General features: G+C 40.3%; 1 protein-coding gene across 1 annotated transcript; it reads left to right on the forward strand.

Annotated features, from left to right (window-relative positions):
* The first annotated feature begins 31,714 nt into the window (after nucleotides 1-31,714).
* Nucleotides 31,715-57,272, forward strand: SYK (spleen associated tyrosine kinase). Its single transcript, XM_056848166.1, has 13 exons — nucleotides 31,715-32,128; nucleotides 33,498-33,658; nucleotides 35,815-35,953; nucleotides 39,599-39,686; nucleotides 40,374-40,420; nucleotides 42,826-42,894; nucleotides 48,456-48,531; nucleotides 50,272-50,449; nucleotides 51,402-51,611; nucleotides 54,248-54,434; nucleotides 55,318-55,458; nucleotides 55,780-55,892; nucleotides 57,165-57,272. Exons 1-13 carry the CDS (start codon nucleotides 31,715-31,717, stop codon nucleotides 57,235-57,237), a joined length of 1,896 nt encoding a protein of 631 aa, XP_056704144.1. The 3' UTR covers nucleotides 57,238-57,272.
* Nucleotides 57,273-72,089: the final 14,817 nt, after the last annotated feature.

Consider the following 72,089-nt stretch of genomic DNA (forward strand, 5'->3'; position numbering starts at 1 on the left):
CTCAGGAGTAGAAGATCTGGAAACTGCTGCCAGTGATGGGGAGGAACCACAGTGGGCAGAGCAGGTGCAGGCAGTTGAGAGTGCTCCATGCCTACAACCACCCAGGGCAGAAGACTCACCTGGCCCCCAGTAGTCCCCCATCACTGCTGCAGCAGCAATGTCAAAGAGGCAGAACTCTCTTCCTTCTTTGGGGGACAGTGTTTCCAAGGAGGGTAGATTCTTAACACACTGTATGGGTGTCATAGACACCCATACAGAATGAACCAGAAGGTGGGGAATGCTGTTGTATATCTCATACTCATACAGGAGAGGTACACAAGAAGGAAAGCTAATTGTTATTTTTGTTTCCTGCAATTGCAGTTCCAGAGGTGCCTGGTGAGGTGGATGTCACCCAGCTTTCCCTCCACCACTCTACTAGACAATGCTCGGAATGAAAAGAGGTGAGTTGCTGGACTGTAGCATGGCAGAGTGAATGATGGTGCGGTCAAGCAAGGAGCATGAGGAACAGTTGACTGCATGAAAAAAGGAACATGAAAAAAAGAACCAGAGCAATGCAAAAAGGAGCATGATGAAGCATTGGCAGACCGCAGAAAGGACCGTGAAGATCAGGATGGAGGAGGTGAGGTGTGACCATGTACAGGAAGCCCTAAAGAGGAACTTTGCTGTCCTGGAGTCTGCAGTGGAAGTTTTTAAGATGTTCATGATGCAGCAGCAACCAGCCTCCCCTCCCCTGCCATCACATCAGAGGACATGCTTCACATGTCAGAGTCACTTTATAAATCTACTCAGAAAGTGGCCTGCCTGCGTGCCTGCCAACCCCTGGCAACTTTGTGCTATGGCCATGTAGTGTGTCCCAGGGACACCTACTCCCCCTGAACCTTAATTTTTTAAAAATATACATCACTCTTGTGGTTTTGATAGAATAGTTATATTTGTTAACAACGGTCAGCAAAAGGACAGTACAACAAAGAATTTACAAAATAAATAAGTACAGTACAATCTGTATATTTACAGAACTATTTACAAATTCAAAAACCTCCCCACCCCCTACCCCCTGCTTCCATTTTGCCCTGCTTGGATGGCCCACACTTCCACAAAGATTGCCTCGATTCACATGCAGGCCTGGAATAGGAAATTATGATCTACTCCTGAGTTCCTGACATGAATCATTTCCCATGATGCATTGAGATGCTGTGCATCAGATTCATCAGAAGGAACACCTGTGGTGCTGCAGGAGGCAGAGAGATTATCCGCTAGCCAGTCCAGCTTGTCTGCTGGCTTAAAATATGGTATTAAACATAGCAATAGGGATGTATGTGCATGCAATCACTGTCAGAGAGGGGAAATTTGCCAGCAACACAGAAAGAAGGAAGTTACTGGCCAGTTTACTTACAGTAAATTAGGAGAGAATCAGGGCACTGCCCAGACAGCCAGATGTTACCGGGCTGGGAGGTTTCAGTTTGCATAAACTGTAGAATTCTCTTGCTAACTTTATCTCTGAAGAAGTTACATGAATCTCTTGGCTCTAGCCTGTATTGTTTTTTTCAAGAAAGCATTTATATATCACACTTTATACCACTGAGCTCGGAGAAGCTTATAGATGGTCCCTGGGTGTTTCCCACCCAGGCAACATACACGGACAGACTTGCTTTGTTTCAGTAGAATAGCATAATATCTTTTCAAGGCTTTTCTGCCTCCTTTTTTCAAGATTATTAGAACTCTCACTGTTTATAAGTCAATGTAGTGGTCTCTCCTGACAATGACTGCCACTATCAGCACTGAATCTCACCTTGCCCAGTCAGCTCTTCTTTACAGTTTGATTTCAGTTTTATTTATTTGTTGATTATATTTCTACCACCAAAGGGATTGGGTTTGGAACAGCAAACACAAATTAGTAGCAATGGCTTGTGGTTGAGCCAAGCACTCATTTTCTTCCACTGGGGGGGAAGCATGCAGGACAAATGGCCAGCCATCACTTGAATAAAGGCAGCCAGTGGAGGGGAGGGGACTAAAACAAGCTCCAGTGGCAGCGAAGGGATTGATTTTATTTATTTACTTATTATTAAAATATGTAGTCCACATTTCTTCATTCAAGGAGAATTAAGGTGGCTTACAAAAAGCTTTTTTTTTTACAACCCTGAGCACAGTCCAAGTATTCTCTCATCAAGAAGATAAGATGTGAGATAAGATATGAACCATTTTACCTAATGTGTATTCCCCTTGCTTTCTGCAACCAGCAGAAACAAGGGACTCCTTTGGCACCTCAACTGTGGAACTTCCTCCTCACAGTTATTCACCTATTGAGTTTTGGGCATTAACTAAAGATGTTTCTTTTTGACCCAGTCTGTTGGTTGACAGTGCTATTTCCCTCATGACTGTCTACAACAGACTTTGAAGGGTGTAACTCTGCATTGGATTGCACTGCAAACCTCTGTGTTTGGTTGCTCTAATTTTCATCTGCAAGGGGTATGCAGAGTTAGCTACCGTTTTACTGGAAATAAATTAGCTTGAATGCATGTGAGACTCTAACCACTTAATTCTTTCTCTTTTTAAGATCAGCGTGGTGAGGTTGCAAGCCCACAACAGGGGACAAACTTCGCAAGTGGTTAAGTTAGCTGGACACTCTGCAAATTTGTAGTTTCCGTTCTCATCAGTCCTTAGGCGGTATACTATCTGATTAAAATAAAGTTGGACTTTCATAGTAGTTTCAGATTTGTTTTAGCATGCAAGTAACTTTTCTTATTTTCTTCATATGCATCTTTTAATAAGAAAAAGTAAAATGTGCAACATACTACCATGTGCCTGAAATTTCATGCAAACTCTCATGTTTGCTGCAGAATCTGGTAATGTGAGTGATTCAGAATTTCAGTTAATAGTTAAAGGTAGAATTCAGTGGTGCAGAGACTGAGTAAAAGGCCACCACACACTGGTTCCCCAATCTGAAACAGCATCCCTCCATGGTTGCCACCCGCCAGGTAGGAACTGGGGTTCTCCCAGAATTGCAGCTGATCTCCAGACCACAGAAATCAGTTCCCCTTGAGAAAATGACAGCTTTCCTTTAAATGGAAACAGGGTCAGCCCACACTACCATAAACATTATATGTTGTGTCAACCTATTTAAAATATTCTGCCTGAAGGAATGCCTAAGGAATTAAAATGTGTTGCTTAATAAGCCAGATCCCATGTGACATGGGTGACCTGTGTTTGAATCCCCAGACATGTAATTGAACTGTTAAAAACAGGTATGGACAGAGAGGGGACAAAATATAGATCAGGGATAAGGTACTGGGGGGGTTACTTCTTGTTGTATATGGTAGTTCTATAAATAGTGTCTGTGTACCTTTAAGGTTTGTTTTCTGTTTCTGTGTCTGAGCCTAGTTCTTGTAAATTGTGTGGCTTCAGTTGGCACGCAGTGTGCTCTAGCCTGCTTGTTTGTAAGCAGTTATTGCTATCAGTACTTAACACTTCCTCTCATTCCATTTCCCTGACTGAAGACTCCCACCCACAGCAGCTCTAATCTCCAGGTATCCAAACTACTGTTTTTTCTTCTTCTTTTTTTAACCCACAATTGAAAACAACTTTACTGCATGTAAGGGCATTTCTGATTGGGAATCTTCTAGCAGCTTCATTCTTCTTTTCCTGTTTTTCTTCCCATTCTGCTATGTCATATTATAAGAATTTTGGGAAAGATCCGCTGTTCTTCAATCTTTTGTATGGTACTGTGTTACTCTTACTTAGGGTTGCCAGGTCCCTCTTTGCCAACCACAGGAGGTTTTTGGGGTGTAGTCTGAGGAGGGTAGGATTTGAGGAGGGGAGGGACTTCAATGCCATAGAGTCCAATTGCCAAAGCGGCCATTTTCTCTAGGTGAACTGACCTCTATCGGCTGGTGATCAGTTGTAATAGCAGATCTCCAGCTAGTACCTGGAGGTTGGCAACCTTACTCTTACTTTATACATCATGAGCTGGGATAGGCTTCTCTTGAAGATCTGAAGGAACCCAGATTGTATGGGAGAAGGTATTTCCAAACATAGAGATGTGTAAAAAGGTAAAGGTCCCCTGTGCAAGCACCGGGTCATTCCTGACCCATGGGGTGACATCACATCCCGACGTTTACTAGGCAGATTTTGTTTATGGGGTGGTTTGCCAATGCCTTCCCCAGTCATCATTTCCAACAGAAAAATTGAAAAAAGGCCTCAAAATAAAACAGTCCCCACCCTGAATTTTTCTGATTCTTTTTTCTGGGCCTTCACAACTCTAGACTTTTTTGGAAATTAGTGCTTTTGTCTGCATCTTGATTATGCTAGTACTGATATATTGAGTAAGCTAGTACAAAAACACAGGCATATTGTCAATTAAGTAATCTTGAATTCTTGCACATATTTAGGTTAATGGCAGAATTTAAAGGAGGAGATGGTATTTTTTCTAAATGAGAGAAACCCAAAACTAAAATTTTGGGGGAGAGAGATGAAGAAACAGTTCCTTTTGTGTAAGGAAACAGAATCCACAGAAAAAGGTAGGTTACACATGATGTCCATTGTGGCATTCAACCTTTTTTGTTTATTTGTTGAGCAACACCCCCCTCCAATACATACACACACACAGGGGAAAGCTGACAGTGCTGGAAGAATGAAATCCACATGCTGGCGATTCTCTGATCAGTTGTGGCAAAGAAACTTGGGCCTCCCTGAGAATCATCATGTAACTCCACGAAAATAGAAAGCGATAGCAAATAAGAAGACATTTGTTCAGTTGGCAGAGGCTTGCAAAGAGCCACAGAGGCATATAATACTGCATCTCCCATTAGGCTTATTCTGAGCCAATATTTTGCAACCATTCTACCAGAAAGAAAGAACAGCAATTCTTGACAGTGTGCTAAAGGTGCTTCTCCTGTATTCATAGTTACTGCCTGCATCATGAAGTGTTTTGGTTGGCTAGTACATTTCATGCTCACCAGTGATGGCAATTCTCTGATCAATTGTAAGGACAAAAAAATGTGTGTGAACAAAAACCAATAGAAGGCAATAAGTGTGCATGTGTGAGAATCTCCATTTGACCACAGAAAATAGAAAGTGATAACAAATCCCAAATAAACCTCAATAAGTGTAATAACAAGCATAACATTTGTAAGAAGGGAGGGAGTTATTAACAGGCTCTCAGGAACATTTGTGAGCAATATATCACTGTCAGGTGCATGTTCATTAAAAAAAACGTGACTACACATTAAAAAGATTCTGTCTTGGGAAGGGGGTTGTGGCAGCATGCCTAGAATGGCAATAATCATGAATGTGCTCTCTTTTTATAGCAACATATTGATATAGTGATATAACACTATAAGCTGAGTTATTGTTCATTTTTAAAAGACTGAAAATGAACTGACACATTTCCAGGATGGAGAGGGAGGGGGAAGCAGAGGGCAAGGTTCGATGATGGTCCCATTATGTGGGTAGTACTGGGCAAAACAAACAAAACCAAAAGAAACATTACACACTGGGAACAAACACAACTCAAAATTGGTTTCAATAAAAAAACCGGGGTAAAAGTGGTCCAAAAAGAACCAGGAAAAAAACCCAGGAAAAATGTAATGCAAAAACTAAAGGTGCAAGAAAATGTGTGGAAATCAGGGAATAAGGGAAGGAGTTTGGGGCCAGAATCAACACTATGATACTATGCAGAAGACTCCTGAGTTTTTGCTGCAGCTCAGCTTCTTTAATTGTATTGGTTATTCTCTCCCTTACACACAATATTGTCTGCTTGTTGTTGCCCCCTCCTTATGAGTTGTTAATTTTTTTTTCACACTACCTGGAAGGGGAGCAATATTGTGTGTGAGGGGGGAAACTGATGAAGTTAAGAAACTGAGCTGCAGCAAAAACCCAGTGCGGAAAAGCCCTAAGATACAGGATCTTTAATGTTAACAGCTTCTTCCTACCCTTCCCAACAGCTGCATTCTACACTAGTGGCAGGTTCAAGAGCAGCCCCATACAGAACAATAATTTGGAGAGGATGTGTTTTATTAATTAAAGCATTTTGAAGTCAAAGGATAAAAGAGTGCTGTACAAATTTGCAAATGCAATAAGAAGTCTGCAAATAGTATGAGTGGGGAACCTGCAAGACTTGTAGGAGAGGTGATCTCATTCTTTTTCCTTGCTTCTCCTGCTCCCAGTGGCTTCCCTCCCCCATCTTCTGTCGCCTCCCCTGCAACACACAGAGTTCCCCATCAGAAATGATTAAATGGAAAATATTCCTTGCATGTAGGAAGTTTGAAAATAGAAGCCCCAACATATCCCTCTCAACTCTGATTCTATGTAATGGCACCAAAGTAACTTCCTGTTTATCAGGACTGTATTGCTATTACTTTGAACTAATCTTGTGACACCTGACAGAATAAAAAGTTAGGTAAGTGAGTATGATCAGATGACAGTCAAATGCCAATAAATACAACACTATGCACAATGGAGAGCATCCTCTTAATTGCAGATGGTGGACTGGGCAAGGTCTGCATTAACTCAAACATCCTGATGAGAAACATCATCTTGAAAGTAATCCCAGATGAGTAGCTGTGTTACACTGTAACAGCAAAATAAAACAGGAATTTAAAGACTAACAAATGCTTTCATGAGGCAGAACTCACTCCATCATACCCTGTTGAAGACACTCAATGAAATTTGTGTATTGTACTAGAGGGGGGAAAGCAGAAATACTACAAGGATGTTTAGAAAATACATTTTAGCAATGAATGGTACCTTTATATAATTAAATTATGTATCCTAAACTTCAATATTCTTTAAAAAATCTGGAGACAACCCCTCTTCATTTTAAAAAGAAACATAACAAACTGAAGACAATAAGCATTGGGTACTTGTTACTTGATTGTTTAGCAATCCTTCATTATCAATTTACTAATGAATGCACAACACCCAACAGAGAAAGGAACCACCTTAGCAGAACCAGAGCAGCTTGTGCAGTGGGCAGGCAGAAGTGCTAACAAGGGAATTAGACATGGAACTAGCGCAAGAAGCAAAGAGGGGCATATGGTTAATTAGAGTTCAAGGCTCTAAGTCAAACAACAGATTGTGGGGGGTAACAGAAATGCTAACAGGGTATTTAAGTGGGAATGTTTAGCGGGGAGCAACCACAGAGACAATGTTTCTCTAAACAAGGGCACACGAGCAAAGTTCCTGTGCAAGTTCAGCTTTGGGACAAGGAAGTTAAAGTATAACACATTAACCTACTTGGTATGGTATATATTACCTACGTTCCACATACTTTCAGGTAAACATTTCTTACTCTTAATACCTTTAAACAACCAAACAGCTATGAAGGTCAAATGCCAGCAGACAGAAAGGGGATATCCAGTGTTTTGCAAAGAATGCCTTATGTATGATGCATGCTTGATGCATGGAGCCCTTGGCTCTCAGGGGAGAAAAGTTCATCCCCTTGAGGCTAGGGTTGCTGACCTGGAGAAGTTGAGAGAGAGACAGAGGTCACTTATGCATGGGAGTTTTACCTGAGGTTCGTTGCTCTCTGGATCCACACTTTCCTGTTGGGAATCTACGCACCAGTAGTCTCCAAGCTCAGATCAAGTCTCTGCCTTTTTAAATGGTGCTTTGTAATTGGCTTACTTTGTAGAGCTTACTGAGGTAGAGATGACTTGGCTCTCAGTAGGGCTCGAATCATGGTACAAGATGAAGATATAATTGTACTGATTGGGAACACTGACCACAATGCTATTAAGTTCAACATTCATGTCAATAGAAAGTTGCTGAATACCAGAACTGGGAGGCAGCATCAGGGAATGGCCTCAGCCTTTATGTCTTGTTTGTGTTGCCCTCCAGGGTAACTGGTTGGCCGGCATATGAAACAGCATGCTGGACTAGATGGATCTGTGGTCTGATCAAGCAGGCTCTTGTTAATGTTCTTATGCCTCCAAAAGTCCAATACAATCACATTTCTTTTCAAAAGAGGTAACTTTGCAAAAATAAGGGGACTAGACAGAAGGAAGTTAAAAGAGAGAATTTAGAGTCAAATACCTCCAGGATGCATGGAAACGATAAATACATGCCTCAAGTTAGGAAAGGTATCACCTAGTCTAAAAGGATGCCTGTGTGGTTAATGTATCAATGTGTGTATCAATGGAGCTGCAAAAGGCTTCCTTTTAAAGGGGAAAGGTTTTCCTGAGTGAGGTAAACAGAAGCAAGCACTGGTTCTGGCACAAAAATGTAAGTGAGCAAAAAGAAAATGTGAAGAGAGGACTGATTTAAAAACATTAGGACAAACAGCAAGCATTTCTTCAAATATATCAGAAGCAGGACGGGAAGTGGGTTGGGCCTTTGGATGCCAATTTATGGATTGCTTAAGCAAGATGGGGAGGTGACTGATGATTCTCAATTATTTAGGTTGGCGAAAACCAAGGCAAATTATGAAGAGCTATGAGGGGATCTCTTTCAACAGCATGGCGAATGAAGTTCACTGTTGGTCAATATAAAGTGATACTCATTGGAACAAAAAATCCTAACTGCTGGCGGATCTGAAATGGCTGAGACCAAGAGTCAAAGAGATCTTGTGGCATGGCGTAGTGGTTAAGAGCAGTGGATTCTAGTTTGGAGAAAGAGGTTTCATTCCCCGCTCCTCCACATGAGCAGCAGACTCTAATCTGGAGCACCAAATTAGATTCCCCAATCCTCCACATGCAGCCTCCTGAGTGACCTGGGCTAGTCATAGTTCTCTCAGAACTCTCTCAGCCTCACCTACTTCACAAAGTGCCTGTTATTGGGGGGGGGGAGGTGATTGTAAGCCATGTTGAGACTCCTTTCGGTAGAGAAAAAAAGGTAAGGTAAAGGTCCCCTGTGCAAGCACCGGATCATTCCTGACCCATGGGGTGATGTCACATCCCGACGTTTCCTAGGCAGACTATGTTTACGGGGTGGTTTGCCAGTGCCTTCCCCAGTCATCTTCCCTTTACCCCCAGCAAGCTGGTAGAGAAAAGCGGGGTATAAAAACAACTCTTCTTGTGTAGAGCATAGGCTGATGAAAATCTTGATTAAATAGTGTGTGGCAGCAATTAAAAAGGCAAATTCCACACTGGGAATTATTAGGAAAGGCACTGAAAATAAAACTGCCAATATTGTAATTCCCTTGTATAGAGCTATTGTGTAGCCCATTTGGAATTCTGCACACAGTTCTGGTCACTGTATCCAGTGGCGGACCTACATTTTTGGGACCCTGAAGCTTGAACTGTTATGGGCCCCCTTCGCAACAAGTAACAAAAGGGCAATTTCCAACAAGGTCCAAAGGGCCTTGCTGCTGCCTTTGCAAGGACCTCGAGGCCCAAATGGTGGAGAACAGGGTGGTGGGGTGGGGACCTTGAAAATGAGCCATACAGTGAGCCCCTTCCCACCAGCAATGTGGTCTGAGTAACTGCTGTTATCTTCTTCAATCGGATTGTTCTATGGCAGATGTATTGGTTTATTCTCTAATAGAGGGGCAGAAGGTCATCAGAGGGAGATCGTTAGGATAAAGAGGTGAAAATCTGATTTTTGGCATTAAAATGTACAAGTGAGACGAGTGCAGCTTGAATTGAGAATTCAGATGTCTTTTTATGGTTCTGATTGGCTCTAGACTAAGGGCTGAGCTATAGAACCATTAAGCCATGCACCAACAAAGGATTCAGGGATCCAGCTGCCAAAATGTAGGCCATGAATAGATTCTGGCGAGCTCAGCAAGCCCATACAGCTGGGGGTTCGGGCACTGCAAGCGCCTGAGAAAATCTGGAAATTTGACCAATTACAGGGACATTTTGAGGCCATATGAAATGAGTATTAAAAAACTCCCTCAATTTTTTGGAAAATTCACTCATTTAAAAAAAGGTGATTCAGGGCCCCTCCGGGATTAGGGGCCTTGAAGCTTAAGCTTCATTAGTTTCATAGTAGACCTGCCACTGACTGTCTCTCAAAAAGGAGAGCACAGCTGGAAAAAGCGCAACCCAAAAATCCCTAAAAGTGCAAACCAAAATGATTATGGGATTGGAGAACTTTTCCAATAAGGATAGGCTGAAGAATCTGGGACTTCTCAGTTTTCTTGGCCCTCCTGGGCATCTGGTAGCCTGCTGTGTGCAATGGAATGCTACACTAGATAGAGCATTTGTCTGATCTAAAAGGACTCTTCTTATGTTCTGAACATATTGGGAAATTTTGACACAAGAGGTATCTAGTTCTTGTGTAACTAGCTCTCCATTTTTCCTACTCCTTTGCATAGGAGTGGCTAGGAATGCAAGACAGGAATCTCTGGTAATTACCTGAAGCTGGCACAGCTTCTTGACAGTCATTTTAGGAGTAGGTGTAACAGTCAGATTTTTTTCATATGATTGATGACAGTTGGAAGACTTATAGGCAGACATGAAGCCAGTAAAAATCTATCAAAAACATTAACGTTATTATAATACATTCTGCTATCTTCATTTACTAGGAAATAATTTTGTTTTTGAAAGTATATTTTAAAACTGTATATAGAAAGCAGAGCCAAAAATGGTCCTGAAAGTCATGCAGGGTAAAAAAAGAACATTTTGGTAGATAATTTTAATAAATAATTGTTCTGTATTAAAACTAAGAACAGGTCATTCGATACTTTTTAACTGGAGCAGCTAATTTTTAAAAAGCGGCTTATACCCAGAGCTGATATAGTATGATAGGGCCCTTTGTATGATAATGCAATATAATCTAACTCTGGATCTCACTGGGCAATTAGCATGTGACATGGATGTTCCATGTGTAACCACAGCTACACTTGGTTTCCATCATGTCAACTGTCTTCCCCTTTTTGCAGCTATCATGATGACAAGAACTGCACTAATCAAGATTAAATGGATATTATGAACTTCCAGCTCATGTTTCCCTCTTCCATACAAACATTTACTACATTTTTTCACCTGCCCTTTCTCCCAAAAGCTGTGCATGGTACACATGGTTCCTCTCCCCTTTTATCATTCCAATCCTGTTAAGTATGGCTGTTACCGCACTAGGTATTCCCAGCGATGTATTAAGAGTTTGAAAATGTTATAAAAAACATTGCTTTAAAAGGGTTTTTGGATGCCACAGCTAAAAAGTGGTTGGAAGACGTCTTCACAGCTAAAGGGGGCAAAGTATGAACAGTATTTTTTATAAGTTTCAAACTCTTAATACATTGCTGGGAATACCTAGTGCGGTAACAGCCTTTGTTAGGCTAAGAGATTATTTACCACCCAGTAAGTGGTCAACCTACGGAAATGTGAGGCATCACAAGCATGTAATACAGAGGTGGCACTGTGTGAGCACACCAGCTCTTGTTACATACATGGAAGTTCACAATAATGACACTGGCCACAGGTGAAGAGCTACATACTAAGGTATTGGGCAGGCCCAGTAGGATTTTTTTCATCCTTTGAACCTCTTACCTCCAGGTTAGAATGCCAACTGCTTGTGAAGCCTTCCCGATACACTCCTATGCGTAAACTTTATACTATATGTGTTACTGCTTCTAATGGCAGAAAGTTCTCAGCAGGCGTGTACATTAAAAAAATCACACAAGGTTGGAAGAGACCACAAGGGCCATCCAGTCCAACCCCCTGCCATGCAGGATCCCACAATCAAAGCGCTCCCGACGGATGGCCATCCAACCTCTGCTTAAAGACCTCCAAAGATGGGGGACTCCATCCTCACCGCCCCAGGCAGCACATTCCACCATCGAACCGCCCTCACAGTCAGAAAGTTCTTCCTAATGTTTAGTTGGAATCGCTTTTCTCTTAGTTTAAATCCATTACTCCGTGTTCTAGTCTCTGAAGCAGCCGAGAACAAGTTGGTTCCCTCATTAACATGGCATGCCTTCAAATATTTAAACACGGCTATCATGTCACCCCTTAACCTTCTCTTCTCCAGACTAAACAAACCCAGCTCCTTAAGTCTCTCCTCATAGGGCATGGATTCCAGACCTCTGACCATTCTGGTCACCCTCCTCTGGACCCACTCCAACTTGTCAACATCCTTCTTAAAAATTGTGGAACCCAAAACTGGACACAGTATTCCAAGTGAGGTCTGACCACTGCCGAATACTAAAGCCTTCAGACACATTGGGGTAGGAGGCCTTGGGAGCAGCATGAACATCTGACCAGACCCTGGAAAGAAGTCACATTTTCTACTGATAAGATTTCTCATGTGAAAAGGGAGAGACATTCAACACGCAGGCCTGCCTAGGAGACGAAGCGCTCGGGAGACCGGCGCCTTTGGGAATTCCTGGCCCTCGCGACTTCGAGAGCAAGGCGCCACACCCAGAGGGGAAGAGGCAGCAACGCCGCGTGAACAGAGGAGGAAGCCCAAGGAGGTGGCCGTGCGGCTCACAAGACTTCTCTTTTTTATACATATATATATATTTATTATTTTCAATAATTGCTATACATCTCATTTGACAATACATCCTATATACCAATCTTTGAATCGATAAAAAAATTAAGAATTATTAGGTGTATGTCTTCAGTATTAAATATAATTAATTATAATTGACTTTCCCACCGACTTCCTCCCTCCCTACAAATATCTGGTGTCTCCTTTGTATTAATGTTTTCTAATCCTTATAAGTCATTATTTTAATATTTACTTTCCCCTTATTTAATACATTTTGATAAGAAATAATAATATAATATTAATAAGAGAAAAAAAGAAGAAAATCATTTTAAAAAATAAAAACAGAGACATAACAAAACTCATTAACATAATTTTCTCCAGTCATTCATATGTTGTAAAAAATGGAATAGATCTTAAAAACTGTATATACCCCTAAGAAAAAAATTAAGTTGATATCATTTTTCCTTTACCATCCATTTCCAATATTAAGAGTATAGTAATAATAATATAGTATTAATAATAAAGAGGAAAAAAAGAAGAAAATCATTTAAAAAATAAAAACAGACATAACAAAACTCATAATTTTCTCCAGTCACTCATCTCTGTCGTAAAAAATGGAATAGATCTTAAAAACTGTATATAGCCTTAAGTGAAAAATTAAGTTGATATCATTTTTCCTCTACCCCCCCATTTCCCATATTAAGAGTATAGTAATAATAATAGAGTATTAATAATAAAGAGAAAAAAGAAGAAAATCATTTAAAAAATAAAAACAGAGACATAACAAAACTCATTAACAGAATTTTCTCCAGTCACTCATCTCTGTCGTAAAAAAAATGGAATAGCTCTTAAAAACTTTATATACCCTTAAGTGAAAAATTAAGTTGATATCATTTTTCCTCTACCCCCCATTTCCCATATTAAGAGTATAGTAATAATAATATAGTATTAATAATAAAGAGGGGAAAAAAGAAGAAAATCATTTCCCATATTAAGAGTCAAATTGGTATTCTTCCGGCTTTCTAAACCCTTCGGCTCACAAGACCTCTCAGCGGGAATGTGGATTGTGACAGACAGCCCTGCTCGGAAAGGTTCGCGAGCCGCCCCCCCCGTCGTTCCAGAGTGACCCGACCGAGTCCCCTAGTGCAGAGAGCCCGGTCGCCTTCCAAACCCTGCTGCTCTGTCTTGTTTGCAGTAAGCGGGACCCCGCCTCCTCCTCCCCCCCCCGGATCTCTCCTTCGCTCCCCCCGCCCGAAACGCTCTCAAGCAAACGAAGCCAGATGCGCCTTCCCTCCCCCCGACGAGGAAGTCTTGCTCCGCTGCGGCCCCGCGCTGAGGAAATAGCTGCGAGAGAAAATGAGGAAGCGAGCGCTCCGGTCACCCTGAACGGCCGCGGGGCTCGGCAGGCGGGGCTGCTGCTGCTGCTGCTGCTGCTGCTGGCGGCACCCGGAGCTCAGCGTGCCGGGGCCGAGGCGTCTTCCCCGGACGGGTTGCGCGCGCCAAACTCCCGAGCGTTTGCTTGCAGCGCCCGGCTTCGGCTCCCGAGTTCCCCTGGCTCAGGTAAGCGATGCTGGGCGGGGCTAACGGGAAAGAGGGGCTGGGACACTGCCTTCGGGGGTTTTTTGGGTCGCCAAACCTTTGGGGCGGGGGCGCCTCGGGCGGGCCCGCCAAGATCCGCGTGGCGCAAGGTTGCCCAGGCGCAGAAACCAGAGGCCGCAACATGAGTCGTGTAGCCGTGGGGCGAAAACGCACGGCCGCTTTCGCCTCCTTGATTCCCTGTTTCAGCCAGGATTCAGCCAGGATCGAACGGAGTTCGATCCTGGCTGGATCCTGGCTGAAACAGGGAATCAAGGAGGCGAAAGCGGCCCGACAGTTCTGGGGGAAATGTAGGAGTTTAACTAAGCGTGATGGAATGGGTCAGAATTGTGGCACTAAGGGCATCCTCCTCATGTAAATATGTGTGTGTGTTAAGTGCCGTCAAGTCGCTTCCGACTCATGGCGACCCTATGAATGAAAGTCCTCCAAAATGTCCTATCTTTGACAGCCTTGCTCAGATCTTGCAAATTGAAGGCTGTGGCTTCCTTTATTGAGTCAATCCATCTCTTCATGTAAATATACCGTTTGTTTTATATGTACATACATTATGCCAGGTTGGTGTACCCCTTCACTGGAGCTTCATCCTGGGAAGTGATTCTTCACCTGTTGAGTTTCTGCATGCCACGCAGCTGATAAAGGCTTGTGGACCCATGACAGTTTGAAAGGGAGGAGGAGGGGGGGAGAAGGAAGATCCCTTGCATTACTTGTTGAAATAGAATGGACACCCAACACCATCCTCCCATTTTTTTGCCTGAAAATTTCTTAGATATTTGTATCTAAATGGTTTTGTTTTTTGGAAAAGTTTGTACCATACTCATTTCCTGCCCTTTCTGCAGCACATTCAGGGAAGTGTTCGTGGCACTGTCCCTTTTTTAATCACCACGATTTTGTGAGGCGGGCTAGGCTGAGAGACCCTAAGTTGTTGAGGGGCACCCAGTGATCTTGGCTAATCAGAAACTTGAATCAAAGTTGGACACTCTTACACATGATGGCATACAGGCTCACTAACTGAGAATGAAATAATCGTCCTTGAGAAAATAGTTTTTAAATTGTTTCAAGAATTTAATTCTGTGCCTTTTTATATGGAAGAGGAAAGTAGAATTGTCCTCTGAGACAGTTCACTATATAGGATGTAAGGATGCTAACCCTTCTTATGCTTAGAATTATGCTGCACGGCTGCTTTCAAGAACAATGAGAAATTCCCAAACAAATAATGCACCTTGTCTTTTAAGGGGGCACACTACTTTGCATCTTTCATCCTGATCATGGGCTTCACTTCAGTGTATCATAATCCACAATTGCCCTAGAACGCCACCATTGCTATTATGTTACATTTAAAACTGTTGACTTTAGCATGATTATGTTTGTTTAACTGGTTTTTCAGATAAGGTTGTCTTCTGGAATTAATATTATCTTCAATTTACTGTCACTGCAAAGATTTATGAAAACGATAAAAGTCTCAGTTTATTTAGTACAGATTATAAAAGGAAGTATGCATTTGTAAACGCCAATGAAATTAATGGGGTTCGCTTTCTCAGAATGTATTTAGGATTGGGGTTTGAATTGGCTTTCATTTAAAATTGCACAAAATCAATGAGCTCAGTCCTGGAGCTCTTTTACCAAAGCCCTTGTTAGGAGTCCCTTAAAGTGCTACACAGTATATGGCATTTATAAATGTGTTAAGATTTAATATTTCCAAAACTAAGATCTTTCTTCAAATCTAATAATAATAATAGTAAGATGAAGAACTTTTCAAACTTTTTTACATGTCTGTGTTCTAGTGTGAAGGAAGAAACTGTGTAATTAAAAAATACACACTTCGAAGCTGCAGCCCTAGTTTCATGCAGTGTTCCATACAGCTAGAGGGGGGTGGGGATATGTATTGCAATCTGCATGAAGTGCAGAAGCAAGTTTCCGCATGTAGATGTGTCATGCTAGGTCAGGATGAGTATGAGCTGCAGCTTGGAGCTGCAGAGAACTCAGAAAACAAGAGAAATGTGAGAGAAATGTGTTTTATCCATAGCAGAATATGTTGAGTTCAAGGGTCAGAACACATTAAAATCTGACAGAAGGAAGGGCAAATGTCCCGTTTTGGGAAAGCTGAGCAGGTTCAAAATAGGGATGGAAAGCTGTTTGGGAGCATTAAATGGACTGCTTTGAACTTTCTAAAGAAAATGGATACATAAACATGTAGGACTGCAAACAATTCAAATAATTTCTAAAAACTGACTTAACTGAAACAGGTCTTTTAAATCAGAACTAACAACTTAGTCTCAGAACTAAATAGTGATCAGATATATGGCAACAGATGAAGGGGGGGTCCAGCTCAGCTGAGGACTGTTTATAACAGCCCCATGAGGTAATTAAGATGACCCTAACACGATTCTTTCTTGACCCCGAGACTTCCCCTACATAGAAATTATCCCCAGGACCTAGGAACTTCCTCATTATCGTCCACTACTCAGGAAACATAGTAATTAGCTAGTTTGCATTACCTCCTCTTTTCCAAACCTGGAGAAAGAGGATCTTTTGTTTTTCATTTGAGTCTCAAGTTCAGTAGCTGAAACCAGAATCTGAACTTCGAAGTTTCTGCTGGTAACACTGTACCCATGTAGTGGTACAGAAACTTCCTTGTATTAGACAATGCATTATGAGCCTCTGCCTCTGCATTCTTTGGAACCACACTGAGGCTTGGCATCTGCTCCTTTGCTCACACTGGATTATCTTTTTGGTTTATTGGATGCTCAGGCATGGTGGGGGCACCCTGCCTTGGATGTGTATATGTTGCTGAAAGTAGTGCATATAAGTAGCTTTATAATCATCTGTGTTTTCCCCTCTTGTTCTGCCTCTTTCAGCCTCTGGTCTCCCCTTCTTGAGTGACACATGTGTGGGCATCTGGGATGCTGGTATCTCACTGTGCACATTCTGGCATTTGGTACTTTGCTGAGTGCTCAATATTATCATGCCTGCTTGAGTGCCACATCTTTCCCTCAATAAAGCTGTTTCTGATTTCGCCATATTTCAGATCTCAGTGGTTTTTCTGAATGTGTGTGGAGAACTTTGAGAACATTGCTGAACAACCCCTTTAGTTCCAATATGTGTATGCCATCCCTCAAGCTGGATGATGCAAAACTGGTGATTCTCCTTTTAGCAGAGGAGCGGGGGCGGGGGGGGGGGGGCGGTAAAAGAAATCTTTCTTACACGCAGGTTTCCAGAGAGTGAATTTGGACTGTATCAGAAAGTGGGTCTCATTCACCCAGATGTGTGATAGGTAGAGCACAGTAACTCTTGAATGTCTATCTCTTTTTCTCATTTAAATGTTTTATTCTTTCAACAAAAGCAGGTCAACTTTGGTATTAAGAATGGAATAAAATTAGAAGTGGAGCTACCAGCTGCTCCTTTTTCAGTTGAGAAGAACAAGCAGAAATCTTGATACACAATGACATTTAACAACTCCCCCGTCTTTAGCCTGTGGCCACTGCTGAAGTTTTTTTTTTTTTTTTTATAATTTTTTTATTGATTTTTATAATAAATCCAAAAAAAAGAAAAAAAAAAAGAAAAATATATACATAATAATAATAAAAAAAAATACATAGAGCGTACAGTTCTGTTATTACACTGTTTATATAAAAACATATATTGTTAATATTGTTCTACATATATTGTTATACATAATTGGTTATACATATAAGGATATATATTACGCCCTACTTAAAAAATCCACCACCCACCACAGTGCCCATCACCAATGGACTTCCGATGGGGTGTGTTGACTAATAAAAAAAAAAATCACATTGTTATACATTAATTAAAATCACCTTATACTATAATTCGTTAACTATATTTTTAAAATCCGTTTTTGCCGATTTATCCCAGTATGCAGCGGCCTTTGACCACATAATTTTAAATTCCTCCCTATCTTTACCATGTAAGGATACTGTAATTTTGGCCATCCGCATATACAACCATAATTTTTCTCTCCATTCTCTAATTGAAGGTTTAATCGTTTGCTTCCACTTTTTTGCAATTATAATCCTAGCTGCTGCAAAACTATATTGACATATGACTCTATCACCTTTATCCAATTCTCTATTTGGAATGCCCAATAAGCAAAAAGCGGGATCTCGCTTAATTTTTACTTTAATAAGATTATTAGTTTCATTCGTAACTAATTGCCAAAATCTCCTAATTTTTTTACAAAACCACCAACTATACATAAACGTGCCTATATCAATACCACATTTCCAACATAACGCTTTGTCATCTTTTTTCATTTTACTTAATAAAACCGGGGTTATATACCATCTATAAAACATTTTATATAAATTTTCTCTTATTTCATTCGAAATAGTAAACCTAAATTCATTTTTCCAAAGCTTTTCCCAAATTTCCAAATCAATATTATATCCTAAATCTCTCATCCATTTCAACATGACTGGTTTGATCCTTTCTTGTTCTAAGTTCAATTCTATAAGTATTTTATAAATCCTACCAATCAATCCTTTATTACCTTTCAATAATACTATCTCAAAGTTAGATTTAGTATGATTAAATCCCAATCTATTGAAGTTTTATTTTACAGTCTGTCTTTCAGGATTTAAGACTAATTCGGATTCTTTAGCATGAACTATTTTTGCACATTATTTTAAATAACATTATTCTTTAGTAACTGCTGATACTTGACTTACAACATTTAGTATTCTTAAGGTGATAAAAATTTCACCCTCAGTCTACATTCATTTCCACTCTGGAGCTAGTCACAGGATGAGTTCCAGGATGAATCATTAATCCTGAAGGTATTTTGCATGGATGTTTCACAGAAACTATCCTTACTGTGTATGAAACTCAAGTTTTATCTACATTTTGATTAAAATCTCCTTCCTTCCTGTTCTGACTTCTCTCCCCCACATCATTCCTTTTTATGGAGAAAAGGAAGGGGCATACCAATAAACAATATAATAGAGGTGTTTCTGTAGGGACTTTTGGATCATTATGGTGATAATTCTATAATACGAATGTGAATTGGATAGATGTGCTTTCTCATACTTTGTTTGGAATGTATTGTGTCAGTGATTCTTTGCCTCTCTACAGAGTTGATGACAAAACGGAAGTGAAAGTTCCATTATAAGTCTTACTAAAGGGAAGATTAAACTAAAAGAATGATTGTAGCAAGATTAGAAACTTTTTTTTCTCCCAAGGATTTCTTTATACTTTTGGACTAGATATGGGAAGTAGAATTGTGCCATTTTAGAATACTTCCTTTTACAGTTTGATCTCTTAGTTTTAGTGCATTGACTCACATCTCCCTGAAGTTGCTTAAAGGTAAAGGTCCCCTGTGCAAGCACTGGGTCATTCCTGACCCATGGGGTGACGTCACATCCCGACGTTTACTAGGCAGACTTTGTTTACGGGGTGGTTTGCCAGTGCCTTCCCCAGTCATCTTCCCTTTACCCCCAGCAAGCTGGGTACTCATTTTACCAACCTCGGAAGGATGGAAGGCTGAGTCAACCTTGAGCCGGCTACCTGAAACTGACGTCCGTCGGGATCAAACTCAGGTCGTGAGCAGAGCGTGGACAGCAGTACTGCAGCTTACCACTCTGCGCCACGGGGCTCCTTAAAGTTGCTTAAAGGCTTATGTATAGGATTTATGATGAGGCTGAATAATAGAATCTATGGCATGTGGCTTTATTGAGAGGCAAAAAGTGAGAATTTGTGTTTGAGGCTCACAGGAGAAGCTGGCAGATGATAGAAATAGGAACAGAGACAATGGGTTGTAAAGCAAGCCCTGCTGAGGCTCAAGCCATAGATCAGGACGAAGGTGTCCACCAGACCCAGCTATTTCAGTACTCTTGTGGCAAGAAAGTGCAACTGAAGTCAAGACAAGGGGCTGACAGTGCCCTCAGAGCTCTAACATCCCACACTTCAGAAGGGCTCCAATTACTATTAGACTCATGCTCCCTTTTATATGATTATCTGTTCACTTTTTAATTAATTTAGCCCCCTGTTGTTTTCATTCCCTCTCTTGGCTAATTTATCCATATATCACAGTTGTGCTGATAGCCGAAATTCTTCTGAGGCCATTTATACATGGCTGTTTTCTCACAGTCACCCAGCCGACTACTTTGGTGCTTTGTTTTGATTATGCATGCATTTTCTGTCAGAAGTCGCCTCGCTCTCCCCACATTTTTCCATGCATTTTGCCCACGTTTTCTGGATGCTGGCTAAACACAAATCCAGAAAACATGGCGTGGAAATGCATGGGGAGAGCAAGGGGACCTCTGACAGCAATGCATAAATGGCCTGAGTCTCTTGTCCCTCTTTCTCTCATACTATCAGATTATTGTATAGCAGTGACATAGGCTGTGCTGAGATTAACCTGTACCAAAACTACTTCAGTCTGGTGGTAGATTCTCTTTGACATCAGAGTGGGGAAATGGGAATGGAAGAACTTTCTGGCTTTCTCCTACACCTAACTTCATTTATAGCCCACCTTCCTCACTGAGACTCAAGGCAGTTTACAAAAAACAAAAAGAAATCAGACTGCAAAGACTTCCAATAAACAATGCATTAGGATTAAGATTACAAAACTGAAAAACAATGTAACAAAAACAGTCTAAGGCAGGGGTTCCCAAACATTGCTCCACGGAGCACTTGGTGAGTTTTTTTTTAGTTTACAGTTTGGCTGCTACTGCAGATTTATATCTTTAGATACCTCATACTGTTCCAGCTGAGCTTCTTAAACTCAATGTACCCTGTATTTCAAAACAGAAGGAGGTAGTCACATGATTCATTTCTCCATATGTAGCAAGTCAAAGAGTGACTGACAGCCATGTAGTAAATCATACCACTTACTTTTAACACTCTCCTTACGCAAAAAGTTAATAGGCCTTTTGCTTCTTATGTTTAGGTTTTATCATGCACAGCAGAATGAGTTGCTAGAAATGGTATAAAATATATCTGCCATAGCTGAAGAAACGTTTTAGAGATTTGGCATGAATTCTAGAGGAGAAAAAAATGAGTACAGTATGGAGAGTATAGAGTTTCCACGGTACCAGAAAGATTATAAAATTATACAAAATAAAACAATAGTGAGTACCGGTATATAAACATTTAAAATGCTAGTAGTGGAACAAAGACAAAGATTAATCACTAAAAAGCATTTTTCAGAAGAAAGTGTTGGTGCAGTCTAGGGGAAAGAACCAGACAGAATTTCCTTCATTCACAAGCAGATGCCATGAAGGGAGGCTGTCAGTGAGGAATTGCTGAGTTGGACTGGATTAATTTGTTTATTGAACAATGTTTTAGCTAGCTTTTTATTAGAAAACTAAATTAGAGCAGTTTATATATTGATTTTTTGGGGTGTGTGTGAGAATGCCACACTGTGAAACCATAGAAAACTTGCCTCACAAAACCCAGCAGAATGCCCAAGAAAGCATTAGACCATTTACAGGCATCCACAATTAACACTTTGAATGAATCATCTATCTCATTCTGCCTTTCACAATTTCCTGACCTGCTGGAGGTTAGAGGTTTTCCTCACTTGCTATTCTAAAGTCCCGGAGCAGCCACATAAAAGGTTGAAGGTTGGGCTGAGATAGATCTCACAGCCTTACAGAATGTCATCTTACCCTCCTCGCCCCCCCCCCCCCCAATTTATGAGTTACCAGCATGCACATTGATGAAACGGGAGGGGAACAGTGATGAGATTGCACATCTGGCTACACCAACCACATTTTTGTTTTGTGTATGTGGAAATGTAAAATCAGCCACAGAGAATTGTTAATGCATCAGTTCCACTCCAGTAACACCCACCACCAGCAAGGCAGCAACAGCCCTGCAGTCCAATGGCCTGCAGTCAACCCCCATGTTGAAAATCAGAATCTCCTCCTTAATTCAGCTACCATGGAGGTAGGGGGAAAATTTTGAAATTTCACTTATTAAAGAGATTCCCTGCTTTTCTTTTGCACTTTGATAAGCATGAGCCAAAGCATGGGGTTGCAAAAAAATCTGTGGTTGCAAAAACCAAATAATTCGAGTTTCAGAAAAAAAGTTTTATGTTTAAGCATATAAGCAATCAACATATATAACAAGTAAAGTATGCAGTTGAACAGCAAAAGATTACAGCATCTGAGCACAAGAAGAAAATCAAACATGTGCCTGTGTGTGGTGCCTTCACAGTCTCAAAGATGTCTGCTCCCGTTTAAGAATGACTGTCCTTCTCCTCCTCTTTTTCCCACACGGGCCCCATGCCTATGTGCTGTCAGTCCACCCATTCTGTCTCTTGGGTTGCCTTCATTATTATATTAATGGCTTTTACTGCCACGTTGTTCAATTTGGAATGGAGGAAAGGGGAGGGAACCTGTCTCTTTCCTCTGACCAGACTACTAGCTGTTTGAGCTTTATGGTGGTAGAAAGTACTGTCAAGTCACAACTGACTTATGGCAACCCTGCCTCTGCATAGCAACCCTGGACTTCCTTGATAGTCTCCTGCCTGGATACTAACCAGGGTGGACCCTGCTTAGCTTCTGAGATCTGACGAGAACGGGCTAGCCAGGGCCATGAGCTTTAACAAACGGTGAGTATTCAGAGAGTGCAAAAGCCCCACATTCACAGAGCAAAGTGGAACATTCTTTTAAAGATATTTGGGTGAAGTGTCATATGACAGTGTCATCTACTTTTGGTTCCAGTGATTCCTGTCTGCTAACACAAGGCTCTGTAAGGCAGTGCCAATTCTAATTATCATCACTACAGATCTTATTGAGAGGGGTTCCTAATTTTAAAAAGGGTGACAAAAAAGATCCTGCAAACTATAGGCGTATTCGCCTTTTAAGTATCATTAGTAAACTCTACTCCAGACATTTACTTGATAAATTCCTTATTTGCCTGGAGCAAGATTATGTGATAATGCCAGAACAAGCGGTCTTTAGAGAAGGTAAATCTACAACTGACCACTGCCTGCTATTGCAGTACCTAAGTGAAAAATATACTTTGAAGGGTCCAATGTCCCTGCATGCAGCTTTCATTTATCTAAAAGCAGCCTTTGACTCAGTTTCAAGGCCTAAATTATGGGAAAAGTTAGAAGCAACAAATATCGACAGAAGGCTCTTGGCCCTTATACGGGCGGTACATGACCATTCATGGCTCAGAGTCACACCTAATCCCATCAAGCCTGCTATTCACATTTACATACTGTTCCTCTACTTAAAGACCGATGGATTTACATTCTAGCTGTATCTGAAGAAGTGAGCTGTGGCTCACGAAAGCTCATACCCTACCAGAAAATATTTTTGTTAGTCTTTAAGGTGCTACTGGACTCTTGCCCTTTTTGACTAAGAAAAGTAGGGTTTTCACCTCAGGCCCTACTGACACTGAGTGGAGATCAGTTCAAAAAAGTAGTAAGGCAGAGAGTGAGAGACAGCATGACCTTGCAAGGTCGCCTGGTTTCATAGCCTCACAGAAGTTCAGACACCTGATGACGGCAGCCCCAAATCTGATGACACTGGAGGTGAACAAATTTAGAAGGGCTTTCATGTTAGCCAGATGTGGAGCTTTGCCATTGGCCGTCTTAGAAGGCAGATATAAAAAAATTCCTCTTTCTGAGAGAGTCTGCCCATGCAATGGTGAAGAAATTGAGACCCGCTAACATGTCTTCTTATACTGCCCTCTCCATCATGAGTCAAGAGCTAAGACTATTCAAGAAATTTTAAGAAATAATATAGGCCTACCTGATAAAATTTGCATTTGCAACGACTACTGGAGGATAGTAACCCACAAACTTCTAGATGTGTGGCCAGTTTTTGTGTTGCAATATATAAGGCCTGAAAGGATGTAATTTATAAATAGATAAAATCTGATAGATAAACATTTTAGAAGCTAGCATATTTGTCTTTTTAGTTATGGGATTTTATTGATATATTTTATTTTGTGCATTCTTTGACTGATTGATACTGTTTTTACTGTAAATTTCTGTTACTTCTGATTAGATCTTTTCTTTTAGGTAAAATTACAAATAAATGATTTGTAAAATAAATGATTGATTGATCTTATCAATATTTGTTTCATATTAAGAGCCAAACTAGGTGAGATAGTGATGTGATTGGGGTCTCTGAATATTTAAATTGCTTTTAAAATTAGACATAGGAGAACTGAATTGGGTCTATATTGCAATACTTGGGAGGGGGCATAATCCCCCCCACACACTGTTATTATGTGTGCTTAGGAAGGTTTATGGTGACCATCTTGACCAATAAATGAACCTTACAGAAGAGAGGGTAATTATTTACTGTACCTAGAAATGATTAGTTATATTTACTTGCATCATCTTAAATAAATAAATAAATAAAATGACTTTGGACAAATTAATGATTGAAGTGAGGAAAACAGAACAAAAATCCAACCTTGAACCATTTTGTTTCCCAGGCAAATGGCCAAACTAGATATGACAGCATACTCCTGGTGGTCACAAGAATGCCACTGTCATTTCAAAATCATTTAAAAATGCTGTGAGGCACTCGTATCTCACCTGCCTTTTGTGTGCTTTGGTTAACCCCCAGCTCTTGTGGGTCTTTGTGTGGCCTTTTCTATCCCATTGTCCCTGGACCCACTTTGCTACCTATTGTTTCCAATCAATGTGGGATGTTGGAAATCCAAATTGACAGGCAAGTGTGTGATTCACATTCTTATCCCACCCTTCCTCCATTGAGGGAAAGCATCCATGGTTCTGGTTTCTGTTTTATCCTTGTAGCAACCCTTTGCGATAGATTAGGTTTAGAGAAGGTGACCATCCAAGATCATTCAGAATGTTTCATGGCTGAAAGGCGATCACAACTTTAATTTCCCAAATACCTTTACCTGACCACTAAACCACATTGTCTGTTAAATGGGAAAATTTGTTTTGTTAAAGTTCCTAAAGAATAATAAAGCATTCCATACTTTAATCTACTGTCTGTGTGTGTGTGTGTGTGTGTGTGTTAAGTGCCGTCAAGTCGCTTCCGAGTCATGGCGACCCTATGAATGAAAGTCCTCCAAAATGTCCTATCTTTGACAGCCTTGCTCAGATCTTGCAAATTGAAGGCTGTGGCTTCCTTTATTTAATCTACTACTGCTTTGCTTCTCTTGAGGTCTGAGCACAAACTAATTATTTGGCATTATGGTTACAACTGACTTCTGCTGCTGTAGTTTAAGTACTATTTTGTGTTCAGAATGTTGTTGTTATTCTCTGGCTGAATGCAAACATAATGCAAAGCTGAAATTGAAACTCCAGTTTGCCCTGGCAGGTAAACATTTGGATATTTGACTTTATTTATTGTGCCTGTGCTGTCCCTATCTCTCCCCCCTCCCTCACCCAGGGCATGAAAACAAACTACAATTGGAAACAAATTCAAATTGCCTGTGATGACTAAATGTGGGTGCCTGGATGAATTGGGAGTTTGCTTGCCACCCTCAAGCCTCTGTTAAATTTGCAGTTATTCATATGCCACTGTAGCATCTATGGTCCTGAATGGCCCATAAAATGCCAGGCAAGAGGGTGGGCCTTCTTTCTGTTCTCCTAGACCAGGCATAATGACTCTTAAGCCACATTGCTATGTAGAGTCTTGGGTTTATTTAGCAGAATAAAGTGCCAGCTCTGTGGAATAAAGTTGCAGGATGTGTTTCCCTTGTCACATTGGGTCATATTATTGAGTTTTTAGTCATATTCAGGGAAGCCCAGAACATTTTTTTCTTGACTAAGACTTAAAAATATCTCAGACAAATGCACCAGTTCCCTTGCCCTCATTTCATAATGTCATCTGGAATAATGTGCACACAAAGTGGAAGAAATTATTCCAAGTCTTAGAATAATTATGTATTTTATTGTACAAATCCTTCTTTTCCTTATACTTTTAGTTCTAATTCTGTTTTCCCCCCTTTCATATGAGCCTCTAGAGACAAGGGAATCTAAATTTGGAAGCCATTTAATTTTTACTTGTTAGCAGCATTTCTTCTTCAGCGTCAACTCTGTTTGGTTCAAGCTTTCTGAGAAAGATTGGGTCTGTGTCTTTCTTACTCATCATAATAGTCTGCAAATTGCATCCTTCCTCTTCTCTAAAAGCTGAAATCCATCTGGAAATGTGCTGCACCGGAATACTTAATAAGAATGTTCTCATTTACACTGAAAAAATATTCAGAGCATTGGATAGACAGTTATTTTTGGGGGTTCTTCTTGCAATTAGACTTTTTAAAATTCCACAGCTGATCTATTCATCTTTGCAAATTTCTCTACTAGTTCTTACATTAGTAGGTTTTTGATGGCCATGTACAGCATCCTAGAGATATCAGTAATTTCTTAAGTCTTTCTATTATCACCACCCCCACCCCCAGGCCATATTTTCTCTTGCTTGTAGCTGGCAAATTGAAGTGTATCAAAATTAATCACTGTGCGATAAGGTAAAGCTGAAATAAAAATTATCTATACTCGGCTCTATTGCAAAACATATATTCAATGGAGAGATAAATTAGGCTGAGAGCTTTCTTACAGACTGTTATGCAGCATAAGAAATGAAGGCTGAAGAAGCCAATATTGGTGAAAGCGTCTTTTACCTGGAAGACGTTTCCATTGGTTGTGCCAGCTTGGTCCGAATCTGAAATTTTTCCAGCAACTTTGCTTGCATCGTTGTGGAGTCTGGTCATTGACACTGACCCAACACGAAGATTTTCCTTACCTTTATTTTTTACGGACCAGCTCTTACAAGGATTGTTGAATCATATCACGGAAAGTCTCATGGACTCATAGGGAATTTGTGACATAGATTTTGCATATAGTTTGGGTATACATGTATTATTGTTCCCGTTCTGATGTCTGAAGCTCATTCACTTGTAGATATTGTTACACTGTCTTTGTTCTAATTTATCTCCCCATTGAATATATGTTTTGCAATAGAGTCGAGTGTAGATAATTTTTATTTCGGCAAATTGAAGTGTGGCTTAAAAATAAAAGATGCAACACAGAGCAACACAGACTGGAATCGAAGGTGCTCATATGCATTAATAGTGATCTTTGATATGGGGTTCTTCTGCCATTAAAAGCAGTCAAAATTCCAAAAAATTCCAAGGTTTCCTGACTAGAATTTTGACTTTGCTTTTAATGGCAGAACCCCGTATCACAGGTTACTTTTGAAATACCTTTCAGTCTTGAAAAGAAGTTTGCTGGCTCTTGCTGTTAGAGAAACATGAGTCCAATGGTCCGCTGGTATTCAGGCTAGCAGGTCTTGTGTGTGTATCCTAATTAACTTTCAATTTAATTTAAGAACTGTCTTTTACTTCATTTCCTCTTTTATATTTCACATTGTTAAATAATTATGAGGTTTATACCACAAATGGTTCATAGGAAATGCTTCATAAGGAATATTTGTGACCCTGCACGAGACCTGTCCTTTAAAAAGAAAAACACAGTTATATGAGTAACCAAATTAGCGCTTGAAATGTATGCTTTGCACATGAATGCACATGTGTGTGTGCGCACAAACCTGCTTAGCTTTTTAAAAAAATTATATTGAAACACAATTATTTTAATACACTTTCAGGCTTGTTTTCTTAGCTGACTTAGCATTGGTTGCTGTGTTTCTATGCTCCATATGTCAGCCTTATAAATGGCTCTGTACCTGTAAAGAATAGCAACACAGTTGAGAAAGTGTTGGTTCTTTTTCAGTTTAGCTTTTGGGCACCAGTGTGCAACAAAAAAAACTAACAAGTATTTGTAGACGTGAGGGCTATTAACATTTTTATGGGTTAAAAACTTTTGTGGGCTTATTTTTCAAGGCTGTTTTATCGGTTCCCCAGTTTTCTTTTCGGCTTGCATCCCTTTCTTGATCTTGAAATTACAAGTATATTTCTGCTATTACTTTACAGTACATTCCTAGCAGAGTTACACGTTTCTAAGCCCATTGACTTCTATAGACTTAGAAGGGTATAATTCTCTTTGGGATGTACCGTACTTATGCTCAGGAGGAATTTGCCACCAAACTATTTACCAGAGTGCACCTAGATCGAAATAATTATACTTAATATTCTAAAAGAAGCCAAATATTTCTTTATATCTTAAATACTGACTTGAAGCTTAATGTAAGAAACAATTTATCTTGATCAGTTTATATTTGTCACAGAGTACAAATATCTGTTTTGACTCTTCAACTGGGTGTTATACGTTACATATTATTTAATGTATCTCCACCCAGTATTGTGGTTGCTTTTTTTCCATGTAATGCAGCGGCTTGTATGAATATAAGGAGAATTATAACATAGTAATCTTACCTCTCTGCACATGACTGTGTATAATAAAACATTCTGAGCAAAGTTGCCAAAGGAAAAAATTCTCTGCCTAAATCTATCTAATGGGATCTTGTACCAGTAAATCAATAGTCATGATGTATTGCAACAACCATTGAGTTGATGCAACAGCATCCATTTTAATACCTGATAGTCTCATAGTTGGTAGTAGATTGTTAGTAATACTGGGGTGGATCCAACCATTTTCCAAGTAGCCTTCCTCTAACCCAAGGAGCCTTCCTCCAGCTTAAGTAGCTCTTCCTCCATGGAGGAATGATTTAAGTTGGAGGAAAGCTTCATGTTTGAGCTATAAGGAAATGCGGGGTATAAATATTTTAATAAATTAATTAAAACATTAATAAACTTTGTACAGCAAAGTGGTAAAATAGGAATAGAAACCACCCCATCTGTTTGTAATAATTCCACATTTCTGTCTTTTCTGCAGTATATTCTCGTGTAGACTGACAGAAGATTACTTTTGGTTAAAACGTGGTTCTGAATGTCCATTACCCACAAGAGGAAACAAAAAGCTGGTTAGATGCTTTCACCTAGACATATCTGTTTACCTAAATGCTGAAGAGCTGAGAACTTGTGGCTTCCTGTGTGAGATTAAAGTAATAATTTTTAAAGAATAATCTGTGAACTTTGAATTTTAGAGAAAGCTATGCTGCAAAGGGCTAGGATAGTGAAGAACAAACTGAAGAAAGCAAAGCCTGCAAGCAGAATTTGGGGCATGGAATAATCCATGGATGTTTATAACCCAGTAGGAGTTACAAAGGTAAAGATGTTAAATTAGTGATGCACACCTTGAAAACTGATGGCATATATATGTTTGAGCTGTAATTAATAAAAATACAGACAAGCTCTTAAGCTGCACTCACGTGCAAGAAAAGATACCTAGTAATGGCCAGGACTTGGTACGTGAGCCAGGATGATCATCATTCAAATTGCCATAGCTATGAACTTGCAAAATTGTCTTCAGGCAAGCCACAATTTCTAAACATCAGCTATCCCTCTGTGTTGTATAATATCATTCCACCTTTCATCTGGAAAAAGCTTCAAACACTCTACAATTCTAAATAAATGTTTATACCATGCATCCTGTTGAATCTAAGCATCCGTACAACTCATGGAATGCAAAGCAACTATTTTTTGCACAACTTCTATCACTATTTGAAGATTATGACTTTTATGTCTTCTATGGAACATTGTAAGTAGCCGCTATACTAGTGATTCCATCTTCTGGTCATAGCAGCATGCTGCTGTTCTGAACAATACACTGGGAGTTCTGTCTGTGGGTTCCAGGTTGGGAAATTCCTGGAGATTTTTGGGGTGGTGCCTGAGGAACTCGGGTGGGCTGGCTTCTGCTGTTGAGCATGATGCTGTGGCTCAGTGGTAGAACATCTTCTTGGCATGCAGAAGGCCCCTGGTTCAATCCCCGGCACCTCCAGTTAAAGGGATCAGGCAGGTAGGTGATGTGAAAGACCTCTGCCTGAGACCCTGGAGAGCCGCTGCCGGTCTGAGTAGACAATACTGATTTTGATGGACCAAGGGTCTGATTCAGTATAAGGCAGCTTCATGTGTTCATGTGTTCCCAAGCATTTGACACACTGTGATACAGACCAGCTTCACTTCACTTCACTTCCCTTCATTTCTTCTGTTCAGTTCTGGCTGAACCAAACTATGGATAATGATGCTTAGTCATGGTGTGGTGTGATATCCACATGACCAATCATAGTTTGCAATCTTCAAGGAAGCTGGAATCTGAAACTGTGGGTTGAAGTAGGTTTGTAAACCATAACATGTGGTATTTATTTAAACATTTATCTTCTGTTTTTCTATATCAAAGCTTCATGGTATTTGACAGTAAAAATACAAAAACCATTAAAAAAATTAAACACCTGCAAAAGAGCTCAGTAAAATGCAAGTAAAGAAGTGTGTCATTTTAAAAAAAAAAAAATGTTTGTATCCTGATTTTCTCCCTAATTGGAACCCTAAATGGCTTACAACATCATTCTCCCCTCTGTTTTATCCTTACATCAATAACCCTGTGTGATAGGTTAAACTGAGCGACAGTGACTGCCTCAACATCATCCAGCAAGTTTCCACCGCAGACTGAGGATTCAAATCTTGACTTCCCAAATCATAGTCCAGCATTCTAACTACAACACCTCACTGACATATGGAGCAATCCTAAACATGTCCCATTTTATTCAGTGGGGTTTACTCCCAGGAAAGTGTTCTTAGGATTACAGTCTTATTAATTTAAAAATGTAGAAACAGCAAATAACCAATAATTTAAAAGCCTTGAAAAGTAGAAGTTTTAACCCAGTGCTAAAGGAAAATGGTATAGGTATTTCCCAATCTGTATGATGGAGTGGCTAGAGTGTTGAAGTAGGATCTGGGAATCCTGGTTCAGATCAAATACTGCCTGAAAGTTTGCTGGGTGTCTCTGGGCCAGTGACTTGCAGCTGAACCTGCTTCACATTGCTGAATGAGTTCACTTCCCAATACTATCGACACATGTCCTTAACCTTCAGACATCATGTCCTTAACCTTCAGAGAAGTAGAGCTAGATTTCATCACCTTATTATCAGTTGATTATTTGGAGCCATCTCCAGAAACCAGGACCTGACCTGTATGGCCCAGGCTAGCCTGATCTCCTCAGAGATCAGGTTGGTCCCGGTCAGTACTTGGATGAGAGACCACCAAGGAATACCAAGGTTGATTGCAGAGGAAGGTAATGGCAAACCACCTTTGTCAGTCTCTTGCCTTGAAAACCTTCTAGGTTGCCATAAGTCAGGTGTGACTTATGAAAAAGGTTCCCTTATCGAGAAGGACAAAGAGCAAGCAAGCAAGTGGGGGCTCTATTTTTCCAAATACTCTGTCCACATCCTCAGTCTGCAACAACTGAAATTCATCAAAATGAATTAGATCAGGCAGTTTTTTAAATAACATCCTGTAATTGTAACTGTTTTCAAAATGGCATCTGCCAGATCAGATATGAGTGATTTTTACCAACAAAGTTCATCCTGCTGTTAATAGGTGACCAACTCTGGTCCAGATGAGTACATATGTATAGAAATAGTTTGGTAAGCAATGGCAAGAGAACAATAAGTACTATGGCTTTGTCTCCAACTGGGGTTCAGTTCACATATTGCCATGATATTGTGGTAGTCACCGAAATGCTGCTTTCTGTAATTTGGTAACTACTGCTTTGGTAACATATGAGGTTCTTATTAAGTAGTATATCCCACCTTGTGACCCCCCAAAAGTTCTCAAAGTAACTTAAAATAAAAATGTACAATGTAGAACATGTTTGTGTATGTGTGAACTGCATTCAGTTTTACTACTTTGTTTTGCCTTGTGAAATAGCTTCTCCTCAGACTTTTATTTCTTCTTGCCTTCTAGGTCCACATTAAATGCTACAAGGTTTTAAGAAAAAATGGCCACTGGTAATGTTAATTCTAACAGTCACCTCCCCTATTTCTTTGGCAATATCACACGTGAAGAAGCTGAAGATTACCTTTTGCAAGGAGGGCTGAGCAATGGATTGTACTTACTGCGAAAGAGCCGACACTTTCTGGGAGGCTATGCCTTGTCCCTGGTTTATGATGGCAAAGTTTATCATTACACAATTGAGGGGGAAATGAATGGCTCTTATGCCATTGCAGGAGGAAGATCTCACAGAAGTCCTGTAGAACTCATTAACTACCACTCAGATGAAGTTGATGGTCTTGTTTGCCTTCTCAAGAAACCCTGTAATCGATCACCAGGAGTGGAACCAAAAACAAGTCCATTTGAGGACTTAAAGGACAATCTAATCAAGGAATATGTCAAACAAACATGGAACCTACAGGTAATTCTAGCTGTCTTTTTTTTTTTTTTTTTTTTTTTGTACAGGGTATATAGACTGGCTGACCCTGGCTAGTATTTGGATGAGAGACCTCCAAGGAATACCAGGTTCGTGACACAGAGGCAGGCAATGGCAAACCATCACTCAAAGTCTCTTGCCTTGAAAACTCTATGGGGTTGCCATAAGTCAGCTGTGACTTGATGGCAATATATAGAGGGAGTAAGGAGAAGGAAGGATGGAAAGATATAAACTGAAACCTTGGACATGTCAAGGGGCACAAAAACCTTCTCAGGTGTCAGTGGTTAATTTTCCACTCAACAGAAATACCATTATAGTTGGCTTTCTCTCTAGCCTCAATAGCTTGCATTTTATATTTGCAGAATATTATGACATTTATTTGCATTAGCAAGCTAATTTCTTTTCTCAATCCCTGACCAAAAAAGCACTAGCCAGCCCCATTATTCAGTAATCATTCCTGGATGATGGGTTTGCTTGCAGTCTTCTTGCTTTTATTTAAGAGATTAGATTGTTCAACATATTTAATGTTGAACAATGTTGAACATCAGTTCTTGTAGGTTATCCGGGCTGTGTGACCGTAGTCTTGGTATTTTCTTTCCTGACGTTTCGCCAGCAGCTGTGGCAGGCATCTTCAGAGGAGTAACACTGAAGGACAGTGTCTCTCAGTGTCAAAGTGTGTTGGAAGAGATAATATGTATAGTCAGAAGGGGGTTGAGTTTGAGCTGAGTCATTGCCTTGCAAAAGTATCAAAGGTAATGAGCTAATCATTGTCCTGTAAGTATCAAGGTAATGTGCTAACTAGGGCGTGGTATTGTAATGTGGAGCCATTGTATCCTGAAGTGATCTGTTGACACTTCAGGATACAATGGCTCCACATTAACATACCACACCCTAATTAGCACATTACCTTGATATTTACAGGACAATGATTAGCACATTACCTTTGATACTTTTGTAGGACAATGACAGCTCAATCTCAACCCCCTTCTGACTACATATATTACTCTTCCAACACACTTTGACACTGAGAGAAAATACCAGACCATGGTCGCACAGCCCGGATAACCTACAAGAACTGATGAACTCTGACCGTGAAAGCCTTCGACAAATGTTGAACATATTTAGCAGACTTGAAGTGTACTCATTTATTTTGCTACTCATCATGATTCATGTTATTTTTTTAAACCATGATTTCAGATGTTGCTGAGCCAGTTACTTATAAATCTAGAAAGCAAAAAATGTTGGGTATGGCCAAGTTATCCAGCTCTTAGCAGCGCTTCTAGAATTGTTTATATTTTAGTCTTACAGAAAATGGTATATCTTACATATTTTTTCCATTTCGTTCACTGTTCAGGGCTATGCTCTGGATCAAGCGATTATTAGTCAGAAACCTCAGCTAGAGAAATTGATTGCTACAACGGCACATTTGAGGATGCCCTGGTTCCATGGGATAATATCTCGAACTGAATCAGAGCAACGCATTCTTCTAGGCACAAGGACCAATGGGAAATTTTTGTAAGTAAATATTTTCCCTGTATGTTCTGAAGAGTGATGGACGAACCAAATAGAGCTCTGTGACATTTATAGCTTATGAACCTCAGAATTTTATAAAATATCTTTATGCATGTGCATATCCATCTATCTAGCCTTGCACCTATTGATTTTATGGCTTGTTTGAATGGGCATTCTTGTGGAGTACCAGATCTGAATAATTTTGCCTCCTAACATCAACAGAAAAGACACAAATTCCTATCATCCATACAAATGATCTCTGAAGTAAAACAGTTTTTATAAGCTCTTGAAGGCTTTATAAGGGGATCTTGCACCCTCTGAAGAGACCTTGATCCATAGCTATGGGATATGGCCAGCTGTGCCACTCTGAGACAGCATCTTCAACAAACATGCACATTCATAAATGGATGGACAGTCCCTTCAGATACGTGGGTCTGAGGTTGGCTGAGAGCTATTTGTGGTAAATACACACATTTGTGGTATACACACACTCACACACAATGTTAAACTAGCACTTAAAATATAGGGCAGGAAGGAGAGGTCATTGAGGAAATGCCAAACAAAAGAAAAAAGTCTCCACTTGCTAGGAGAAGACAGTGATGAAAGGGTAACAATATATTTTGGGAGCAAGTCCTAAAACTTTGGGGCCAAAACTGTGAAGGCCCTTTCTTGGGTTACCAAGGGATGGGATTCTTGACTGTACAGGTTGTTGTTGTTAGGCTTGAACATTTAGCAGATAAAAAACAATTACCAATTTGTTTTAAAAAGCCCTCAGAAAGCCCTCTGGTAGTATGGCAGGGAGAATGCCAACCAGGAGGGTTAATGAAAGGCACTGATGTTGGTTAGATCTTCAGAAATGTTCACCTTCTCAGACAGAAAGCTTACTAATGTACTTGGAATTTGTTCTTTTTGTTATTTTCCTCTCAAAATATATTAAAATGTGGTTTACAGTTAAAAATGACATTCCTTATTCTGCAATGAGTATCCAAATTATCTGATGTGATCAATAATTTTGGCACTTGACAAGATACTAATATAAAAGCATACTAAAAACCTATAAGCCACCAATGATACAATTGTCTACTAAATGTCCATGGAAATCTTCAGAAAGTCCAAAGCTGTTCAATGCATGGAGTGTGAGAAGCATAAATCAAGATAAGCTTGCACTTGTAAAACACTTAGACGTTTCAATCCTCTTAGAGCCCGTGTTCACATAGCCATCCTAAAACTTTGGAAGAAAAACAAAAATGCTAACATAAATTCATTTAGTGAGCAATCCTTTAATTTCTTGCTGAGCAAGGATTCAACTCGCCTTTGTATTATTAATAATATTTTCCGTTATTCTGTCCCCAATGACCTGGTGGGTGCTTCAACAGATAGTTCTACGTTGCACGATTGGGTATATAAGGGCGATGCTCTGATTGAGAGCTCATTAATTCTCCAATCTAAGTCTTCTCCATGGTTTAAATTAATAAAAAACACCATCTTAGAACCAAATATCTAGTTGATATCTCAATCCAAAAGCTCAGAATGGTTTTAACATCTCTACACTTTCAAACAATGCAAACTGCAATATTGGATGGACGATATAATAAAGTACCAATAGCACAATGTATTTGCGTTTGTGGTTCTGCTGTAGAGGATTTATCCCATTATATTTTAGCTTGTCCTCTTTATGTAATCCTAGGTAAAAATTCCTTCATACCATATTAACTGGGTTAAACCAATAAATTAGTATTTTTATTGTCAGATACCAACTCATTTATTTCTTACAGGATGTAACTTTTTACTCTAGCATCTAGAAAGATAAGAGCCAAACTGGTGCCAAAGAATGTAACTAGCCAGAACCGATGGTCAGCTAAAATATATTTTAATTATATTGTATTTTATCATCTTATATGGCATTTTGTATTTTATCTTTTATCTTTATTGTATAATCTTCTTGTTTTATAATTTAATATACCTTGTAAAAGCCTTTGGCTATCTACAAATAAATATTTACTCACTTACTTACTAAATGGCTAAGAATCCAAATGATATAATACGAGCTAATGATGAACACTGTTAGGCTATTGTTTTATTTCTGCGGCTAGCCCCATACTTGTCTTTTTAAGCATTTTTCTCCATGCTTTCCTCCCCACTTGGATTTGTTTTTGCAGAATCAGGGAAAAAGACACCAGTGGATCCTTTGCTCTCTGTTTTCTTCATGAAGGAAGGGTAGTTCATTATCGCATTGATAAAGACAAGAGGGGAAAGCTCTCAATCCCTGAAGGAAAGAAATTTGATACACTGTGCCAGGTTTGTCAAATTCCAATCACTCAGCTATCTGTTAATTTGTACACTGGTTCCAGTCATCTGTAAACTAAGGAAATTAAAGAAGGAATCTCTGTCACATATCCCTTCTCAATGCAACCTCCTACACCCTTGAAAAGCTGCTCCTGTAGGTTGGGATTCTTGGGAATGGTCTGGATTGGTGCACATGGGGCTGTTGCAAGATGAAAAAGTGATAGAAATAACTCTCCCTCTTCTTCCATAAGCTGTTCTGCAAACAGAGCAAGTGAGTACATGTGGTATTCCTGCCAATTTCCCCTTTCTGCTGCCATCCCCTGTGCAACATCCCACACCATTCCTGAAGTTCCTTGGACTTTTAGTGGCTTATCATAGCAGAAGGTGCAGAAGGGAGCAAAGATCACTTCTACAAACTTGTTCTGTTCCCAGAAGTCATGAGATTTATGCCACTTGTTCAGTCTTGTTGCAGATCTGCTCCGTATCCTGTGCTGTCACTTTTAGGAGTATATTTTCATGGGATGCAATGGTTTGTACAGGAAGGGAAAAGAAAAATCCCTTTCACAGAGTCACTCTGTTTCCAGAAAGTTTGTATTCAATCCATAATAATGTTTCTGCATTTTGAGTGAATTTTTGCTATTTTTTGTAGTTGAGCAAATTGCAAGCATCCTAGAATAGAATGGCATTTTCACGTGTAAATGACAAATATATTTTAATGCCCCCTTCTGAAGGGGAGAAGAAGGATTCTGAAGCACTGGTTGCAAAGAAATATTATTTAGTATTGTAGACATAGATCTGAGTTCCCATCTCCAATGGCAAAGTATCCCCAACGGTGCTAGCCAGTATCCTATTCTTGCTCCACCAAGAGAAAATAATCAATAGAAACACCCCTGGGCACTCTGCAGAGAGCACAGTGATTGTGCCATACTCCCCAGCAACCATTCACAGGAGATGCAGCCACCTAATGCAGACTGATGAGGTCATGGCCCCCTGATGTCAGGCAGCCATTGCCAATACACAGATCACATCAAGAGAGGGAACAAAGGTATGCACCTCCCTGTCCTAGAAGTATAATACACTCCAGAAAGGGTTCTGGTCCCCACCTACAGCCAAGGTTCCTTTTGCCAAGTTCAGACACAGGAGAGTAAACATGGCCACTCCAGCCACAGCATTTGCATGCTGCTGTAGCTCAGTGATTGCTTGTGCATAAGAAATGTGTGTGTGTATACAAGTGGTCTGAATTTGTACAGTGGCACAGACATAATTATTCATTTTTTACTTCAGAGCACAGAGCAGATGCTTTGTGATCCCTATCTGCCAGATTTAATATGGGTAATTAAACAATAATGTGATCATTTTTCCTGTATGGAGATGCAGGGAAAAGTAGGTATGATATCTTGTGTTGTGTATGTATTTAGTAGGGTAGTAAGCAAGGGGAGACTTAGGAGCTTGAGTTCCGCATGAAGGATCCTAAACCCCGCTCGCCCTATTGGCTAAGCAAAAGGATCCTATTGGCCCCAAGCCAGCATGTTCCATTGGTCACTGAGAGGGTATTCCCCCCCATCACAGATCAGGGGGGGGAGTGGCCGCAGGCGGCCAGGGGGGCATATAAGCAGGGCATGTTCAGTGTGTAAGTTAGTTCTGTGCTGAAATCAAATAAAGCTGTTGGTTTTTGTAGGTTATCCGGGCTGTGTAACCGTGATCTTGGAATTTTCTTTCCTGACGTTTCGCCAGCAACTGTGCAGACATCTTCAGAGTAGTAACACTGAAGGACAGTGTCTCTCAGTGTCAAGTGTGTAGGAAGATATAGTCAGAAAGGGGTTGGGTTTGAGCTGAGTCATTGTCCTGCAGAAGTAATGTGCTAGTCATTGTCCTGTAAGTATCAAGATAATGTGCTAATGACGGTGTGGTATGTTAATATGGAACCATTGTATCCTGAAGTGATCTGTTAATGTGTGAAGTCCAAAGCTAATCTGCATGGCTATTGTTGACTATAGTCTTTGTTAGTCTGCAGGTTTTTTAGGACAGGAAGCCAAGCCTTATTCATTCTTAAACTCTCTTCTTTTCTGTTAAAGTTGTGCTGATGTTTATGAATTTCAATGGCTTCTCTGTGCAATCTAACAAAATAGTTGGTAGAATTGTCCAGTCTTTCAGTGTCTTGGAATAAGACCCTGTGTCCTGTTTGTGTCAGTCCATGTTCAGCCACTGCTGATTTCTCAGGTTGGCCAAGTCTGCAGTATCTTTCATGTTCTTTTATCCTTGTTTGTATGCTGCATTTTGTGGTCCCGATGTAAACTTCTCCACAGCTGCAAGGTATACGATATACTCCTGCAGAGGTGAGGGGGTCTCTTTTGTCTTTTGCTGATCGTAGCATTTGTTGTATTTTCTTGGTGGGTTTAAACACTGTTTGTAGGTTATGTTTTTTCAAAAGTTTCTCCATCCTATCAGTGACTCCTTTAATAATACTTAATACTTACACAAAAACTCCAACCACCACCCCCGACAGAAAAGAGGAATAATCAAAACATTAATGGACCGTGCAAGACGGATCTGTGAACCACAGTTTCTCAAGGAAGAAACTAATCATCTAAATCACACACTGCTAGCAAACGGCTATTCCAAGAATGAAATCAGAAGGGCCATTAAACCAAACAAAAATCAGAAAACTCAGGAAAAACAGTCTCCCATAGGACTTCCTGTCCTAAAAAACCTGCAGACTAACAAAGACTATAGTCAACAATAGCCATGCAGATTAGCTTTGGACTTCACACATTAACAGATCACTTCAGGATACAATGGTTCCATATTAACATACCACACCGTCATCAGCACATTATCTTGATACTTACAGGACAATGACTAGCACATTACTTCTGCAGGACAATGACTCAGCTCAAACCCAACCCCTTTCTGACTATATCTTCCTACACACTTGACACTGAGAGACACTGTCCTTCAGTGTTACTACTCTGAAGATGCCTGCCACAGTTGCTGGCGAAACGTCAGGAAAGAAAATTCCAAGACCACGGTTACACAGCCCGGATAACCTACAAGAACCAATGAACTCTGACCGTGAAAGCCTTCGACAAAATAAAGCTGTGTTGTTGAACTCCGTATCGGATCTCGTGAATCCTTCCCACGCGGACTTAACATCTTGGATGATGTTTGAGTATTTCCCAGTGAATATGGATGGATTTGTCAGCTAACAGGAGCAATGCTTGCTCTATCTGTGTACTCTGTCACTTCAACAGCGCCTTAACACATGCGCAACGGCCAAATTGTGAAGGTGGCATGAAACAACATCTCTCCAGTTTCTGCCTTCCCCACTCCAGGCAGTCTGTTGCTGTCTGCAGGATTACCCTTCTTCCTATCACACTCACTTATTTTGGCAGTGGCACTGGAAGGATTACACATTACATATCCTATCAAAGAACAGAATCCTTGAGAAGCAGGGGCCTCAGAGCAGCAAGTGGCATGAAGAAGGGATGTCATGAATAAATTGGTTAGCCTAGCAGCCACAGGGACTCCATGGGACCCTTAAGGAGTAGACATACAATGAACAACTGTGCTGAATTTGCTACTCAAAACCAAAACTTTGCACACCACCAGTAATAATTGGATTGCTCGTCTAATCTTTCTTATGTTTTATTTTGATAGCTAGTGGAACATTATTCTTACAAAGCAGATGGGCTATTAAGAATCCTTAAAGATCCAGTTCCAAGTCCAAATTTTCACCCTATAAATGGTGAGTATTTTTTCTGTTAATTGTAGAATATGGATCCATTTGTCACATCTTTTCTTAACCATATGACACTGCCTGTGACACAACCACATGGATCATTCTTCTATAACTTCAGTTCCCATCCCTTTTAGTTCCTGTCACTGGAAGATAGTAACACCCATTTTTTGTGTTCTGTGAGATGTCTGAATTATCCCAGAAAGGCTCTTGCTTAAATAAGAAGCACAATCCCATATTAAACAAGTATGGCAGAGTTATCTTGGAGAAAGTATTGTAAAAATCATTATTGCTGTGAAATGCTGGTGCCAGGAGAATAAGATAGCAAGGCTATTTATCACAGCTTGCGTCACTCAATGCAAAATGTAGTTTATATCTGTTTGAACCTTCAGAATCCCTGGTGAATATTTTTCACATGACTTTTCTCCAATAAAGCTCTGTTGTGTGTGTGTTGGGGGGGAGTTTTCCTTGATTGAGTCAACTTTTCCTAGCATTATCGTCTTTTCCAGTGACTCTTGTCTTATAATGTGACCAAAATACGATAGCCTCAGTTTAGTCATTTTAGCTTCTAGGGAAAGTTCAGGCTTGAATTGATCTTGAACTAACTGATTTGTCTTTTTGGCAGTCCACATAATTCCTGTTGGTAGGAGCAGCAATTTAAATTTTTGTAGTAATTAGTATATTTCATTATCGTAGGCAATATTGATCTTAGACCCTGCCCACCACTTCCTGGTCGTATGAAGGTAAGAAAATGTACTGGTCAAAAATGAAAATGACTGTTTTAATGACATCATGAGATTTTATAATAATCATACAGTAGCATCATTCATTATGTAGGTTATTTGCTCAGTCTTTAAAGATTATGGAACACCTAATTTATGGGAAAATAACTACAGCAATGGTGTATACCAAAGTAAGTACTTGTTCTTTCTCTTATATACAGGATAAGGTATATTCTATGTCAAAATCTTCCAAATTCCAAGCAAGGATATAATAGGTCCTACAATCAGAATAAGTAGTTTAAAAAGTGGTTCTGCATATATATTTACTTTGAAATTATTCCTACATCTAAAATTAATTTAAACAGGGGGTGTAAATATGTTGATAAGGAAGGTCAGAGGCAAGGAAGGAAGGCAGAAAACAAGGGAGTGATTGAGACCATTTGGAAAGAGATAGGGAGAGTTGAAGATTAGAACACCAAGGCACTAAATTATCCATCTTCAGCACTGAACAGTATTGAAGCTTCCCCTCTTGCTTATTTTAAAGAGGAAAGTATTAAAAGTTACTTGACTTGTTTCCCTGATGCTCATATGAGCGTGGAAAGAGGCATGACATAGTCTTAAAACTGAGTGCTATTTTAAGACCACAAGTCTGTTCAACAAATAGGGTTGACAACCTCCAGGTGGGGGCTGGAGATTTCCTGGAATTACAACTGGTCTCCAGACTACAGAGATCAGTTCCCCTGGAAACAATTGCTGCTCTATGGTATTATGCTCCACTCAGGTCCATATCCTCTCCAAATCTGCCTTCCCCAGGTTCCACCCCAAATCCCCAGGAATTTCCCAACTCAGAGTTGGCAACCCTATTAAAAAGCCACACTTCTCTTAGGCCCAGTTCACCATGCAAATACCTGCATGGGGCTTGCTTGAAACACAGCTGTGAAATGCTTTCCCATGTGGTTCTGGAAGTTTTTACTATGTCAGAATAAACCATCACCAACTGCAGTGTGCAGCAGTATGTTGAAAATGGCTGCAATCACATTGCTATGTATGTGGAACAGTCTCTGTACTGTTGTGTTTCAAGCAGCCATTCACACAGCTAATTGCTTGAATTAGGATTGAGAGAGAGAAAAGGTTTCAAATAAATAAAAGATACAATTTGGTTTGCATTCTAATTCTAAGTCCTGTATTACAAAATTGACCTATTTAGGGCAAACAGGCTAAGAAGCTGTAGAATTGGGTTTTTTAAATTAAAGATGATGGATATTTCCCCATTCAGTAGTCTTTCAAAAAAATCAATATGCTAGAATTAGACTAGGACTCCAGAGACCTGGGTTCAAATCTCCATTCAGCCATGAAGCTTACCTGGTGAGGCCGGGGCAGTCAATCTCAGCCTCACTTATCCCACAGGGTTGGTGTGAGGTTAAAATAGAGGACGGGAGAACCACGTATGGTGCCCTGACAAAGGACATGATAAAAATACAGTAGATAAATCTGTTTTTTCTAAATAGACACTCATAAGGATGGTTGACTGACTTTTCTGTTGTCAAGTAAGCAACACTAGCACAAGTACAGCAGGAGGTCAAACATTTTGAAGAAGAACATGCCACAGATGAATTTTATTAAAGCTAGAAAGCTGCATCGTCTTTTACATCAGAAAGAAGATACTAAAATGTACTGGCCAAGATATGCTATACATGCTATCTCACATGGCATTTGTTTATGTAGGGCCCATGATCCACAGTGTATCCCTTTTTGTTGGCCAGAGGGGATTCCCTTCTTCCCTTTTCACCAATTGAAAAGCAAGATGGACTCAGCCTCCACCCATTTTATATATATTTTTACATCATAATAGCCAATTGAAGACCTTACTATTTTGTCCAGCAGCCCTTATGCTGTTGGTTGTTGATGCATTGTTAATTGAATTTTATATTTTTAACTGTAATTTAATTGTTTTAATGTTTTTATGTTTGCTGCCTTGTGGACCTTGATTGAGTGGGAAATGTTTTAAACAAAATAAAATTGTTTCCTTAGTTGGCTCCTGCCTGTACATGAGATTTGAGATCCAGTTTTAAGGAACTGATTCTCTTAGAGAAAGGGCAAGATTGTGTTTGAATAGGAATTCTTAAATTATTAGATGATGGGCCCCAGTGGTCAGTAGTAATCACCTAAAGTTTTAGGTTTATGGATCGTGCTTGTTAGAGACAGGCAGAAAATGGTTTAAGGAAGAGTCAGCTGTGTTGTTGAAGGGAAGGCTTGGTACGCGTGAGCTCTGGAAAAGATACAAACAGCACTATTGAATTCAACTCTTGATAAAACATTTGGAAACCAACTGCTCTTGTAGAATATAGGCATATGTTTATGAAATACTACTTTAACATTTTCCTGATTCCCTTATTGATCCTTTTGATATCCTTTATGGTTTCTAGACTTTGTCAACAGGTGGAATTTTCTCCAGACTCAAATCATACACTTTCCCAAAGGCAGGAAGCAAGAAGGTGCATAAAATGATCTTTCGTAGGTTTATAAATGCGTGGAAGGACTTACCCTCACTTACAACTCTCTTTGATGGTTTAATGACTTTGTGCCTTGCTGCTAATATTCTGTGCACATTTGGCAACTTTCTTTAGCTTTTACTTCTGGCCTGAGTTTAGAGAATTAACCCATGGCTAATATAACGCAAAACTAAATGTGGTTACACATTCCAGTATCTGTTCCTGACATGCACTTAACATCATTCATGTGTGCCAGATTGTCTACATAGAAGGGAATTGAAAAAACCAGATAAACTAGTGTAGTGGAAGATCCAGTTTTCCTCTATCATACCGGTATGTGCATTTCACTTTAAAATCTCAGTCTTTTAAGTGTAGCCTGTTTAAAACACTACTAATTTGGGTGAATGATCTTCCTTCAAACAGCAGAAAGAATAATGCATTTGTCCTTGCTTCTTAAAAAGAAGTCATGCTAGCCTTCTCTTTTCCCCCAGTTGTGATAGCTGCTGCTTGCTTTAGCTGCTTACTTCAGCAGCTGGCCAGATCTGAAAACCAGCCCTCTCAGTTCATATCCCTGACTTAGAGGAAGTAAAATATCAAAACCTTGTACTCTTCGGGGGCAGGGGGGTGTTATACATTATTCATAGGTGAGTGATACTCGCTTCACCCACACATCACAGGGCAGAATGTAGAAATATGACTGGAAGCTCAAATAACCTAGAAGTGGTGCTGTTTTTGATAGCTTTTTTGTGTGTTTGTTTTTGTTAGTCTTTAAGGTGCCACTGGACATTTTTTAAATTTTGCTATAATAGACTTACACAGCTGGCCCTTTGTAAGTAATTTTTTGTCCAGTCTAATGGCTACCATGGGAGGAGCAATGGTATCTTGCATCATCATCTTAGGAAAAATAAGAACCAAATTTTTACACACATGGCTTTTTCATCTACTTTGCAGAACTATGTTCTTGTTCTGTGAACTTTAGTTTTAAGAAAATATCTGTTTTTAATATCAAACCATTTACAGCTTGCTACACATTGCCTTTGCAGTATCAAGAAGTCTAATTGGTAAGGGAAGGGAAATGAGTAGATTAAGAGCAGGTAGATAAGCTTCAGAACAGAATTTATGCTCACTGGGATCATTTTTCTCTACTTTGCAGCAAAAAGGTAGGAAATAATTTGTCTTAACATTAAGTAATATTGTGCCTTTAGTGTGCATGGAAGCATGTTAACGTAGCTAGCACAGACCTTTGCTAAAAATATTTTCTTTTGCCACATCACTTTTTGGGGCCATGTACTACAAAGCAGGCAACCGTAGTGCATAATGTATAGTGATGTTAAACTGAGCAGAAAGAAGGCTCCTGTGATGTCAAACAAAGCCGTCTGCCACAGTCAGCGGGAATTTCCATTATCCGTTTGTGTGACTCTAGCAGAGTGCCATAGCAAGAACTGCAATTCAGAATTCTGATCCCCCCCCCCTTTATTAACTGGTACTTTTAGTGCTGATCAATCTCGTTTTTATTTAGCAGCACAGAAGTTTGGTTCATTTAAAAATTCTGAACTTAGCATTTTACCTGCAGCCCTTCACTACTCTGAGAAGACAAGCAAATGCTGTTGCACAAGAACTGTTACTCAACGCAAATTCCAAAACTTTGCTGAAGTCACCCACTTCTGCTGGTTGTGTTTAGCAGCAGGAGGATATCGTTGTTATGGACAAGTATTGTTAATAGCATTACAAGCTGGAGACTGACAGTGTGATCCTAAACAGAGTTACACCTTTCTAGACCCATTGACTGCAATAGGCTTAGAAGGCTGTTTAGGATTACATATAATTAAATGCCACTTAACCTCAGGACAAAGGAAAACATAATTTCACTTTCTCTCAAGTTAAGTCCTTTGGGTGGTTTATAATAATCCAAAGCATAACTTCTACCCTGTCATAAAATGCTGGTCATCCTAAACCTGTTTGACAGGTATTTTGTCATTTCTTATCAAGCTTTTTTGCTGCTCAGGATCTGTGCCACGCAAATTTAATGACTGCTCTAAAGAAAATTGACCATGGGGCAGGCCTCTTTTGTGTTAGAAAGGCTTCCCCCCTATTTTGATTTCCAAAACTTTTTTTAAGTATAATGTATTAAGAAAGGAAACTGTAATAATAGTCAGGGTCACCTCACTGTGCTGCCCCAAGTAATAGGAGGTACATGTCTCTCCCTCCCCCCCTCAACTTGTACTGCTGACTTGGAGCTTGATGTCAGCATCATGAGCTGTGGGAAGAGACTGCCACTTGTCTTGGAGTCTGGCAGTTCTACAAGCTTGTATAGGAGTGGTTCCTGCCTCATACTGTGCAGTCCATGTTGGTTCCAATGTGAGCTGCAGAGATCCCCTGAAAAGTGATGGCTGATTTAAGCCATGTTCCTTGCCTCCTCCCGTTTGCCACCCTCCACTCACTTGACCTCCCCCCCAGCAGCTTCTTGGTCACCTCTTGGTTTCTATCTACCACAAAAAACACTAGCCTGAATGCTTAGGGACTGTGCAGCAGAATGACATGTGCATGTTTTTTGGACAGTTCGCTTCCATGCTTGCCTTTGCTGTGAACAGTTGATAGAATACATTGAGTCTCTCCTGCATGCTAATCTTAATTAATTCTAACAAGCCTTACTGTTAAAATTATTTCTCAGGACGTTTAGTCTGGCTCAGAGTAACTTAGGCAGCAATCCTAAAGACACTTCCCTGGGAATAAGCCCCAATTAATAATAATACTTGAGTAGACATGCTTAGGATTGTGCCACGTGTATATTAGGGCTAAATCTTATCATAGAATCATAGAGTTGGAAGGGTCCATTCAGGGCATCTAGTCTAACCCCCTGCTCAATGCAGTATCAACCTAAAGCATCCCTGACAAGTGTTCGTCCAGCCGTTGCTTGAAGACTGCCCATGAGGGGGAGCTCACCACCTCCCTAGGCAGTCAGTTCCCCTGCTGGACTACTCTTACTGTAAAAAAAAATTTCCCCCTAATATCCAGTTGGTACCTTTCTGCCCGTAATTTAAACTCATTATTGGGAGTCCAACCCTCTGTTGCCAACAGGAACAGCTCGTTGCCCTCCTCTAAGTGACAGCCTTTCAAATATTCAAAGAGAATAATCATATCCTCCCTCAACCTCTTCTTTCTCCAGATGGAACATTCCTAAGTCCCTCAGCCATTCCTTGTAGGACTTGGTTTTCAGGCCCCTGTTCATTCTCATCACTCTACTCTGCACCCACTTCATTCTGTCCACATTCTTTCTGAAGTGAGGCCTCTAGAACTGCACCAGCGCTCCAGGTGTGGCCTGACCAATGTCGTATACAGGGGAACCATGTCATCTTGAGATTTGGATGTTATGCCTCTGATGATACAACCCAAGATCGTATTAGCCATTTTTGCCGCTGCATCACACTGGCTGTTCATATTTAGTTTACGGTCACCTGTACCCCATGATCTTGTTCACACACACTGCTACCCAGAAGTGTATCCTCCATCCAGTTAATGTGCATCTCATTTTTGTTACCCAGATATAGAACTCTGCATTTATCCTTGTTGAATTGCATCTTGTTCACGTCTGCCCACTTTTCTAGTGTGTTCAAATCTTGTTGAATTCTATCTCTTCTCTGTTTCTCTTGGTGATGAGATCATGGTTCTGGACAAAATGCAAATGTCTGCACTTCCTCTTTCCAAACATCAGTGCCGCAGTTTGAGCAGAAACTGCTCATCACCAGTAGGTGCAGTTAGCCAATTAGAAAACATACCTGTCAGTTGCAAAGGGCATGTGCATGTATTACTAACCTTTACAATATATGGCACCACTGTCTATGAAACCATTAAAGTCATACTTCCAGGCAGCTTACTTACAACATGGAACAAATATTATATTCCTACACTCGTTATAAAAGATGCCATTCATGTATATTTTGTACTCCAGTATCATTACAAATTTCAGCTTTCAATGTATAAGTAACAGTTTTAGGATTATAGAGTAAAGCTTATTGAAATCATAAATGCATCTCTTTAGAAAGATGTTCCACTAATATTAATTATTTTTAGTAAACATATTTAGTTTGCTATTTACCTCTTTAGAAAAAGGAAAATAGATTTGACTGATAATTTCCCTCACCCAGCTGTGGCTGATTTTCAATATTAAAGATTCCATCAGTGACCACTGGTATTATACAATAATCACCAGGAATTTTTCTTCAATGGTTCCTAACCAATGCTGTTGAGAGATGTGGGAAAATAAGCCAGACAAGAGCTAAATTAATAATGAAACTAAAGTTCTTCTTAGGACGCCAGCTGCAAGTTTAATTTTGTCACCGTATGCTGTGCAAGTATTCTATTCTAAGCCATTTAAAGTACAGTTGACATACATAGCAAAAGTGGAAAAAAATTAAATCTCCTCTAGAACAGGTTACCAGCAAAAAGCCCCAAGATGTATTTGTTTTAAAATAAAATTGTGTTATGGAAATCAAACTTAAGCTTATCTGTACACTAGTGCTAAAACAACAAGTGAAGGAGAGGAGCCAGAACCCAGTGGAAGATAGAATTGCCTCCCACCAGCAGCCTCAACCACCACCACCACTTGATAGGCCAGCGGAGGGGGGGGGTGAAATGCAAAAATCATTATCATGTTGATAGTGTGATGTAATTTCTAGGGTGAACCCAGGCATTATGCCACTCTAGTATTCAGCAGAATCCTACTCTGATTCAGCAGAATTCAGCAGAAACCACTGAGTTGAGTGATATAACTTCCAGGTTCACCCCAGAAATTATGTCATACAGTTGATGTGATGGCACACACACACTATGCCCCCATTCCCAGACTCGTGCTAGGTGCCAGCCATCAGCTGGCAACTCTAGTGGAAGAGCACATGTTTTGTATATAGAAGGCATTTCCATTTAAAGGATATAAGGTAAAAGATGGTGGGGAAAGACTTTCACTTTCTAAGAGTAGCCAGGATGCACAAGGAAATTCATGTGAAGTAGTGTTTTAGATTTTTGTTTAGCCATATGGAAAATAAAGTCAAGGGAATAATGGGGCCAGGGAGATGAACCTGTGCCTACTGCTGTAATTTCAAGTTGTGTTAAATATGTAAACTTGGCTCCAGGTCACTGTTCTAAAGTTCATACATTTTTGGGGAATAGACTATATAATGCATGAATCTTAAAGAGAAGCTGGAAAAAAACATAAAAGACTGGGAACAAAATATTAAGCAGCTCCAGTATTAGATTGATCCAGGATTTGGAAATAAGGTCATTACTTCAAGAGAGTTATAATTTGATAATTATAATTTGATACAAAGCCATTTGTTAATTCCTTCATAAGACAGTGCTGTGTAGTACTTGTAGAATTCTTTTATGCTTTAGCAGTGTGTGTTTGGCTGGCATATTTACACAAGAAATAACCTGAAGATTTAGGTAAGCTTTGCTCCCTTTCTTGTGTGTTAATCCTTGCCTACATCTCTCACTGCTTAATTTATGTCTTAGAATCCCCAAATGGCACTCACAATGCACTGAGACGAAATTCTGTTTGTATGCTATAGTTACCTGTACCTACGCGTGCCTACTGTGACGATACTGCTTTGCCTACAACATCTAACACTTATGAACCACAAAAAGGTAGGCAGTGATCTCATATCTGGTTAAAAGCAGTCATTGTGTAGAAGAAGCTGCTCTGCCGTTTGTGGACTTATTTTGTGTCTTTCACCCAGCAAACTTCCATGACGCGAGTGGGGATTCGAACCTGGGTTTTCCAGGTCTTACTGCAACACCGTAACCACTACAGCATGCTGGCTCCCAGGATGCTATATACAGATGTGAATTTTCATATATACATACTTCTTGACAAAAAGTAAACTAAGTAAAATTGGACTGAGAGTGGGGTTGTCTATGTGGAAATCAGAAATCAAATTGGCTTGATTATTGCAGCATACAAGACTAAATATATGTATTTATTTAAAAATTATATACCACCTTTCTGCCCCAAACCAGGGCCACCAAGGTGGCTTACAAAAACAGAACATTATTACACATCTAAAAATCAATTACAATAAAAATAAAATGTACATTAAAACCAGTAATTGAAACATAGGGAAGGAAGGAGTGATCATTGTAACAAAAAAGTCTTCATCCTCCATTGGAAAACAGTGATGGGTGTGGGCAGCCGACTGTCTCTGGGAGAGGGAGTTCCACAGTTTTGATGCCACAACCAAGAGGCCCTCTCTCATATTGCCACCTTCCTAAACACAGAAGGCAGGAGCACCCAAAGCAGGGCCTCGGAAAGTGATTGTAGTGGTCAGACAGCTTCATATGCAAGTAGGTGGTCCTTACGGTATCCTTGGCCCAAACAGTGTAGGGCTTTAAAGGTCATCACCAGCTCCTTGAATTCAGTTCAGAAACAAACTGAGAACAAATGGGAGGGAGCGTGCTGAATTCATTCAGAGGTAAGGCACCATAGATCAGGTTTGGTCAAAATGCCAGTTTGGGTGTACTCCCAAATGAGCACGGTGGGAGAAGACAAGCCAACATCACGATCTGAAATCAGTTGCTTTTTCAAGGCTACCAAGGTCTTTTAAAATCCTAAACTACGGAATGATCTTGTGAGTTCTGACTTTTGTAAAAAAATCTCTTTGCCTGCCTATATACATGGCAAAATCTTACTAATCGCTGATTTGGTGATAGCTTCGATCCTATGGTGACAGATAAGAATTAGGTAGTCCTTGAAGAAAGTCTTGAAGAAAAATCATCACAAAATCTAACTGCCAATTACAGATGGTTAAATAGAAAAAGGGTTAGTTCTATATTATTGCTTTCTCTCAGTTAATTGGATATGTTACAAAATTCCACAAAGGTACATAAATAGTCCAAGATTCCACATAGGTACATAAATAGCCCAAGATTGTCATTTAAGTAGTATCTATCTTTTTGCTACTGCTGTTAAGTATTTATGATTTTCTACTTAGCACTAGTGATACGCTAGTCACTGTACAAAACATAGAGGTGACACAGACTCTGTCTAGAAAATGTAAAATCTACATTCAATGACCATAAAAGCAGCAGTTGAGGATGGGGTAGGAGGGCATAGATAACAGTAGGAATACAACTAAACTAAGAATTGGATGATATCAGAGAAGCCTACTGAAGAAATTAATGGAGATGGGAGAGACATGCCAAATAGTGTATGTGTGGGTGGGGGGTTGCTAGTATAAGATAAAGAATGGCAGAAGATGTGGAGACAGGAACTGTAGAAGGAAATAGAGCCAATGTTTAATAGTTCTTATCACAGAAATAATGGGAGTAGTATGAAAATAGATTGCAACAATATGTGGCAGAAAATGTGTTCTCCCGTTCAACATATAGGCTATCAGAAGGAAGCCTTGCCCATGGACACTGCAGTCTATGAAAGTCCATATGCAGACCCAGAAGAGATGAAAGCTAAAAATGTCACTCTTGACAGAAATTTACTGACTCTGGAAGACCAGGAACTCGGCTCTGGTAACTTTGGTACTGTAAAAAAAGGCACCTATGAAATGAGAAAGTAAGTTGAGAAATACTGATACGCGATAATCTAGTTCTTCCATCCTAAATATTCTTCCTGTAGAACTCCTTCATACTAAATGTTTGAAACCCAAACCAATCTGACTTGCTTTTTAAAAGGCCTCTGTCCAGCAACCATATTCCATGAATGCTCATTCAGAAGTAAGACACACTGAATTCAGTAGAGCTTACAGGGTATAACTTAGTTTAGGATAGTGCTTCTAATCTGTCCACTTCTTCGAATGGGCATGTTCTTGGATGGGCATGTTTTCTTCTTTTTTTTTGTCTGTTTTTATATACAATCAAACTTGTTTTCATTATCCTATTTTTTGGGGGGAATTGTTTTAAATCTTCTGACATGATGATGTTCTATGCAGCTGGGAAAGAAAGTGTTCCTTGTATTTTTCCCCTTCTCTCTTATGAAAGAGTACTGTAAAGCAGGTGCAATACCTATGATTAGTTCTAGGAAATGTAGCCTGTCTCTCCTGTGTCGGCCTACAACACATCCCCATCCAGAGATGGAATACTGGATGGGTAGAGCCTATGTCTATCTTTTCCGTGGGGCCCTACCCAGCTGTTAATAGATATTCTGCTCTATATTCCCTCATCATCAGAAACACAAGTAGTGGCTTCAGTGTTATGGAATTCCTTCCCAGAGAGGCTTGTTTTGCTTATCCAAGCCAGCCTTTACATGGCAGTTTTGTTGCAGACAACTTTGGAGGTTTACTGACGAATGGCTATGGTATATTTGTGGGTTACAAGTGGCTGGGCTTTTTTCTGCTTACAGGTTTTGTTGCGTTTTTTGTTGTTCCATTTTATGGTTTTTAGGCATTGTTGTGAGGTGACTTTTGTACCAATAGAGGTTGAACTGTGGAGTATAAATATTTTAAATATGCCAAAAGTTAATACTTACAGCACTGCATATAATTACAATTCCTGGAAATGATTTGCAGAGGTAGGAAGACAGTGGCTGTGAAAATTCTCAAGAATGAAGGTAATGATCCAGACTTAAAGAATGAACTGCTAAGAGAAGCAAATGTAATGCAGCAACTGGATAACCCATATATAGTCCGGATGATAGGGATATGTGAAGCTGAGTCTTGGATGCTTGTAATGGAAATGGCTGAACTTGGCCCCTTGAATAAATATTTGATAAAACACCGGTAAGTTTGTAAAAACCTTCATTATTTTTCCTTATATTTTTCAACTTTAATAAACAAAATGTGTATGATGTAAATTAAAATCCTAAATGAACTCCACAAATATGTAATGTGGGTGATATATGAAACATCTGTTTATAACTAAATAAGCACTTAATAAATTGAAGTGTTCTCAAATTTTGTAGCTGAGCTGAGAGAACCCTTGATTATACAAAACACACTGTTCAGTCAAATTCAGTAACACTTCTGAAGTTATTCCTCTTCGTGAAACTTAGTGGGCTGTCAGAGAACATGAAGGAAGGATGGCTTATTAGAAAGGGGCACACCTGACTTTTAACATCTGTCTTTGGACACTGTTCCTTCTTGCAGCCTGATTGCTCATCCCAAGCTATCAAGTCTTCAATCGTGCCAGGAGCTCAACTTCCTGAATTCAGTAATTCACAACTGTATTTCCTACATAGATGTCCTTTCTATATAGAAAACTATATGGGGTCTTCCTAATAGGTTATCTGCTCTGAGTTCAATGCTTTTAGGAAGTGGTTTTTCCCCCTCCTGTTTTATTTCGGTATTGTGGTATATTTGTTCAGCTCTGGGGTTTCTCTGGCTTTTCTGCGATCTTTCTGCTTTGCTCCAAAGTTTTGGAGAAGATCACAATAGAGCCAGGATGTCTGCTTTGTAGGTGGGTAAATTCAGATTTTCTGGTCTGCACGGCAGCCATTTTCCCTGATGCTGTTGCCATAGCATCCATTCCTTCCTGCTGCCACCCGAGGGGCTTTAAAAACAACAACAACCAGCACTAGAATATCATTATTGCTATACCAATAGGTGTAGCAGGTTCTCTGAATTCTCAGCTTTCATTTTTAAAAAGGTTTCTAGCTCCTTCTCTTGTGGAGATATAAGGAAAAAACATATCTTCTCAAGAGAAGGGGCTAGAGATTTTTTGTTTTTAAATGCAAGCTGGGAAATTAGAGAACATGCTACAATTATTGTTACAATGGTATATCAATATAAGAATATTTTTGTGCCAATCTATTTTTAAAAAAAATTCAAAAGCTCCGGTGGTCCAAGGGAGGGGGGGTGGCCACTTCTGGGGAGTTGGAGCAGGGAAAGTGTAGGGAAATCTGCCATGTGGAAGCCCCATTGTTGCTGTGTTTTATCTGCAACTGTACCAGGAAAAAAATCCCAAAATCCTACCCCTGTATGAAAGACACCTACGAATCCCTTGTCATGAATGATGAGCAAGTACTTTTCTATTTTGCCATTGTAGAATCTTTAAACTACATTATAGGGCTGGCCTTGAGGATTAACTGAGCGGGGGGGGGGGGGGACAGTATTAGGAAAAACAAATATGCCATTCTTCACTTCTATCTGCTGTCAATCGTGAATTGTTTGCCCATTTTCATCATTTGTATTGATAATTTCTCTGTTCCCTTTATGTATGTTATAAAATTATTACTCAGTTTAGACGTACAAGCTGATGCCTAGTGCGGATTGATGGAGAGTTCTTGTAGGGCAGGTTTCTCTGCCAGGCTGGGCAGTAGCTTCAGGAACCAGTGACAATGCTAAAACAGAAAACTCTTATCCCAGAGAAATGCTGTTGCTCTAGGGATCAAGGGGCAGGTCTGTGGAGGAAAACTTCACAAGCCTGGAAATGACTCCCAAGCCAATACCTGGTGCCAGGTGAGGACAAACCTCATTCAGACTGTGTAGCTGTGCTAAGTGTCTGGGAGCATGCAGGGCACCCTGCTGCCATCCCAGTCTATGCCCCCACTTACCATTAGGGTTGCCAATTGCCCGGTGGTGGTGGGTAAACTACTGCCCATCCACCAGGCTGCCCAATCAACCCAAGGGGGTGGAGCATGTAAGACTGCGTAGGCCTATTTAAACCCTCTCAGTCTCAGGCCAAGGAGTAGATGGTTGGGGCTACTTCTGTCTCAGAGCTGGTACAGAGAGAGGGCCAGAAAAGACAAAAAGGAGGATGACCAGAGTGAGCACAACCCCTCCCCTCCACATCTGAGGTCTGAGGGACCTGGAGGCCCAGACTCCACCTCCTGCTGGGAAATAGGAGGAGGCTTCAGCTTCCAAGCTCAGCCCCTTCCTTCGCCACTGCAGTACCCTGCTGGCCAAGCCGCCTTTCTATGCTTTCCGTTCCCTGCAGCAGTCCATAACAGCCGAAGCCTCTCACACTAAATATAGGGGAAGGCAGACAGCAAAACCAAGCAGATGTTACTGGCAGTCACCTCTTGGATACTGCTTAGGGTTGCCAGGTTGCTGGAATCGGCAGCCGATTGCCCACTAATCCAGCAGGTTGCTCGGAGTGGCGGCTGCGTGTGACATGCTTATATCAGGGCCAGGTTTACTCCCAAAGCATCACATTGTGACGGGACACTTTATCACTCAAACCCCCCAAACGCTGTTTGAGTGGTAAAGTGTCCCTCATGACGCGGCACTTCCAGGATTAAACCCAGCAGTGATGTAAGCACGTCACGTGCAGCCGCCTAACCCCACCCCCAAAAACCTCCCGCTGGTGGAGTGGAAGGACCTGGCAACCCTAATACTACTGCTGTTGGAGACATTTGTAAACACATAGTGCATAAAGAAAATGTATTCAAGATTGTTAACCAGTTATAATTTTTTAGAGATGTTACAGAAAAGAACATAACAGAACTGGTTCATCAAGTTTCCATGGGAATGAAATACTTGGAGGAGAACAACTTTGTGCACAGAGATTTGGCCGCAAGGAATGTGCTACTGGTTACACAACATTATGCCAAAATCAGTGACTTTGGACTTTCAAAAGCTCTTGGCTCTGATGATTACTATAAGGTACATCTGGACCGAAATTTCTCATCACAATATTATGATTTGTTGTTACTGTGGACTTTGCCTTTATTGCAATTCCATAAGAGTTGCAAGAGGGCTTTTGGAACTCTTTTATGGTTTTAGTAGTTTGTTGAACCTTTGGAATAAGGGTCTGTAGAATGGATGTTGTTTTAATGCTGGCTGTTATAATTATGTGATACCGTTGTACTTTGTTGTTGTTGTAAAAAGCTTCTTAGTTTTGTGACACACGCACGCACACACCGGTTTCTTGTTATCTGGGAGAAAGACAGGGTATATAAGCCCCTTTCGTCATTACTGTAGCCCTGATTGGTGAATCTCTCTGGGTGGAAAGGTGCCATATAAATGTTTAAAATAAATAAATAATGGCCAAGTGACACAGCAGAAGTCCCCAAGGAGCACCTACTGATACTTGTAAGCCAGAAAAGAAAAATAATAATACTGAGCCTCCCAGACTCACTCTGACAAGTCAGGCTAGAAGGATTCCTCTCTCAATGGCATCAAAGATTGATGAGAGGTCTAGGAGGACAAAGAGGAACATGCTGTCCTTTTTCTTGGCAGGCATGGATCATCTAACAGGATAGCCAAAGCAGTTTCCTGAATCTATGCAGAAGAGAATCTACATACTAATTTTTATCTAACAAGTAAATTGACACTGGCATCCTGACATCAGCCCATGGCATGGTGCTGCACTGTAAAAACTGGGCCCATCCATCCTTCTCCCATCTATTAAAAGCAGTATCCAGTAGACACATGGACTGTTTCCTTAGGCCTCCAGGAAACAGTAGAATTTAAAAGTCTCAAATACATACAAATGTGTTATTTTATATGGCTAATATTGTTATCTTTTGTTTTTGGATCATTGTAGGCAGAACATTGTGGGAAATGGCCTGTTAAGTGGTATGCTCCAGAATGTATGAATTTCTTCAAATTTTCTAGCAAGAGTGATGTTTGGAGCTTTGGTGTGTTAATGTGGGAAGCTTTTTCCTATGGTCAAAAGCCATACAAGGTAGGTATCTTCATTGCAATTCCCATTATAATTCCAAAGTGCACACTCAAAATTGAAAAAATAATGGGAGCAATCCTAATCTGATCTACTCAGAAGTAAACCCCATTTTATTGAAGGGAAGAACTCAGTTCCCAGGAAAGTGTTTTTAGGATTGCAGCCATAATGTACTTTGGCAAAAGATTAATTGGCAAGGAAGGTATTCTAAAATTGTTGAATATAGTTACTCTCTGGGGCAAAATAAACCGTAAATTGTGATGTTCCGATTGCTGCTGAAGACACAAATATTCTGACACCTACAGTACAATAAATTATCTGTTGCAGGGTATGAAAGGAGGAGAGGTTTCTCACATGATTGAAAGAGGAGAGCGAATGGAACGTCCACCAGCTTGCCCACTTGAGGTCTATGATTTAATGAAATTGTGCTGGACATATGAGTGAGTATAATCATGTATCTTCTGATAAAAATGTTGGCGTGTTAGATTACAACCATGGTTCTGTCGTAATTTTTCACTTCCCAGTCCCTTTGTTTTTAACTTTACTGTAAAATTGTATGTGTGCTCTTGTGAGCACAAAAAAACCCCAGCATGAAAGTTGAATAACCGATGGATCAGTTCCATAGCACAACAACAATTTTTGTGATTAATCATCTGATAGTGCCAAAATGGGATACAGATGGGTAGGATCAAGCTTTCCAAAATGACTGTTACACAGCTCAACAACCAGTGTTCACCACTAAGCAGTAGTTGCTGATTAACAATCTGGCATTTCCACAAAATGCCTATTAGGCAGAACACTGGACCAAAAAGGCCCTTGAGAACCAATTATAACATACCTTTTAAATGTAGGTATAGTTTTTTAAATTTGCAAGCAATTTTGATGGAAAGTGAAAAATGCAAATTCACAGCTTCCATGGGAGAAGATACAGCAATATTCTTCACGTTGTTAGCATAACTGATAAACAGGACCCATTCTTTCAAATAAGAAGTTGCCCTGGAACTCTTGCTAAAGCTTCACCGAATGTTCACCAGTGTGACTGCAGCCAAACATTGACTCATGGTGGGTATCTGGAACAAAGCAGTTTGGGTCAAATGTCTTAAGAAGATATGGAAGAACTCCCAGACAAGTAGCATACTTTTGCGTGAATGTCACATGGGTTTCTTGTTCAGATGTACCCTTTTGTCAAGCTACCCTCAATATGCTTGGAGAATGTGTATAAACTACGTAGAAAGTTGACTTAAGGCAAAGTATTTTCAGGGGTGCTTTTGGATCTCTTTCCATTCCCACTCATGGACTAGGAGGCAGATGAAGAACTTGTTCATGCCTACCAAATTCCAAAAGGAATTCCTGATCCTGGGAGACATTCTTGTTTATGTTTCCTTTGTGGCCACCCTTCTGTTTTAGATAAAACAGCACACTTGGGACCTTTTGGTCATAATCAATTTCTAGTGTCCCCAAAACATGTCATTCCATTGTATAGCTTTTGCCTAGCTGTTGCTTCTGCTATTGGAAAGGTTAAGGTGAATCATAAGGCACTCACTGGTGCATAGTAAATGAATAACAGGCCCTGAAAATACTGGTCAGTAAGTGCTGGTGTTAATAATGTAAGAGTGGAAATTTCCTCAGCCTATGCTAGCAAGGAATCAGACCTTAAATTAAAAAGGCAAAAGCAGAAAGTCCCTACAAAAATACTTGTATTTCTTTTGCAGTGCTGATGATCGGCCAGGATTTTCTACGGTGGAGCTCAGGCTGCGCCAGTACCACTATGAAATTGCACAGTGAAAGTGTTGTGACTGAGATTAATACGATTTGTGAAAAGAAGATGCCACGGAGCCAGATAACAGCAAAGGATTTGTCTTCCAAAATGATTCTCTTGATGGTGCTGCTCTCCAGCAACAGTGGCAGCAGCAATGTAGCTTTGCTATGCAATCACTTTTGCCTTGGCTGTTTCTCAGAGCATTTTTCACACTGAAAGTGGTTTTTAATGTGTGATTTCAATTGCTCTTTGGTCATTTGCTATATTTTTATCCTCCTAATTCTGGATTGGTGCAGATTTTATTGGGAGGGGGGTCTGAAATCACTGTTTTGCTATTGGCTGACCCCAAACGCTGTTTCAGCATTTAGGATATTTATAGCAGTATCAGGAGATTTTCAGTGTCAATGTTAAGGAACCTCAATACTGCCACTTTCAGAGACTTTCTTCAGGGTTCTCCATGCAGGGTTTGCTTTTGAACCAAAACTGAGCCCATAATCTGTTCTAAATAACGACCATACTAGATGAAACGTCAAGTCATGCTAGTTTAGATTGTGACTATGCAGGACAGGAAGAAACCCCCCCATTATGTTATTCGCCTTCAGGGGGGGAAATATTTCTTTTTCCTTTCCCACAACTGTGGGAGAGTGGGGTTGCTTTAAGTTGGTGAAACCACATCATAGGAGGGAAAGAGTTACACATTCCTCCCCCCCCCCCATTATTGACCCAGTCCATATTAGACCTTCACACAGCTTCTGTTAGCATTTTAAGAAATGCTGGGAGAGTTCAGTTGTATATCTAACATCAAACCTATTTTGACCCTTACCTAGATTGGCTTCAGAATATCTTCCCTGGGTTATTCATGCATTTTCATTACTATTTTGTTTGTTCGGTCCATTTTTGTCATGCTCTTTTTCTGAGGAGCTTAAGGGTGGTGTACATTCTTGGTTAGGCTGAGAGAGCATGACTGGCCAAAAGTCATTCATCAGTCTTCATGGCAGACTGGAGATTGAACCCAGATGCTAGTTTGGCACTTTAATCCCTGCACTAGGCTGGTGGAGCGCATGTTTTCATGTATTAAGAAGAAGAGGAGTTGGTTTTTTATACCCCGCTTTTCTCTACCTTAAGAAGTCTCAAAGTTGCTTAAAGTCACCTTCCTCTCCCCACAACAGGCCCCTTGTGAGGTAGGTGGGGCTGAGAGAATTTGGACAGAACTCTGTCTAGCCCATGGTCACCCAGCAGGCTTCATGTGTAGGGGTGGGGAAACAAACCCGGTTCATCAGATTAAAGTCCATTGCTCATGTGGAGGAGTGGGGAATCCAACCTGGTTCTCCAGATTAGAGTCTGCCACTCTTAACCACTACACCATGCTGGCTTAAGCAAGACCCGTGCCTCAGTCTCTGTCCCATTATATTTTCCCCACATGGCGCTTAGTCTACAGAAGCATACAATACTGTCCCATATTATTTTATGGGCTGTTTTCCACCATATCCTCAATCTTGGTTTATGTAATCAAATTCACTTTTATAGTTAGGAAAAACAGATGGGCCTTCTCTAGTACTTTCCTCACTGGTATCCACAACCAAAAGCCATAATTGGGCTCTGGAATCTGGATTTATTTATTTTTAGGATGCCATTTAACGTTGTAGGCCTAACAGAGAGACTACAGTGGGCATAATATTTTAAAGCCCTATACTGTGCACTTCAGCTTGACTACACACTGTGTGTTCCTCAGCAATCACTGCACAGTTCAGGAGTAAAGGGAACTGGCATGGAGAAGTTGGATGTCATTGAGCTGATAAATGCAGTAGGAGCACTCACTGCACAGCAGTAATTTTTCAGTAGCCCTCAGAATAACCCATAATATTTAAACGGGCCTGCCTTATCAGAACTGTGATACATACTGGCTGGGGAAAGAAGCATTTCTGAATTTCCTTCCTGTCAGGAGGTTCCTGACAAGCTGGAGCTTGTGCTGCTTCAAAGCAAGAGTATATCCACCTTGTGGCCTCTGGGGGGCTCCAGAGTCTCCCACGAAACATTCTGAATGAATGACTACGCGTTTGATATGCTTACGCAGCTCTCAAGGGTTTCTTCTCTTAATTACATCTCAGGAATCCAGCAACCATTGCAATCCTATTCCCTGTCATAAAAACCTAGAAATAGGGAGAACCTAAATTATCTGCAGACGTACTTCTTTATTGTTGTTTTTCAAATCAACAAACATGAACCTTTAAGATATTTCTTAAATATATAAACCTTACTTTTGATTTCCTTCCTAAAAATTTGAAGGCTATTTAGTTTGTTGTTTTCTTTGATTTTGGAAATGAATATGCAGTACTGAAATCACATTTTGCTGTTTTTCTATATCTCGGAAATTGTATCTATAGTCCCTCTCTGAACGTTACAGGTATTTGTTTTTGCAATGAAAAAATACCTGTAACATTTAGAGAGGGAATACTTTTTATTTTTGTATATAATGATTCATATTTACAACATAGTAAATAAATATCAGCAAAATTTCTGATGCACACATAAGTGAAATCTAGCATGTGGAATTTGTATACATGCCTTAACGGTGCAAGTGGTCAAAATCTAGCCACAGTTGACCTACAGTTCAATTTCCTGCCTCTCAGCTATTTTAAAAGAGATTATATCAAAGAGATTTGTGTTGAAAACATTAATAAGATTCTCAGCCTTAGTCCACAGAATCGTACTATGGTGTCAAAGATAAGATTGCGTGTGCATGCATGCTAAGAATGGTGCAGAATTTCTCATTCCAAGTTTCAAAGACAATTCAGCTGTCTCTTGGAATTCACATTACTATACCCATCTCCTGACATCTAATCGTTTTGCAGCCTTCCTCATTTATTGGTAGGAAAAGAAATGAGCCATTCTCTCCCAGAAGTTTACCAAAGAAACAACAATATCTCATGATAGAAACTTGAAGGCAAATACATACAGCTCTTTTTCTTTGGCTTCACTTTCTTTTTCACTGGCTTCACGCTGGCAGTATTCCAGCTAGCAAATTAGGAGTGCTGGTTCTGGGATTGCAAATAGGACCTGTGTGTGTCAAGTGGCTTCCAACCTATGGCAGCCATATGAATTAATGACCTCTCAAACGTATATAGCTAACAGCCTTGCTCAGATTTTATAAACTGAGGGCTGTGGCTTCCTTTATTGAGTCAATCCATCTCATGTTGGGTCTTCCTATTTTCCTGCTGCCTTTCCTAGCATTAGTGTCTTTTCCAGTGACTTGTCTTCTCATAATGTGATCAAAGTATGACACCCTCAGTTTGGTTATTTTAGCTTCTAGGGAGAGTTTGGGCTTGATTTAATCTAGAACCCATTTATTAGTCTTTTTGGTGGTCCACAATATCCATAAAATTCTCCTCCAACACTACATTTCAAAGGAATCAACCTTCTTCCTGTCAGCTTTTTTCATTGTCAACTCTCACACCCATACAAAGTAATGGGGAATACTATGGCATGCAATGGATTACTGTGGCATAGTAATGGGGAATACTATGATCACCCGCAGCTCATCCTCACACTTAATAATCTTTCTAGCTCCTTCATGGCTTCCCTTCCTAGTCTCAGTCTCCTGATTTTTTTTGGTTGCAGTCTACCTTTTGGTTAATGACTGAGCAAAGGAATAGAAAATCTTTAAAATGTTCATCATCATCAGCCTTAAAGTTGTGTAATTCCTTAGTACTCATTACTTTTCTCGATGTTCAGCTGTAATCCTGCCTTGCCACTTTCTGCTTTAACCTTCATCAGGAGTTGTTTCAAGGCTTCACTGTTTTCTGCCAGTATGAGGTATCATCTGTATATCTCAAACTGTTAATGTTCCTTCCACCAGTTTTCACTCCACCTTCATCCCTGTGTACACTACCAATGCATTCCTGCTGGAAAACACATGCAATTTTTTCAAGGGAGCAGTGAGTGATGTACAAAGGAAAAGTGGCTAGCCATAGGATGGGGCATATTTAGTCCTTATTGGACAGGCTTTAAAAATAAGGGCATGTTAATAACTAGAAGATAAAGGGAATTGTGGTGACTTTAGCTGTATTTATCTCACACCTCCAGTTTGCATGAGTCTGGTCATAGCTGTGCCTGTTCTTTTACACACACAACCCTTTCTGGTGCAACAATTATGCAGGCTCACAGTAAGCATGCTGAAAACTTTGAATGCTGGGTGCAGCTGCCTGTTGCACTGCTCTCTATTGTATATTATTGGGAGGCACAGGATCACAACAGGTGGCAACATAGAAGGTTAACAGTTCCCACAGGTCATGTTTTCTACTGGTGTTGCCATAGACCTCAGCTGGAGGTATTGCCCTGTGAACAGGGAAATACTTCGCATCTGTACTTGTTGGAGAGCCCTGCCTGGTTGCCTGTGGAGAAACTCAAGGGTACAATGGCCATACAGGCTGGGGAGGTGGGTTATTTATGACATGTATGTTTTCAGAAGGAGCTGCTATTGCTCCTGCCCAAATAACTGTTTCCACTTCAGATGTTGTACAGAAACAGCAACACAGGAAGTATGGACGACTCACATTTTCATCCTTCTCACATTTGCTCAAAAAGGGAAGATTAGTATTCTCCTGATATAAGAAGTGCATCTGTACCTCCCTAGCAGGGAAGTGAGAATCTCACCCAGAAGGCCTCTTCTAAAACAAAGGATTAGACACTTTGTATGGCCTTAAGATCTCAGTTGATAGAACTTTAAGGTTTCAGAACCAAAGCAAGTGCAGGAGTCTCTGGCCTGTTCAACCCTGACGGATGATCTTGTCTTTTGTGTTATATTACGTGCAAAAGATGAAAACCGGCTGTGATTCTCTTACAGCGACTGGCATGAAAAGGTGGAATCTGTTTCCTAATGTTTCCCTTTTATCCTTCAGAGAGGTTGAGTTCTGGGCTTTGTTACCCTGAATAGCCATAGGGGAGGGAGTGATTCTGTATGCAGCTGATATGCTGGCATATAAGGCAGTTAGCAATTGGGTTTCTTACTGCTGTCTGGATACTATGTTTCAAATGCCAAGTGAAATTTCCCCATTTTTCTCTCCAGGTAGTGTTCCAGAAGTTTACAGGTATTGTGGTTTCTTTTCTTTTGCCAGTTATTTCTTTTGGGTGGTTTTTTGGTCCTGAGTCAGCATGAAAAGTGAGGGCATCTGAAGTCAGAAGAGTCCCATTCAGAAAAACATATACCAAATGACTGGAAGCCTCTTTTGTTTTTTTATCTCTTGCATTCTGCAGAAGGGCCATTTACAGCCTTAATGTCATGGATTATTTTGCCCCATACCCCCTTTTTCAAATGAGGCATGAGGCAGTATTGGCCAGGACTGGAGAGTCTTCAGCCAATGGGGAGAAGGCAGTATTTAGCTTTATAGAGAAGCTACTCCCTCTCCCACACAGCCTTTTGTCACTGCTGCTGGCCCACCCACCAGTGCAATAGTGCAGGATCAGTTGGTTGCTTTTATAGGGTCAAGCAGGAATTTGGGGAGGAGGGCTTCACCTGATTGGCTTTTAGAGAAACCTCTTTTTGCCTGCCTTGCAATGTCCTGGAAGGAGGAGTATTTAGTTAACCAGGCAACACCATAACTAGTTGTCAGGATTGGGGGGGGTTGGTCAAGTTAGGTAGGGAGAATTGCCAAACACCCTGAGGCATCTGGCATTGGTGGGGGGTGTGTCTGGAACAGGTCATTATACACCTGGGTAAGCTGGGAAAGAGCACCCTTGGTGCTGAGTAGCACCTTTCCAAACCTGGTAGGGGCCTTACAGTACATCAGAAGAAGATAAACAAAGGCAGTGGAAGCTCAAGTCTGGAGCCAGGGTGGACCTTCCCAAAAAAGACAGCCACACTTGGCTGCCTAGCGCAGCCCACCCTTGGGATAGTTAGCTTGAAGTGATAAGTAATGGCATGAATCAGCATTTGAACAAATGAAATCAGTTGAGCCCATGTATTCATCTTGTGTCTTCATTTTGGGGGGTGCCAGGGCAAATTAAGCCAGTCCCATTTCCCCCCTTAGGATCACATTATGTATTTGTCAAAACACAAGTGCCTTTAAGTTGAAACACAAGATTAAATGGTTAAATTATTAAATAATCTCTTAGAGACCTTATTTCTACCTTTTTGAATTCCATGTGTACAAAAAAGGACGATTGTTGTAGTCACCTTTGCTAGTAGCAAAATTGATTGGGTAGATAAATAAGTAGTATCCATTATGCCAGTACTATAACTGGTGTTTTGCCCTGATCTGGACTGCCCAGGCCAGCCATATCTCATCAGAGTCAGTACATGGATGAGAGACCACCAAGGAAATCCAGGGTTGTTACACAGAGGTAGGCAATAGTAAAACTCCTCTGTTCGTCTCTTGCCTTGAAACCCCTGCAGGGTTGCCACATATTGGCCATATATGGTCAGCCCTTTTCACCACCATAATCGGTGTTAATATACTAGCTGCAAATGTGCCAAGTAAAATGTAAAAAGCAGGTTTGACCAACAGATGGCACTCTTTCAACATTTATTGTCACTTTTAGTTAGTAAAAAGGCTTTACTACAGGAACTAAAGTTCAAATTAAGAGTGTCTTATTTTTCTGTCTATAAAGCATTTCCCAGCCCAAAACATACCTGCAGCTCTGCCACACAATCACATGTGTATTTACTCACCATTAAGTCCCTTTGACTTCAATGGGACTTATTCCCAAGTAGGATTTCAGTGCTGCAGATGCATAATATCCTTATGAGTCAGCATCCATAGGATCAGGCTGGTAGAATATTAAAATGAAATAAAGAAAAATAGTTACTTTTGAAAATTTAACTATTCTATCCCTCCAGTATTCAAAAAGATAAGCACTTCTGTGATAAAACAATTTACATAGAATCTAACTTCAGAAAATTATATATTGCCTGAAAGTGAGCATTTGCATAAAAGAAATGGATAAAATGTTGATATTCAAATAATTGGGAAAGAAACACTCACATAATGAATGGTTATCAACGTCAGAGGGGTAGTAGATACACCGGGCAAGGATGCTCAGTCCTCCACATCCTGTTTGAAAGCCAGTAGCAGTTATGGCAGCTCAACATTTAACCTGCTCCCATTGTTTGCTTTCTACTCCACGCTCTGTCCACTGCATAATGAACTTTATATGCCTGCTTTTCCTTGAGAAGGAATGATAAGATACCAACTCATTTAGATCCATCCTTTCTGGAGGAAATAGCCCATTTTGCTCAGAACTGTCAGCTCGGGATGGCCCTCTATTACTCTGTCAAAGGTCTCTTACCAGTTCCCATTGGCTGGTGATACCAGTAATTTAACTGGAAAATCCAGTTAAGGAACAATTTCAGTTCAATTGGTTTTCTGGCTGGAAAAAAATGTTTATTAATCAGCAACTGTAGGAGAAGTTGCATGCAGCCAGGTACCATAAAGTTCTAAATTTACCCTTTAACCATTTCTAATTGTATACATATTCACTACACAGCTTATTGGTCCACTAATACACATCTTGAAATCTTATTGGTTACAGTCATTGAACACAAAGCAATTATACACACCTATCATTGACATTTTAGTGGTCAGTAAACATTATTATACTGATCAGTCACAACCAGTTACATCTTAGTCTTACCTAAAACTAAAATAGAATTTATTCCAGTTAGCCACCCACCAACAGGACAGAACATCTCCCCCATGAACGGTGTTGCATGCCCCCAAAGGAGCAAGTTCATTATTTGGGGTTGCTGCTGGTTCCTGGTCTGTAGTTGGAGGCTTAGATCTCTTTCATGGTTCTTAGCACATTTTATCAGCTTTAGCTGATACACTAGCTAAGGGTGTTCTTTGAAAATCATGATTTGATCACAATGATCTACAATCTGATCACAGCCAGGTTTAGTTACTATAATGTGCTTAGCGCAGACCTGCCTTTGAAAACTGTTCAGAAACTTCTACTTGATTAAAATGCATTGGTCGAACACCCATCAAGGGCTGGATGCAGGAATTTTATCTCCCCTATGCTGAAAGATTAGCACCGGTTGCCTGTTTGTTTCCAGGCACAATTCAAAGTGCTGGTTCTAACCAGGAAAGCAATAAATAGCTTGGTGCCTGGTGCCTGATGGACTGCTTCCTCCCAGCCAGACAGTTACAACCCTCATTCCAAGGCGCCTGCCTTTGCCCACACATGTAGGTAGGAGAGGCAGGTGGTGACCAGCATGGTTTTCAGTGGTGCCTTTCGAATGCCTTTGCCCTTGAAGTTTGCCTGGTACCTACATTACCATCCTTTAAGTTTTTTATTTTATTTTATAACAATCATTTTTGCTGGTGAGCAATCCTGAGCAGGATTCTGGAGAGGTGGTATATAAAAGTTCTAAATAAAATAAAAGTCTGAGTTGAGAAAAGGCTAAATGGGCAGAAATATTGACCAAATGGAAGCTGAAACAAATCAAGAATTTTAACCCACGTCTGCCAGTTGTGGAGCTTTGGCAAGACCCCTACGTCTCAGGTCTTCATTTTGCATTTGCATGTAGCATCAGTGAGGAACAGAAAGAAGCAACTGAGATATATGGGAGGAAAACTCTCTGCGGATGTCCACTTGATAGTGTGTATAGTGGTGATTTGACATTTCACCCCAGGTATCTGGCTAAGAATAAACCACCTTGCAAGATAAATGTGGAAAGCTGCACTCTGAGAAGCTGTCTTTACAAGTAGAGTTGTCAAAAGAAGAAGCAGTCCCTCCCTTAAATGTATTGGGGAATCGGGGCCCCAGTTCCTGTAAAGGGAACCCCGATATTTAATTTTCTGCTACCAAATCAGAGGGATTGGATCGTTCCTCTTGAACTATGAGAATTGAGATCACACACACGCACAAAAGAGGCAAGACGCATTTGTCTTGAAGTAAAACAATCTTTACTCTAACTCAGGGTAGGGAAAAAGTCACTGGGATACAAAACAAATAATATCTGTCTACATTCTATGTTTCCTATACTTGCCAAAACCTTTGGCAAGGCACTAAGCTTACTTACGAGTAGGCACCCTTAGCAAAAGGAGAGCCTCTCTCCATCCTGCCTGTTCAGCAGTCAAGCAAAAAGAAAAAGAGTGGTGGTCAACTGCTTTCAGTTCTAACAAAGAAATCGAAAGCAGTTGAACATGCAAAATAGTTGTATACGTGACCCTCAAGCACGATTGCAATGGCCACTACAAACTGGCCATTTGGTCAGTTACAATATTAACCCCTTAACTGTCTGACATGTAACAAAGCTCGCTCTCTAATACCCAACAATCCCCTTTTCGAGGTTTAGTTACATTCAGACATATAAACACAATGCATCACGTAAGTATTCAAACTGTTGTCTGGGCAGTGGCTTCGTCAGGATATCGGCCACCATCTCTTTACTTTCACAGTACTTCACTACTACGAGACCTCTTTCTTGTTTGTCCTTTACTGAGTCCATTTTGAGTCGAAGAAGTTTCTTCCCTTTCTTAGAGTTCTCGCCATTCAGTAGTGCTATACACGATTGATTGTCCTCAAACATTGTAGCAGGTGTCAGTTCATCTAATCCAAAGTCGCGTAGCAGTTCAATTATCTCTTCCAGCTCTGTACATGCGCACTTGGCTGCTATGCATTCTGCTTCAGTTGAAGATGTTGACACAACTTGCTGTTTCTGGCTGGTCCAGGAGATCAGGTTTTCTCCAAAGTAGAACAGATATCCACTTGTAGATTTGCTGTCTGTTCTAGTACCACCCAGACTAGCATCCATGTATCCTATCAGTTTCAGCTCAGTATTTGGAGTTATCTTCAACTTCAAATCAATAGTTTTCTTTAAGTATTGTGTGAGGTGTTTGATTGCATTCCAATCATGTTCTGCAGGTGTGCTGGTCCTTCTACTTAGGATTCCAACTGCTGCACTTATATCCGGTCTACTAACGTTGCTCAAGTATAGAAGTTTTCCAATAGCTTCTCTGTATTTGTGATTGTTAGGCAATAGTTCACCTTCGTCTAGATCCATATACGAAGGGTCAAGTGGAGTGTCCTTGGTCTTGCACTCCTTCATATTCATGAATTGCAGAAATTCCAGTATCTTGTTCCTTTGATTGATTGAAAATCCATTGTCTTGGTTTCTTTCAATCTCCATTCCAAGATAGTTCTTTACTTCTCCAAGTAGTTTCACTTCTACTGATTCAGTTTGTTTGCAATTTCTTTTGCAGCTTCTTCAGTGTCAGAACAAATCAGAAGATCGTCTACAAAGGCCAAAACAAAGTCCCATCCATCATCCTTCTTCCTTCTGAATAAGCATTTCTCTATATTTCCTTGTTCAAAGCCTTGAGCTTTCAATAATGAGGTTAGTTTGTGGTTCCATGCTCTTGCTGACTGTTTGAGCCCATATAAAGTCTTTTCAAGTTTACAAACTTGATTTTTAGTATCACAGTCCTTTAATCCTGGTGGAAGTTCCATGTATATTTCTTCTGATAATTCGCCATTCAGGAAAGCTGTTTTGACGTCGAGTTGCAGTACCACTTTATTCCTGGAGGCGGCTATACTCAGCAAAGTCCTTATAGCCGTGTGACTAATCACAGGTGCGTAGGTTTCTGTGTAGGTTCCATACTTCTGGGTAAATCCTTTTGCAACTAGTCTTGCTTTGTATTTGTCAACAGTTCCATCCAAATTTTTCTTGACCTTGAACACCCATTTACATCCCACAGTCCTTTTGTTTGGTGGGAGTTTGGTTAGTTTCCAGGTATTATTCTTCTGCAGTGAGTCTAATTCTTCTTGAATTGCCTTCAGCCATCTTGACCGCTCCCCATCGGGCAACTTTTGCAGTTCGTCCCAACTTGAGGGTTCCACGTGGCTGTCAATTCTAGTGAAAAGACTCAGTTTCTCTGCTGGTATTCCTTTTGTAGTCCTTGTAGATCTCCTTAAGGTCTGAGAGGGTTCCGCTGTTCCATCAGCACCGGGATCAACCCCTTTTGAATCTGCAGTCTCTTGCTGTTCCGCAGGAGCAGGTGGATTGCAATCCCATGCTGTAAATGGAATCTCTATGGTTTCCTCTTCACAAACCTCTGGATCATCAAAGTTATTAATTTGTTGATTATTAATAACATTTCTTTCATCTATATATACTGCATTCAATATTTGTAAATTGTAAGTCTTAATGTCCATTATCCTGTACCCTTTTGAGAAAGGATGGTATCCCACAAGAATTCCAAGTTCTGTAGTAGGATCCATTTTTCCCCTTTTCTCCTTTGGGATGTATGCAAACACACGAGATCCAAATGCTTTCAAGTGTTTCAGACTAGGCTTCCTGCCATTCCATCTTTCATATGGAGTCATGTTGATAGCACTTGAAATTGTCCTGTTGTAAAGGTAAGCTGCTGTATTTACACATTCTCCCCAGCAGGGGTAAGGCAAGCCTGCCTGTAGCATTAAGCATCTTGCACTTTCCATCAGAGTTCTGTTAAACCTTTCTGATAACCCATTGTTCCTAGGGGTATATGCAACTGAGGTTGCATGCTCTATTCCTTCAGATTCAAGAATTTCTTTCATTTCTTTATTAAGGTACTCAGTCCCTCTGTCAGTGTACAATAACTTTATTCCTCTGTCATGTTTATTCTTCATCAGGGCAACATAAGCTTTAAATTTTTCAGCTACTTCAGTCTTTGATTTCAACAAATACACATATGCAAATCTTGAAGCGCTGTCTATGAAATGCAGAACATATTTTGCCCCTCCTGCTGAAGGCTTGAGTGGGCCAATCAAGTCTGAGTGCACTTCTTCCAAAATCTCTGCCTTAACACTGCTTGGCCTCTGCACGTGCTTAGGCGCTGTTCCCTTTCCTCTGAGACACACTTCACAACGTTCTTTGTCCTTAAAGCATTCCTTAACTGGCATTCCACAATCAATCAGCAGTTGCTTCACTGACTTAAAGTTTTTATGAGCTAGTTTCACGTGCCATTGGTACAAACAGTCCTTGTGGTTGCAATCTGCAGCCTTCTGCTCTGTCAATCCTTTATTAAAAGCAACTAGGCACTTTGATTCTTCCTCAACATTATCCTCATTTCCATCAAAATCACTTTCATCAGAATCAACATTGCTCTCAAAATCACTACAAGCATATTCCTCCAATTGACTTGCAACATTCTCCAGGCAATAGTGTGAGCCTACTGATAGCACTGGGTATTCTCTCCCTTCAGAATCAAATAAGCGACATTTGTCCTTTTTTATAGACACTTCAAAGTCTGCATCCACTAGTTTATTCATGGACAATAAATTTTCATCTGAATTAGGCATTAGGAATACGTCTTGTAAGGTTAAATGCATTACATTTCCACAATAGCTTTGAATTGCAATGGAAACTTCTCCTTTCTGAGTGCATAGAAATCTTTCTCCACAAGCCATAACTAATGTTTCATCACAAGGCTCTAGAAAGTCAAAAGCTGATCTCAAGCCAGACACATGTACATCTGCACCACTGTCCAGAACAAATGTATTTACACGCTTTAAATAATCTTTGGTTGAGGCTTTATTCGAGACTAGATAAGCCTTTGGCTGGTGGGGCCATCTGGGCTTCCCTTGGCTTGGACTCCCTCTTGTGGATGATTGAGGCTGTTGCCTCCCATTTCCATCCCTCTCCCTTTGTGAGGATTTGGCGGGCTTTTCTTCCCGGCGAGAGGGGGGGGGGATTTCTCCCTTTGTTTCACGTTTCTCACATTGAAACGACCGGTGACCATGCTTTCCACATGAGAAGCATCTGATTGTGGATTTGTCATTTACACGCAGTACAGACACTCCACGAGATAATTCCCTCTCTTGGCTCCTGTCTGCTTCAAACTGTTTAAGTGCAGTCACCAGCTTAGTAAGGGTTAAGTCCTCTCTACCCAAAAGATTCCTTTTTTCAGCGTTATATTTAGAATGCAAACTTCCCAGAAATAGTACGAGAAACTCCTCTTCACCGATTTCCCCTCCTACAGCCTTCAATTCTGATTCCATATCTTGCATTTTCTTAAGGTGTTGCAAGAGGGTCATATCTCCAGACATTCTATTTGCATACAGTCTAGTTTTTAAAATCATTTTCTGGGTTTTGGACACAGTTCCAAATTTCTCATTGAGTGCATTAAGCATTTTCCTGCTGGTATCATTATTCAAAATTATCGCTGTCTCTTCCGGATTAATTGCGTTGGCAATCAAATTCATTGCCTGGGCATCTGCAATTTTAAATTTCTTAAGGGCTTCTCTATCTGTGTCAGCTGGCGGGTCTTCATTCAAAACGTGATTCACCCCAATTGCTGTTAAAGCATTTTCCACCATTCTCTTCCATACTGGAAAGGAGGCTTGGGTGATATGGGGGACAGAAACGGATTGGGGCCCTTTTGAATTCATACTTTCCTTATCGTTGCTCATTCCAGCGGCTCAGGGCTGCTTTCTTCCTCACACGATCCAAGCGCGGGGTTGTGTTTCCTGCCGTCCTTTGCAGACCAGGCTGCTGGCTCCGTCACAGGAAAATTCCCTCTGGGCGTTTGTAAATCCTTTCGTCTCCAGTGAAGATCCCAAAATCAAAAAAAAAAAGTGCAGTGTGATCCTATCTCAATAGCCAAAATAAAAACCAACCGTACTCAGCTACCACTTATTGGGGAATCGGGGCCCCAGTTCCTGTAAAGGGAACCCCGATATTTAATTTTCTGCTACCAAATCAGAGGGATTGGATCGTTCCTCTTGAACTATGAGAATTGAGATCACACACACGCACAAAAGAGGCAAGACGCATTTGTCTTGAAGTAAAACAATCTTTACTCTAACTCAGGGTAGGGAAAAAGTCACTGGGATACAAAACAAATAATATCTGTCTACATTCTATGTTTCCTATACTTGCCAAAACCTTTGGCAAGGCACTAAGCTTACTTACGAGTAGGCACCCTTAGCAAAAGGAGAGCCTCTCTCCATCCTGCCTGTTCAGCAGTCAAGCAAAAAGAAAAAGAGTTGTGGTCAACTGCTTTCAGTTCTAACAAAGAAATCGAAAGCAGTTGAACATGCAAAATAGTTGTATACGTGACCCTCAAGCACGATTGCAATGGCCACTACAAACTGGCCATTTGGTCAGTTACAATATTAACCCCTTAACTGTCTGACATGTAACAAAGCTCGCTCTCTAATACCCAACAAAATGCTTCTAAATTCTAGTCTGCAATGGTAGCAGGGGTGATTCATGTGTTAACAGAGGTAGTCCAGAAACAGTAGCCTGAAGGGGCTACAATTTCAGACACAATTAAGCAAAATACTCAATCACATTATAAATGATAGGCAATCTCTTTGCAGATTGCCTAGCAAATCAAATTATACATTCAGGTTCGTAGATGATACATTTACTATTTGGAGCCATGGTGAAGAAAAATTAATGGACTTTCTAAACCATCTCAATAATATCCATCCAAACATTCAGTTTACCATGGAAAAGGAAATTGAGGGTACACTCCCATTTCTTGATACCCTTGTCAGCCGTAAAACAAACTTTCAGTTAGGTCACAAGGTCTACCGGAAACCAACTCACACAGATCGCTACTTACACAAAAACTCCAACCACCACCCCCGACAGAAAAGAGGAATAAACAAAACATTAATGGACTGTGCAAGACGGATCTGTGAACCACATTTTATCAAGGAAGAAAATCATCTAAATCACGCACTGCTAGCAAACGGCTATTCCAGAAATGAAATCAGAAGGGCCATTAACCCAAAACTCAGAAAACTCAGGAAAAACAGTCTCCCATAGGAAAGGTATTCTTGCCATTTATTAAAGGAGTCACTGATAGGATGGAGAAACTTTTGAAAAAACATAACCTACAAACAGTGTTTAAACCATTGTCGAAGGCTTTCACGGTCAGAGTTCATT

The sequence above is a fragment of the Euleptes europaea genome, chromosome 4 (assembly GCF_029931775.1).
Source record: "Euleptes europaea isolate rEulEur1 chromosome 4, rEulEur1.hap1, whole genome shotgun sequence".
Lineage (NCBI taxonomy): Eukaryota > Metazoa > Chordata > Lepidosauria > Squamata > Sphaerodactylidae > Euleptes > Euleptes europaea.

Bases quoted from the DNA above. Each gene is read 5' to 3' on its own strand.
- SYK (XM_056848166.1), top strand. From the start codon at position 31,715: ATGGCCACTGGTAATGTTAATTCTAACAGTCACCTCCCCTATTTCTTT. The intron at 40,421-42,825 runs GTAAGAAAATGT...TATGGTTTCTAG, and splicing joins CACTTCCTGGTCGTATGAAG to ACTTTGTCAACAGGTGGAAT. The intron at 48,532-50,271 runs GTAGGCAGTGAT...TTCAACATATAG, and splicing joins CACTTATGAACCACAAAAAG to GCTATCAGAAGGAAGCCTTG.